The sequence below is a fragment of the Pinus tabuliformis genome, chromosome 9 (genome assembly GCF_031772625.1).
Source record: "Pinus tabuliformis cultivar Carrire ecotype Pingquan chromosome 9, CPIR1, whole genome shotgun sequence".
Lineage (NCBI taxonomy): Eukaryota > Viridiplantae > Streptophyta > Pinopsida > Pinales > Pinaceae > Pinus > Pinus tabuliformis.
Genome location: NC_142307.1, coordinates 399,374,670 through 399,446,758, shown reverse-complemented (window position 1 = coordinate 399,446,758; position 72,089 = coordinate 399,374,670). Strand labels below are relative to the sequence as shown.

The following is a 72,089-nucleotide window of genomic DNA, read 5'->3' as shown; positions in this document are numbered from 1 at the left end:
TTGGTTATGCTTGTATTTGGAGCCTCTCAACTTTCCATCCCTCATTCTTTTGGATTGGCCATCTATAATGTGTGAGATTTATTGTTTTTCATAGATTAAGATTTATTGCTTTCATAGATTAAGATTTATTTATTTCATATCTTTTCCTGTGTGAGAGGTTAAGAGTGATAGTTTTTATTTTTTTTCATAGATTAAGATTTATTTCTTTCATATATTTTCCTGTGTGAGAGGTTAAGATTGATTGTTTTTATTTTCTTTCATAGATTAAGATTTATTTCTTTCATATCTTTTCGTGTCTGAGAGGTTAAGAGTGATTGTTTTTATTTGCTTTCATATCTAGAGGTTAAGAATTATTGTTTTAGCTTTCATTTCATATCACGTGGTTTTGATTATTCATTTCATAGGATCCTGATTTGATAATGCACACATGATCCCTTCAATTCCACAAGTGTGGTAGGTTAAGATTTCAATTCCTGAAAGTGTGATAGATTAAGATTTTAATTCCAAAAACTGTACTATAATTTCCTTTGAATTGATTATTGAATTAGAATAGGTGAATTTGTTTTAGTAGTTAGATTGGTCTAAATTGGAAGTTAATTTCTAGCATATATAGTGCACGCATGCTTCGCAAGTTTTACGAAACCCCCAGGTTAACAATTAAATGATAGGCAATCACTTTGCCCCAACAATGTCGACGACCATGGAAATATGTTATAGTAGAAACAATAATGATAATCAATAATAGTGTGAGAATGAAATGCTTCGATGAGTAATGTTTGGTCACCAATTTGTGCTCGTTGAAGATTAGTTTGCTCCAACCAGTTAGGAATCACTCCACAGAAATGAGTAGATACACAACCAACACTCAACTCTGTAATATCATAAATGTGGACTGAATTCATAGTGTTAAACTCACATGATTTGAATTTCTAAAAGTCCCCCGAGCTTCACCGTTGACACTGCCTGTTGATACTCTTCCACCATTGTGGCTTCTTCCCAATACACAACTAATGTCTCTACATATTTCTACAACCATGTGCATACCTATATCAAGGTCCATATAACTTACATAAGCAACTTTGTGTTTATAATTCAATAGGGAAATAAATATGTTAATTCTCTTAACTTGATAATTGTTTGTGTTACCCTTTTACTTATACTAGCTTTGTTAATTATTATTCCAATGTGCAATACATAAAAGAAACTACCAAAACAGTAAGAACATTGAAAAAGGATATAGGCTACAAGCCAGGGCTAAAAGCCCTCCTCTTGAGGGGAAAACCCGTAAATATCTTCTTTATCTTTCAAATCTTTCAATTGACGAATGCCATGACCTATACTTAGACAAATACCCTCCAATATCAAGTCTATCATAGCCTCCAGCTACAATATCTTCAACTTCCCAGTAGATCCGAAAATTCTTCTCCCTAACAACTGCTGTAACTGCTGCTCCTATAGGAGACTTCGATCTCCCTCTAATAGCCTTCCTCTTGACTTTGATTTCCTTGACTTGATTCCTAGGGCTAGTAGGATGCCCTAAGAGACCTTCACTTTGCTTCCCTTCTCTTATCCTTCAAAATTGAACCCCATAAGATCCAAAATAGAAAACCCTAACTTCGACCTTCCTAGAAGAATATATAAGGCCCAAACACTTCGACTTCTTTGACTTCCTCTCCTTCAAACTTCCTTCTTAACTTCTTATTCTTCTACTTATTTGCATAGGAGATGAGTGAGTGAGTGATCCAAATGGAGGACAAGTTCCTCTTATATTTAGGATTCTTCAAGGTTGGAAGTTTCTCTTCATTTAGGCTGACTTGATAGCTCATTAAGTCAACTTGATCATGGAGGTATTTTGGCACTTTAAAGACAACATAATTTTTTCTTTATACTTTACAATGTGCCCATAGGGTCTTCAATATATGACAATGACTCTTATACCTTGGAAAAACCCTAGAAGCACTCAATGGGTGCTTTACCTATAAAATCAAAGAACTTGAGCATGAAACCCATGCTCCAATAATAATAATAATAATAATTTCTTTTTCATTTTATATTTACAAGAATACATTTCACACTTATGAAAACCGAACCTAGTTACATATTTTTCAACACTCCATCTTAACTAGGGAGGTATTCATAAGAGGTACATGTTAATTCTCAATATGAAGATATCTAATAAGAAGAATCAAACTATTAATCTATCTGTTTAGCATCATATTAACCATCATTGTCACATAACAAGGCCTTGACTAACACCTCTATCTCTCCATAAGATCAAAGCACAATGTTGGCGAGACTATATATATATATATATATATATATATATATATATATATATATATATATATATATAAACACCATCATCATTATCTCCCAAGGTATATACCCCACCCGGTTGTTCACAGAGTATGACCTCCCATTGGACTATTCTCATCTTGGGTAGATAATCCTCAAATCATATCGGTCCATGACTACTCTTGTCTTGAATTTCCTACCACATTCTCAAATAGTATCAAATGCCAGATGGTTACCCAATCCTCCATTATTTCTTCCCAAGTCAAGACAAGAATGTAGTTTCTATCTCTCCCTCTCAATTAGGGAGGAAAAATCCACCAAACAAAGCTTCTCCCTTAAGTATACAAGCTTCTTGTCCGAAAGTGATTTCGTCAATATGTCAACTACCTGTTCATCAGTGGAGATATATCGTAGCTACAACACACCATTTTGTACTATCTCTCAAATATAGTGATACTTGTTGTTGATGTGCTTTGACTTGCCATGGAACACTAAATCCTCAGACAAATGAATACAATTGGTGTTATCACAAAGTATCACTGTAGGGTTCACCGGTCCTTCAAACAAGTTGGATAACAACTTCCTTAACAAGATTGTTTCTTTGCTTAGTTCACATGCTGCAACATATTCAGCCTCAACACTACTCAAAGAAACAATGTCTTTCTTTCTTCTCATCCATGAGACCATGGAGGATCCTAAACTAAAACATCCTCCCATAGTGCTTCTTCCATCTTGTTCACTGCTTCCTGAGTAAAATTTGTATACACAATTAATTGGACATCATTCCTTTTATCATATTCTAGACAGTAGTTGATGGTTCCTCACAGATATCTCAGAATATGATTTGCTTCTATCCAACGATCATGCTTAGGCTCCACTTGGAATTGAATGAGTACATTTACTCCAAAACATATGTTTGGTCGAGTATTCACCAAGTACATCAATGAGCCAAAAATTTGTCTATACTTGGAAGGATTCGCAGGGCTTGATTCATAATTCCTTAACCTCTTCAAGTTTATGATCATCAAAATGGTTATAGGTTTATAGTCCATAATGTCGAACTTCTTTAGAATCTCAATCACATACTTTCCTTGACCCAAATAGATTTCATTCGGTCCTTGCCAAACTTCTGGTCCCAAATAGTAATGCATCAACCCAAGATCCTTCATGTTAATTTTGCTACCAGTTGCTTCTTACGTTATTCAATTTGAACTTCTACACCTGTCAAGAGAAGATCATCTACATAGAGAAGAATAATTACAGGTTCATTGTTTACAACCTTAATATAAAGGTTCGAGTCAACATAACTTTTTGTGAAGCCTATTCTCTGTAGGTATGCATCCATTCTAGTATATCATGCCCTTGGTGCTTGCTTGAGGCCATATAATTCTTTCTTCAATATGAAAACATATGCATTCCTATTTTTGAATTCAAATCCCAAGGATTGTTCTATATAGACTTCTTCATCTATAATTCCATTTAGAAACACAATCTTGATATCCATTTGGTGGATGTTCCATCCCATCAATGCTTCCAGAGATACTAATGATCGAATCGTTGTATATCTTGCTGTTGGAGAAAATTTTTCTTCATAGTCGATGCCTTCAAGTTGAGAGATACCTCTAGCCACAAATCTTGCTTTATACTTATCTATACTTCCATCAGTTGCATGCTTGATCTTATAGATCCACTTGGAAGTAACCAAAAATTTGTCTTTGGGCCTAGGTTCGATCTCCCAGACTCCATTCTTCATTATAGTTTGATACTTTTCATTCATGGAATCCTTCCATTCTCGATGTTCTGCAACCTCTTCAAAGGTGGATGGTTATGCTTATATTAATTTTTTCATGTATGCAACATACCCATAATACTTCTTGGGTCTCTTACTTTCTCTAAATGATCCTTGTGTTGCCCCATGAAATTCTGCATCAAGTGCTGTGGATTTCAACCAATTAGGTCTTTTCCTTGTTTCAGGAATGACCACAGGTTGAATAGGTTCACTTGGCCCTTCTTCCTCATGGTGTGATTGATGAGCCCCAATTTTTGGTAACAATTTGGGCTCATTTGGCCTACTTACCTTGCTCAACCCTTCATCTTTTATCACTTATGCATTCATTTCTTGGTATATTCGTGTTATTTGTAGGAAGAAGGGCAGGCATTATATCTATGTGGCTAATACATGATGATTTCATGTTTTTTGGCATTAAAGGGAGCAAAGACCATGCAGAAGGAGACAAGGAGACATCAAAGGTGGCATTGCAGGTTTATAGGGAGGTTTTCTACAGCCTTAAATGACCTCCCTCGTGATCTCCACCTTAACTCCGAGCTCCAACAGCTTTCCCCACCAAGCTTAAAGGCAGCCAACGGATTCTACAGGAACAACAGTTTAACTTTCAGTTGGACAGCCAAGCTCCATGTATTGAGGAAGCCAGCTGGATCCTCATCATGTATAAATATAAAGGTCGTAGCCTTTGATAGGAGCTTTTTGAACCTTTGAACTACTGTTGCAATTTCTAAGCACGAGCTACAGCTCGGTTTTTTCTTTTTGTAAGCCAGTTTTGGCATGATGTTAGACTCATGATTATTCAATAAAGGCAGGAAGCTTTGAATTCAATTCTGAGTTTTTAAGGGAGCTATAGCTCTCAGGTTAGGGCCCAACCTGAGAGCAATAGACCTCCTTTTCCTTGTATTGTTATTTGTCTTTCCTTTCAGCACTTTATTTCTTTGCTTTGACATGCATTTGAAAAACACAGTCTGCTGATTTAGTTTCTTTAATGTGATTGAGTAGGATTAGTTTATGGTTAAAGTGCTTCCAGCGGCTTAGATTAGAGTAGGAGGATCAACATTCATTAGAGCTCCAAGAAAAGGTTGACAGTGCACTCACTGCCATCTCTGTTTAGAGATTGGGGGTGTAGACCGTACCAACCACCAAAAAAATGCAGTCTTATACTTTCATTCAAGCTGCAACACAGTCATTTCAATTGTAGATCCATCCATGCATTCTGATCTTGAGCAGTACTTCTTCGTTCCAACACCATGCACGATTTTTCTCTGAAGTTTACATTGTTGTTCGTTGATTTAATAACACAGTTAGGATAGGTTGATGAATTCTCGGTTTTGTGCAGATTTGTTTCCTTTACACTGCGTTGCATCACTCTGTTATCTTCTTCTTCTTATCAACACGCCCAAGTCACCTACCCAACCTCTGTTCAGCTCGTTTGCCTTCCAACACTTCTACTGTTCAGGTAGCTCCATCTTTTTAGACTTTTCATTGCTTCCACCCTTCTATCCACCAACCAACTGTACCCACTCTTTCCTCATCTCATATCTCTGTCCCTGAGCCATCATAAGCTCCCTTTCCATCCTACCTATCCACCCATACAGCTCCTCGACTTCTCCATCACCCAACACTCCAACTATAGCACATCCTGTAGAAGTTATCAGACTTCCTGTAGAAATCCCGAGCTTCCTGTAGGATCCCTTGCAGACATCCTGTAGAAGCCTGCAAACTCGGTTGCCGAGCACCTGATTGTTGTGGACTTCTGTGGAATGATGTTTTGGATCCCCTGGAACCTTTCCTAGCCCTCCTGACCTTTCCCAAGCTTTCTTTCCCTTCGAACCACCCCTGCACAGTCAAAACCTAATAAGAAACAAGTCATAATAACTCCAACCACTTAAGCAAAAATATAAAAACAATGTTCTTTTCAATGGAGGTAGTTTAATCTCATGCATCTCATATCACTAGAAGTAATGGCATCATTTTTAGGAGTTACATTCCCATCGTTGCATCGTAAGGACTAAGCTAGTCAGATTAGGGTTTACTAGGGTTTCCATGTTTTGTTGGCTTTCAGTTCATTCTTGCAAAGTAGGTTAATTTCCTTTCAGATAGTCTTCGTTCATCATTTAGAAAGCTTCTTCTGAGAACATATAGAAGTTGGCTTGAGCCCTAGCGGACTTGTGCCAGCTGACCAAGTGACAGCTGCGAAAAGAGCTAGTACTTGTGCATACAGCACCATCGCTTCCAAGTTTGTTACGAACTACCGGGTTGATAAAATTAGAGATAGGAAGCTCCAGGAGTTGTAGCATTATTGCTACAATACTGGAGCCCACCATCTTTTTGGCGCCGTTGCCGGGGAAGCGTCAGAGTATTAGTAATTGTTTCTTTTCTTCTACTTTCCTATTCTTGCCTTCTGCTAAGTAGTTTATTTCATTTCCATTCTGCAAAAGTAGCATAGACATTTCCTGCTTTCATAGATTAGCATTTCCTGCTTTCATAGATTAGCATTTCAATTCTGCAATTTCATTTCTGTAAGCATAGATTAGCCTTTCAATTCTGCAAGCATAGACTAGCATTTCCATTCCTGCAATTCCATTTGAGCAAAGTAGATTAGTTCTTTCCTGCTTTCAATTTAATTCTGCATCTTTATTTCAGTAAGATAGTTAGTTGTAGATCAATCTGTTTCAGTTTTGCAGGTACCAAAGAAGAAAAAAAACAAAAGCAATAAAAAAAAGTCTTTCCATTTCATGCCTCGTAGGAATCAAGATAAAACAGGCAAATTCTTACCCAACACCCCCACCACATCACTGAGTCACCCTTCTCTCTTCTTCGGTGATAGTGATCCAGAAGAACCTATAGGTGAACCTCCTGAGATATACGAAGATCCTATAGCAGAAGAAGAATTAGAAACCATCCCATCTGAAGCTATGGCTGACAATAGAGGAGAAGATGAGAGAATAGAAGGTGCCTTCCCCATCCGAGAGACCAATGGAGAGATGAAAATGAAGAACATTAGCCCCTCCGCTTTACCTCACTTCCATGGACTGACTACTGAAGATCCTGATACCTTCCTGTTTGAGTTTGCTGTCCTTTGTAGAACCTATGACTATACTGAAGATGAGCAGAAGCTGAAACTCTTCCCTTCAACTCTTAAGGATCCAGCATTACGCTGGTTCATGGGCTTACCTGGGAATAGTATCACTACTTGGGCTCAGATGCAGCAAGCTTTCAATACCAAATACCGGGACTACTGTAGGTCCAAGGAAACCAAGGGAGAAATCTTTCGGATGACCATGGGAAATGATGAGTCCTTAGAGGATTATGAGGCGAGGTTCCAGCTTAGCTATAAGCGGGCCAGGTGCACACTTGACCCTGAATCCCTCAAGTTGGTCCTGCTCCGAGGAGTCCCTGAAGACCTCTTAGACACCCTTCACATGTTAGCTGGGGGGGATATTTACCAACTGCCTTATGAGGACATCAAGACTGTGTTTAGAAACCACTCCAGGGCAGCTCGGAAACGAGGTAGAGGAAACCTCCTCTCAACTGGTGTCCCTTTCTCCAAACATGAGTTTGCAAATCAATTGGAAGATCTTAAGAGTGAGGTGAGACAGACCATTGCCATGCAACTGGACACATTCAGGATCCAGCAGAAGAAGGAAGAAGCTGAGAGAGCCTTGGCTATCTTCTGCCCTAGATGTACAAGGAGACACCCTAAGAACGAATGCCCATTGCATTCGGTTGAAGTGTGTTTCGTTTGTGAGGAGGACCATCCCACAAACCAATGTCCAACCTTACCTGGATTTAAAGCCATGTACCAAGGGACAGAAGCTCCCGTTGAACCTCTCTATTACCTCAACCAAAGGAGGCCACAAGTACCTAGACCTTACCAGCAGGGGATGCAAGGGGCACCTCAAGCTTATTACAGCCCCAACCAATCGACTCCTATGCCTTCCTGGGGTCCCCCTGCTCATCCTTCCTGGTCTATGCCTCCTCCATGGTCTTATCCACCTCAGTACCCTACTCAACCCACTACTCATTCTTATCATTCACATGCCCAGCCACAGCCTCAGTGGAATGCACCTCAGTCGGGGTGGAGGCCCCAATACAACACTCCTCCTGCCATTTTGCCTCCACCACCAGTTCAACCTCAACCCTTACCTCCTGCTCCTCCAAGGCAACCTCAAATACCTGCTCAACCGAACCCGAACCCTAACAATAGATAGGCCTAGCAGGTATACACTGGGGAAACATCATGTCCTACCTATGCTGTGGAGATCCAGGAGATCAATCTTCGATCTGGAAAGACTCTTCCGGATCGCCAACCTCCTCCCCCAGAGGATGAGGAAGATAAACAGGAAAGTGAACCAAAAGCTATTCCACCCTTTCCTGAGAGACTAACAGCCACCACACAACCCAACCCAGAGGAGGATGAGCTTCTGGGTGAGCTCAAGCAGTTGTGTGTGAAAATACCACTTCTCCAAGCCATCAAGGATGTGCCAATATACAACAAAATGGTTAAGGAAAAGTGCTTCAAACACCCAGGCAGGCGGAAGAGAGATGCTTCAACCATCAATGTCCTAGGACAACTGTTTGACCTTATGTTAGGACAAGTCATCTGCCCAAAGTATCTAGATCCTGGGAGTCCTGTAGTATATGTCCACATCAATGGCACCATCATACCTCACACTTTGATTGATTTGGGGGCTGCCATTAATGTGATGACCAGGGATACCATGCTAAAACTCAATCTTCAGGGTTCCTTGAGGAAGACTTCGACAATTCTGCAACTTGCAGATCGCTCCACTGTGACTCCCGAAGGGATTGTGGAGGATGTCTTGGTCTCCGTCGACTCTTGGGAATACCCTGCAGATTTCTTGGTCCTGAAACCCAAGGCAAAGCTTATTGGATGTCCTATTATTTTGGGAAGGCCTTTGTTAGCCACTGCAGATGCTTACATAAGTTGTCGTGCAGGAAATATGACCATCAAAAATGGTCCTATGTCCAAGCAGCTAGTCCTATACCCTCCTGCCCAACCTTCCTTAGAGCATGACTTACCACTTTGGTTGGAGGAAGGAGAAGAGGATGAAGTGTACTCAGCACCTTTGTGCACCCTAGATACCACTAGAAGAGACCCCCCAACCGAGGATGACTTGATTGAGACCATGATCCAGAATCCACCTTCCAGTGCACTATCCTTAGAGAAATTGGTGGAGGATGCCCAAGCCAGCACCTTAGTGGATCTTTGTACAACCAACCCTATCACTCCCAGAGTCAAAAATGTGGAGTTCGGCCCTGAGATAACGTTAAAGATCAGCTCCTCCCTATCTCCTCCCCAAGAAAAGGAGCTGTGTAGCCTGTTGGCCAGTCACCTAGATGCTTTTGCTTGGAGCTATAAGGTGATGAAAGGAGTCCATCCCTCAGTCTGTACCCATCACATATACATCAAAGAGGGTTGTAAACCGGTTAGGCAACCTCAGAGGAGAATGAATCCAGCCCTTAAGGACATTGTCAAGGAAGAATTGCAAAAAATGTTGGATGTCGGATTCATTTACCCCATCTCAGATAGTGAATGGGTGTCCCCTCTGGTGTTGGTTCCCAAGAAAAATGGGAAGTGGAGAATCTGTGTGGACTACCGAGAACTGAATAAAGCTACCAAGAAAGACCATTTTCCTCTACCTTTCATAGATCAAGTGTTGGATGGACTGGCAGAAAAGAAGTTCTTCTCTTTCCTAGATGGGTTTAGCGGGTACAACCAGATTCAAATCAGCCCGGAAGACCAAGATAAGACCACCTTCACTTGTCCTTGGGGTACCTTTGCCTATCGAGTTCTCCCCTTTGGGCTATGCAATGCTCCTGCTACCTTCCAGAGAGCTGTCTTGAGCATCTTCTCGGAGCTGGTCCATGATGCAGTGGAGATCTATATGGATGACTTCACTCCTTATGGGGCCAACTTCCAGGAAGCATTGTCCAATCTGGGAAAAGTCCTAACCAAATGCATTGAGATGAACCTGTCCCTTAGTCCTGAAAAATGTGAATTCCTGATGACTGAAGGGACCGTGCTAGGCCATACCATTTCTTGCCAAGGGTTACAGGTGGATCCTAGCAAAATTGCACTCGTAAAGAAGGTTCCACCTCCTCAAAAGGTAAGGGATGTTCAGAGTTTCTTAGGATTAGCAGGGTATTACAAGAGATTCATTAAAGACTTCAGCAAGCTAGCCTCGCCATTGTTTGGCCTATTGGCAAAAGATGTGGAGTTTAAATGGACTGACGATTGTCAGAGGGCTTTGAATGAATTGAAGGACAAGTTGGTGTCAGCCCCAATCTTGAGAGGTCCAAACTGGGCCGTACCTTTCCACATCCACACTGATGCCTCGAACAAAGCCATAGGTGCAGCTTTAGGACAAGTTGAACAAAAACTTCCATATGCCATTTACTTTGTTAGTAAAAACTTGTCCAAAGCTGAGCTGAATTACACTGTAACTGAGAAAGAGTTTTTGGCTGTGGTCCATGCACTGAACAAGTTCCGACACTATATCACTGGCTATCAAACATTTGTACATACAGACCATGCTACAATTAGATATTTAATGAATAAACCAGATGTGAATGCTCGTATTATTAGATGGTTACTTTTGTTGCAGCAGTTTGATTTGACCATTGTTGAAAAACCAGGTAAAGAAAATGTTGTTGCTGACTTTTTATCTAGATTGGATTTGTCTGCAGATGAGGATGGAACCATGGATGACCAGATGCCCGATGAACATCTGTTTTCTATCTCAGCACTCTCTCCATGGTTTGCTGATATAGCAAACTACCTTGTTTCAGCACAGTTCCCTCCGCACCTATCTTCAAGAGAGAAGAGCAGAATCATCAGAAAAAGTGCCTCATTTACTTGGATCGGGGGCAATCTGTTCAAGCTTGGCCCCGATCAGATCTTAAGGCATTGTGTAAGGGAGGAGGAAGTCTTTGATATCCTCCTCACCTGTCATGATGGGCCTTGTGGAGGACATTTTGCAGCAAAGAGAACTGCCTTCAAGATCCTGCAGGCAGGCTACTATTGGCCCACACTTCATCAAGATGTCAGAAGATATATTAGCCAATGTGACCAATGCCAAAGAATGGGGAAACCGACTCAAAGGGATGAGATGCCTCTCCAACCTCAAGTGACTCTTGAGCCATTTGAGAAGTGGGGTATGGACTTTGTGGGTCCAATCAACCCTCCTTCGAGGCAAAGGTCTTACATCATTGTGTGTACTGACTACCTGACAAAGTGGGCAGAGACTAAAGCAATCAAAGCAGCAACAGAAGAAAAGGTGGCCGAGTTCTTAAGATAAAACATCTTCTACAAGTTTGGCTACTCAAGAGAGCTAGTCACCGATTAAGGGAGCCAGTTCACATCCAACCTGGTTGAAGACTTACTAGCTCACCACAAGATCAAGCGTAGGACTTCCACCCCCTATCACCCTCAAGCAAATGGGCAGGTGGAAGTCACCAATAGAGCATTAGAAGAGATCTTGACTAAGGTGGTGAGCAGCAACAGAAAGGACTGGGAAGATCGCCTGGTTGAGGCCACATGGGCTTACAACACAACCTGGAAGACCACCACCGGCTTCACACCTTATGAGCTGGTCTATGGGAAGAAAGCTTTGCTGTCCATTGAGTTCGAGTACAACACTTTGAGGATGGCAGCTCAACTAGATCTAGATCTCAGCCATGCACAACAAGAAAGGTTATTGCAGCTGAATGGACTGGACGAGCACCGGATGCAGGCCCTCCTTCACTCGGAAGTGGTTCAACTTCAGAGAAAGGTGTGGCATGACCAACATCTCCATGACAAGCAATTTAAGCCGGGAGATTGGGCCTTGTTGTATGACTCCAGATACAAAGATTTCAAGGGGAAGCTGAGAACCAGATGGCTAGGACCATATGCAGTGGAAAAATGTCATGACAATGGATCTGTTCTTATTCGGACCATTGATGAGGAAGCCATCCCCATGCTTGTCAATGGGCATCGATTGAAGATCTACAGGAAGCCTCTCTCAAGACAAGAGTTCATCAAAACTATGGAGAAATCAGTGTTGGTCATAGAGAAGGGTTCTGCCTCTCCTTTGGGCATACCCTGAAAGATCTAAAAAAAAAAAAAAAAAAAGGAAAAAGAAATAATAAAGATCCTTGGGTGAAAACCTTTCTGAGGCGCCCAAGGCAGGTGGTAGGGGTGAAAACCTCATTGAGGCGCCCCTATTGTCTTTCACAAAAAAAAAAAAAAAAAAAAAAAAAGAGATTTGAAAAAGATCCTTGAGTGAAAACCTCTCTGAGGCGCTTAAGGCAGATGGCAAGGGTGAAAACCTCATTGAGGCGCCCCTGTTATCTTTCAAAAAAAAAAAAAAAAAAAAAAGAAAAAAACAATAAGAAAAAACAAGGTCAGCAAATTCATAATGTAAAGTTGCATGCAGGTTGCAGGTGTACTATGGAGGAGAGGAAGCCTCTCAACTCAAAGCTAAGGATCCTTATCATGCTGTCAAGAGACCTCACCAGCACCTCCTCCAAGAATACTCATTTTCTCCAAGGTATGTGCAATTTTATCACGGCTTGAGTCTTCTACAGGAAGACGCAGATTTTCTACAGGAAGATGCAGATTTTCTACAGGAAGGTGCAGACTCTCTACAGGAAACGCAAACTTTCTACAGGAAGCTCTGTATTTCTACAGGAAACTTCCTGTAGAAGTTCAGGACGGCCCAGAATCCATTTTATGAGGAGATATAACGACTAAGGATCGGTTTGGACGCATGCAAGCTATTGTTATCTCCCTTGCACATTGTTGTCACCTCGTCCTGCCATCCTTGTTGACATACAACGAAGTTACCTGCACCAGCAAAGCAGATCGATGAGTTATCAAGAAAAAGCAATTTTTAAATAAAAAAAAAACGTTGAGATCTCATACCATATCCATCCCAGTCATCCAGAAGCCCTGGGAGCGTGATCGGGAGGCCAGATCCTTCGTCGTGCAGCATGCACCCAAGGAGGAAGAACTGTTACAAGACATCCCGCGGGAGTCCTGTAATAGTTAAGCCCGCTAGAGTGTATACTATTCACAGCGCTGGCCATATGCAATGAAAACGCGGACGCATGCAGCCAAGCATCAACTCCATCGTCAACAGCCTGTAAACGTGAACCTCCGGGCCAGTGAAAATTCACCAGCAAAAGATAGATCCATTTATCATCGTCCAAAACCCGAAAAATCGTGTTGCAGTCGCGCAGGTAAGTGTCTCGACCCTTTCTTCCGTCAGATTGCATGAATTTTACTTTGAATTGTTTACAAAGTGTGAAGTGAATGGGTTGAGCGACTGTATGGCCAGTTGACTGGCCACGTCGACCGGTTAATGGTCCAGTCGGATGTTTGGGTGGCGGCCGTGACAAAAGGAATGGGCAGCACACACGTGAGAGCAATCCCCGTCGGGAAAAACGGATTTAGCAGAAGAAACGGCGGCGGATCTACTAGAGGGATGATGCGGTAGTAAGTGAACTCACAGACAAATGATGGAACGACGTCATCCAACGGTCCGGCGGGGACAGCTCACCCCCGCGCCATGGATTCCGCCGATTCAAATCTAATCGGCTAGATTGCCCGCCTGCATTTATCATTCACCGTTTGAAACTCGAGTGAACATTCAGATCCCTCTGCAGTTCGAAACTCCGAGCCTTTGGCTATCAGAACGTCTGTGAAGCAACACCGAGAGCACAGACCAACTGCAGTCTTCCCTAGGAATCATGCGCTGCTCCTACAGGAAAGCTGTTTCTACAGGAAGGCGGGTTCCTCACGTAAAAAGGTGGCAGATAAAAAGGTAACCCTGAACTCTCCATGCAATTGGTTTTTAAAGGTGGCAGAATCGTCGTCTACAGTCTGGTCGTAGGAAATGGTTGCAATTGTTGTCTGCCATGCATAAACTATCGTTCTATAGGATGTCAGTGTAATTAAACTGTGTTAAGGTCCTCAGGGATAAGTTTCGTGGATTATGTGCACGACAGAAACATAATTCTACGCTCTGTCTCAGTAGGCCAAATTTCTTCCGCATTCGCCACCTCTAGCAACAGTTTTTATCATGTCGGGTGGGTTTATTAGACGGGAACCCACTGATTCATCAAAGTTAAGAGAAAACTAGGAGGTGGTGGAGCTCTTCACACGGGTGCAATGGATATCCTTTTGTGACAAGTTGCAGGGTTATGACGACGAAGTGGCAGAAGAATTTTTACAAGCTTTGAGGCCGAAAACCAAAACACTGGCCACCGTGAACTTCAGGGGCCTAAGCCTCAAGCTCACCCCGCAATATATCAGTCGAATTACTGAAATTCCAATGGGTTTGCCATGGGAAAAGGAAGAAAGAAAGTTGAGCCAACAGGCCAAGAAAGAATTCTTTCCCCCAGAGGAGGAATTCTCGGAGGACAAAAATGGGGTGCGTAGAACCAGTTTGCTGCCACCATGGAATGAAGTTAGCCTGCAGATCATGAAGTATATAACCTGTGAAGGTCGTTTTAGCATTGTGTACGGGTATCACTTTCGGTCGCTCACTGAATTAAGGCACCAGATTGATCTTCCTGTAGAAAACAAACTGAGCATCCCTTATTTCCTGCTACAGTCTCTAATTGAGTGTGCCACAAAATTAAAAGAAGGCATACCCGACCAGGTAGCCCACCATGGATTGATCAAACTTCTCGTGGAGGATGCGCTTCATTCATATAAGGTTCCCCTCTCATGGGAAGCATTCAGAAATTTGACAAGAGATGGAGACATAAGGATGTTGACTGAAGAAAGTGGTTCCTCCAGCAGTGAGGAAAAAGAATCAGTGGTTGCGGGAAAGAAAGAAACAGGCCAGAAGACCCCGACCACAGTGCAGAAGAAAAAGCAAGAGAAGAAACAAAAGAAAAAGGATGCTGAGGAGAAAGATGACACACCCGTCTTGTCAGCAAGAGAGAAAAGGCTGCAGAGCAGAATGGACAAAGCTGAGAAGGTCCACATCAGCACAAGTACCTCATCAGCACCCGCAACCAAACCAAAAAGCAAAACCCATGCAGCAAAGCAAGCCAAGGCGGTGACCCCTGTGTCTACAGGAAAGCAGAAAAAGGCTTCTACAGGAAGCCCGAAAATAGAAAAAGGGTCTTCTACAGGAAGCCCTGAAAAAGTAAAACCCAAGGAGAAGAAGGCGAACATTCTAGCAAGGGAGGCAACAGCTGTGCTGGCCGCCCTCAGCACGCCACCTAAGCCAAAAGAGAAGAGAAAGAGGGAGACCCCTTTATACTTTGAAGCTCGAAGAAGTACGAGAAAAAGACGGGCAAGCCATAGCCCCCATCCAGCGGCCAAATCACTACAGGGGATGCCCCTACTTCACCCAGTGAGAGGTCCCCCTCGAAGATATCGGTCACCTACGAGAGGGGGAGCCCAAAAACAACTACTTGGAAAAGAAGGGTAGACCAATCGGCTTCAAAAGCCCGGCTCAAGGTCAAGGAAACATAGAAGAGGGAAGGAGAGGCACCCTCATCACCACCAAGGGCAGAACAGGCAGAGCCACCAAGAGTAGGAAAGAAAGAGTGTATTCCGGAGCCTATTTCTCGGCCAAGGACAAGGAGCTGGGGCAAAATTGCTCAAGGATGAGCAAATATTTTAGCTGGGGGGTGATGATGAGCCCCAATTTTTGGTAACAATTTGGGCTCATTTGGCCTACTTACCTTGCTCAACCCTTCATCTTTTATCACTTATGCATTCATTTCTTGGTATATTCGTGTTATTTGTAGGAAGAAGGGCAGGCATTATATCTATGTGGCTAATACATGATGATTTCAGGTTTTTTGGCATTAAAGGGAGCAAAGACCACGCAGAAGGAGACAGCAAAGGTGGCATTGCAGGTTTATAGGGAGGTTGTCTACAGCCTTAAATGACCTCCCTCGTGATCTCCACCCTAACTCCGAGCTCCAACAGCTTTCCCCACCGAGCTTAAAGGCAGCCAACGGATTCTACAGGAACAACAGTTTAACTTTCAGTTGGACAGCCAAGCTCCACGTATTGAGGAAGCCAGCTGGATCCTCATCATGTATAAATATTAAGGTCGTAGCCTTTGATAGGAGCTTTTTGAACCTTTGAACTACTGTTGCAATTTCTAAGCACGAGCTACAGTTCGGTTTTTGCTTTTTGTAAGCCAGTTTTGGCATGATGTTAGACTCATGATTATTCAATAAAGGCAGGCAGCTTTGGATTCAATTCTGAGTTTTTAAGGGAGCTATAGCTCTCAGGTTAGGGCCCAACCTGAGAGCAATAGACCTCCTTTTCCTTGTATTGTTATTTGTCTTTCCTTTCAACACTTTATTTCTTTGCTTTGACATGCATTTAAAAAACACAGTATGCTGATTTAGTTTCTTTAATGTGATTGAGTAGGATTAGTTTATGGTTAAAGTGCTTCCAGCGGCTTAGATTAGAGTAGGAGGATCAGCATTCATTAGAGCTCCAAGAAAAGGTTGACAGTGCACTCACTGCCATCTCTGTTTAGAGATTGGGGGTGTAGACCGTACCAACCACCAAAAAAACGCAGTCTTATACTTTCATTCAAGCTGCAACATAGTCATTTCAATTGTAGATCCATCCATGCACTCTGATCTTGAGCAGTGCTTCTTCGTTCCAACACCATGCACGATTTTTCTCTGAAGTTTACATTGCTGTTCGTTGATTTAATAATACAGTTAGGATAGGTTGATGAATTCTCGGTTTTGTGCAGATTTGTTTCCTTTACACTGCGTTGCATCACTCTGTTATCTTCTTCTTCTTCTCAACGCGCCCAAGTCACCTACCCAACCTCTGTTCAGCTCGTTTGCCTTCCAACACTTCTACTGTTCACGTAGCTCCATCTTTTTGGACTTTTCATTGCTTCCACCCTTCTATCCACCAACCAACTGTACCCACTCTTTCCTCATCTCATATCTCTGTCCCTGAGCCATCATAAGCTCCCTTTCCATCCTACCTATCCACCCATACAGCTCCTCAACTTCTCCATCACCCAACACTCCAACTATAGCACATCCTGTAGAAGTTAGCAGACTTCCTGTAGAAATCCCGAGCTTCCTGTAGGATCCCCTGCAGACATCCTGTAGAAGCCTGCGAACTCGGTTGCCGAGCACCTGATTGTTGTGGACTTCTGTGGAATGATGTTTTGGATCCCCTGGAACCTCTCCTAGCCCTCCTGACCTTTCCCAAGCTTTCTTTCCCTTCGAACCACCCCTGCACAGTCAAAACCTAATAAGAAACAAGTCATAATAACTCCAACCACTTAAGCAAAAATATAAAAACAATGTTCTTTTCAATGGAGGTAGTTTAATCTCATGCATCTCATATCACTAGAAGTAATGGCATCATTTTTAGGAGTTACATTCCCATCGTTGCATCGTAAGGACTAAGCTAGTCAGATTAGGGTTTACTAGGGTTTCCATGTTTTGTTGGCTTTCAGTTCATTCTTGCAAAGTAGGTTAATTTCCTTTCAGATAGTCTTCGTTCATCATTTAGAAAGCTTCTTCTGAGAACATATAGAAGTTGGCTTGAGCCCTAGCGGACTTGTGCCAGCTGACCAAGTGACAGCTGCGACAAGAGCTAGTACTTGTGCATACAGCACCGTCGCTTCCAAGTTTGTTACGAAATACCGGGTTGATAAAATTAGAGATAGGAAGCTCCAGGAGTTGTAGCATTATTGCTACAATACTGGAGCCCACTAGTGATCCTTCTCCTTCCTTGTCATCTTCCTCCTCAAATATTAGAATTTATTCATCATCAGAATCTATGGAAAGCTATTTTGACTTCTTGAATGCTATATTATCATCAAATATGACATCACGACTAACTTCAATGTGATGTCCATATTTCATATAAATTCCATAGTCCTTTGATGAGTTACTATACCCAAAAAATGTTCCCTTCATACCAGAAGGATCCATCTTCTTTCTTTTTTCCTTTGGTATATGAATGTACACAAGAAACCCAAAGATTAGAAGATGATCTACATATGCCTTCTTCCTAGTGAAAACTTATTCCAGAGTCTTGTTATCTAGAGATCTACGAGGACATCAATTTTCAATTTAGATCATTTTCTTTGTTGCCTCTCCCCACAGAAACTTAGGTAGATCTAGATTGTGTAACATTTCTTTTACACTTTCTTCAATGGATCTGTTCTTTCTTTCTGCGACTCCATTTTGTTTGGGATTGTATGGGGCTATCAACTCCCTCTTAATCCCAGACTCCTTACAAAATGCTATAATCTCTTTGGATGTATAGTCTCCTCCATTATCAGATGGGAGTTCAACAGAGCATGGGAGTTCGACCACATTTCCTTATATATTCTTACTAGTACTTACTTGGATACCACTAGGATGACTATTTTCGCTTAGCTTCAGGAATTTCTTAGTTCTGACACCATGATCCAATGACAGATAAGTAGTTCCCTTTCTTCCAGTCATACTGAATAGGGGCTAAAGGTAAATACCAAATCTCAAAGTGTCGTCCGTACCAAGTAAAAGTATCTCATAAAGTGTTATTGAAGCTCGTCCAACAAGGTCTCTAAAGGTCTCTAATTGACCATCATCAAGCCATGTTGATTTTGAAGTTTTGGATTGCTATATATAAAGAATCCAATATGCTATTATATATGTAATTATGGCATGAATTATAGTAGTAATTGTTGAATAGATGTAGTGTGATTCTTCTTGACTTGATAACAATTTGTGGAGTCTTTTTACTTTTTATTGTTAGCTTAATATTCTTCTTCTTCTTATTAATGCGCATGTGTTTACTTCATCAAAATGCTTCCAAAAAGATAAGAACAAGAACAAAATATGTTGGCTCTCTGTCAGGGCCAAAACCTCTCTTCTCTTGAGAGGAAAATCCTTCGGTAAATTTCTCTTATTGAAGCTTCTTATTGATCAATGCCAAACCCTAAACCCTTGAAAATAATATCCTCCAAGCACAAGTCAAGTCCTTCCTCCTTTCTACACCTTGTCTCCCCAAAACGTTGTTATTCTCCTTTTGACACTTCGTTCCCCGACACTTTATCCTCCTTCTTCCGACACTTCATTCTTCTTTCAACTGTTGATAGATCTTGTTACACTTGCTCTAGAATAGACACTTATCCTTCTCCTTGCACGTGTGACTATAATAGGCTTTAGAAAATCCCTATTAAATTCACTTTTCTTCCTTTTTTCTTCGCTTGAGTGGGTGGCTCTTTAGGCCTATTTTTGTAGCCCAAATGATGAGATATGTTGATTGTGAGTTGTTGTTGTTCTGACCACAGGAATACCCTTCCGTTCTCATACATGTGATTGCATTTTACCCTAGAAATAGTCCTTAACCCTCGGTAATGACTTCTCCTTATTTGCTGCACTAGAGGCTCCTTGGACTTGCATTTTCTTCTCTCCTTTTTAGTCTTCTACCTTCGTTGATTTCATAGGTGAGTGTGCTTGACGTTGGAGGAGTGGAAAACCTCTATATATAGAGGTATGTCCCTCCTTTAGGCTGACTTGAAGATTGTAGACCGACTTTCTCTATTCATTTCAGATTGCTTCTTTTGATGGTGCCATTGCTTGGAGGAGACTTGACTTTGCTTGGAGGTGTCTTCTTTGACTCTAATACATAAGTATACCTATATTAACATGCTCATAAGGTATTCAACATAATTATTTTGACTCTTTAACTCACCTATAGAACTTTAACATGTTCTAGACTTATTTCAATGAGCAAGAAACTCATTGACATATATTATAAAAATAATATTTCTTTTCTTGAATAAATACAAATATTAAAAGTACATTTATGAATTCTGAACCTAGTTACATTTCCTTCAACACCCCCTCTTAACTAGGGAGGTATTCATATAACATTAGAAGGTGTTTGGTTATTTTTCAATCTTGAAGAATTCACATCAAAGAAACCGAATTGGCAATCCATTTGTTATAGCATCATAGTAACTAACATTATTTCCACAACAAGGCCTTGATTGACAGACCATTTGTTATAGCATCATAGTAACTAACATTATTTCCACAACAAGGCCTTGATTGACAGATCTATCTCTCAATAGATCAGAGCACAATGTTGGCGAGACCAATGACTTATAGACACCTTAGTCATTGTCTCTCAAGGTACATATCCACCCGGGTATTCACTTAGTATGAACTTCTAGGACTATTCTTATCTTGGGTTCCTAACCCTCAAAGAATATTGGTCCTTGTTACACTAAAATTGTTCACCATGACTATTTGCAGTCAGTATGGCTCCATCAATAGTCATACTGTCCTCCTTGGCAAGTCTTATACCTCTGCTCCTCATGTCAAACTCCAAGAAAGAGAGAAAAGTCTTTAAAAGTCAATATAACTCTGGTTACGTAGTTTCTCTCACCTTTACCTGCGTGTACGCACCTCAAGTTCATAACAACTGCGTACTTGTACGCTCTGTCTGTAAAGGGGTGGGTGCGTACTCCTGTAAAGGTCAAAAGGCGCAAGTTTTACTTCAAAAAACTTACTTGTGGTTGATTCTAGAGCATTCTAGAAGATGGTTTGACGTGGATTGAGCGCCTCCAGATGGTTCATGCATCCCAATGAAAGAGGAACTTATCCCATGAAGAGGGGATCTATCCCATTGAAAGAGGGGCTTATCCCATTGATGGTGGACCTGATTAACTTCCCCCAAAGCACTATAAATACAAGCATTGGGCCAGAGGGAGGGGAGGTTGAAAGCTGAACATTCCTAAGGGTAGATGTTGCTGAAATTAGGACTCCCTTTTAGAGCTTGAGAGGAGAGATTCCAATCCTTTCTTAGCTTCATTTGGAAGTGGGTGAGCTGATCAAAGTAAAGGAGAACTCTTGCTGGACCCTGGGAGGGACCTGCACAACACCAAGGCACTGGTTGTAATGGTTTCTTTTGTTTCCAATTAATACAATTAAGTTCATTTTTCTCAACAAGTTGTTATATATAATTTGTTTCATAAACTCCTTGGTCTTTATGATGAATATGTTTTATTATATGAGTTATTCAGGTGCTATGTAATCGTTTGCTTGTTAGTGAATGCAAGCTTCAAGGAGAAGGAGCTCATATGGATCGAAGAGGCTTGGCTGCTACAAACAAGCGTTGGACTAGAGGTAAGCCTTAAACACCTGGTTGCTTTTATTTTAAATGCATATTTAGGGAAAGATAGTGCTTGATTGTTTTGTTTGTCACTAGAAAACCTTTGGTTTCTAGGGAGGTCGGTTTTGTCCGCAAAATTGACTCTTTCCGCATGACAGTCCTCTTGCCTACTCTTGTCTTGGATGCCCTACACATCCTCAAAGAGTATTAGATGCTAGATGATTACCTGATCCTCCCATTATTTCTTCCCAAGTGAAGACAAGAATGTTGTTTCTATCACTTCTTCTCAATTGAGGAAGACATGCCCAAGTATCCTCTGACAAGGTACTTGTCCAAGTTCCTTTGTAATTGGGAACTTGTTATAAATCCTCTTATCTAGTTACTTATCCTTTCATCAACAACTTCTTCTTCCTGGGTCCTTCAGTTTCTTGATCTCCTTCTTTCCTTTGATGTCGTGAAGTCTTTGTTCGAACTTATTCCTGGTAGGGCACAATCCTTCGATCACTTTCCTTCCTAGTTTGTCATGTCATTGCTTCCTTCATGGAAAGTGGTCTTCTTGACATATATCATGTTCTCTTGTCATCTGGCTACTCCTTTGGTATCTTTCCATGTTTTGGAATACTCTTCTCATGGATGCTTCATTGTACTTGCTTGTTTACATGATTCGATTTAGTAGCCCTTCATGACCTCATCCTGATATTGCTTCATTATTAAATGGTGCTTTTGCTGGATGACTTCTTCATCATGGCATCTTCGTAGAGTAGAATCAATTATTTTCTCCTTTCATCTCTCCAAGGCCTTCATAGGTTTCAAGGGTCATTTTTTCTTTTCCTTCCTTAGTCAGAGTTGTCCTACCTTCTTTCTAGAGATGTCTTCAATGAATCTTGTCAAATAATGATTCTTTATGATCATGGTTTTCTTCACATGCTTGGTCTCTTTCTTAATTTTCTTCTTCATGGATAGATTGGTCAACCACCTTATACTCTTTATGGGAGCACTTCTTCATCTTGGACTAGTTAGCATTTCTTCTTGCTTCTTAGTCAACAATCTTATACTCCTTATGTGAGTATTTCCTTTTGTTGTCCTTCATTGCATTGTAGTACATGCCTTTGAGCATGTCATTGGTGAAATAGATTCTTTCCTACTTGATCATGTCATAGAACTATTCCCATGACTCAATAATATACATATGATAACATGACAAAAATTTGATGCATACATACCTCATCTTGATTCTCCTTTGATCATCTTATCTTCAATTGATTGTCCATGGTGTGGCCCTTCTCACTTCATCTTAGGTTGCGTGCATATCATCCTTTTCTTCAATCCCATGAATGGGACTCCCAATGAGACATTTGCTTTTGTTTATGAATATTATTTTGAATATTCCATCAAAGGATCTTAAAGACCCTTACCCTGCAAATGTTTCTTTCTTTTGATGATGGAGGTCTTCTAAGATTCTTAATCATGATCAATTTTATTTTATTGTGGATGAGGTCCTATACTAGGTATGCTTCTTCTACAAGAATATCTTGAGCTATATCTACCATGCTCCTATATTCTAGAAGATATTTCTAACCATGAATTTTGTTCTTATTTATAAACACTCCTTCCACACAAGTATTTTGAACTCTATGTACATCATGATTCTAGATTCTAGAAGATGTTTCTAGCCATGCAATTTTATTCTATTCATACATGCTCCTATACTACTCAAAATTTTGAAATAATAATTTAAGTAAAGAAGAAGACTTAGTCATAATAGAGATCTAGAGGATCTTCCTTATTTTTCTTCTTGTCTTCTTCTTTCATTTCTTGAGTCACATGAGATTCTTCCCTTTTCCATTTTGTTGACGTTGTTGTCCTTCTTTAGTTTTGGAAAATTCCTTTTGTAGTTTCAATATTTTTGGCATCCAAAGCATTGGATTTTGGACATATCTCTATTGTTTTTTCTTTGTGGACCAAATTTGCCAAATTTTCCCTTTTTCTTAGCCATGGTAACAAATGCTTGTTTCTTTGAAGCCACACCTTCCTTTGCTTTGAGTCTTGTTTCCTCTATCTTGCATAGAGACCACATTTCACTTAGTGGGATGGCTTCCTTCTTGGAATATATGCTTGATGTGAAGTTTCCCCAATCCTCAGGTAGAGAATTGAGTACTACAATTGTCATTTCTCTGTCATACATGACTTCCACTAGTTCTTGAAGTTGATCCCTCATCTTAGAGATCTTCATGAAGTAGGGAGCTATTCTTTCCTTTGATATCTTCATTTTGTACCATTAATTTTGTAGAGATATCACTTCTCCAACTATGGTTACCAAGAATAACTCTACTAGTTTGTCATAGATTTATTTTGATATTTCAAGTTTGGAGACATAAGGAAGGAGAGAGTACTTGATAGATTCTATTAGAATCCTTTGAGCTCTTGTCTCATCCTTATTGTACTTGGCTAAGGCTTGAGTTTGTTCCTTAGCAGGAATATCGATATTCCCTTTGATCTGTTCTAGAAGTTCATTCTCCTTGAGAAGTAAATCGGTCCTCTTCTTCCATGCAAGAAATTTATTGGTACCTACCAATTTGTTGCTTTCCTTGCAAAAAGACATTGATGCATATTCATAAGGGGAAATATACTTACTTGATAGATTTTGAGATGTAGTGGACTTACTTTCTCCTTGAAGACTTGAAAGCTTGCCTTCCTTAGATCTTGATGTTCTTCAAGTTGCTTTTTCCTAGTGGGCTTGCTTGATGATGATATTTGCTTGATGACTTGAGGCTTGATGTAGGTCCTTCTATGATTTTCTCTTCTTGTAGGTGCCTTTATGTAAGGTTCTTCTTCTTGCTTTGTAGTCTTCCTTGATGAGTGATGGATGGTAGACCTTCTTTCCATTTATGTGATAGAAACTTCTTGGCTCGATGGTTAAAATTTGTAGGTGTCCTTCCTTGATGAGTGTTCTCGAGATGTTCTTCCCTTGATGTGTCACCTTAGCTCTGAAACCATGTAGAAGAATCAAGGGAAATTAGGTGTAGTATGATTCTTCTTGACTTGATAACAATTGGTGGAGTCTTTTTAATTTTTCTTGTTAGCTTAATATTCTTTGTCTTCTTATTAATTCATGTGTGTTTACTTCATCAAAATGCTACCAAAAACATAATAACACGAACACAAGATGTTGGCTCTCTAACAGGGCCAAAACCTCTCTTCTCTTGAGAGTAAAACCCTTCGACAAATTTCTTTTATTGAAGCTTCTTATTGATCAATGCCAAACTCTAGACCCTTGACAAGAATATCCTCCAAGCACAAGTCAAGTCCTTCCTCCTTTCTGCACCTTGTCTCCCCAACACTTTGTTCTTCTCCTTCTGGCACTTAATTCCCTATCACTTTGTCCTCCTTCCAACACTTCATTCTTCTTTCAACTATTGATAGATCTTGTTGCACTTGCTCTAGAATAGACACTTATCCTTGATCTTTGATGAGACCCTTTCACATGGGATGATGTCTTCCTTTTCTTCACCAACCAACGAACTTGTATGACTGTAATGGGAGGGCTATTATGACAGCAGAGACAATCTCCTTCTTCTCGCACATGTGACTGTAATAGGCTTTCTAAAAACCCTATTAACTTCACTTTTCTTCCTTGTTTCTTCACTTGAGTGGGTGGCTCCTTAGGACTATGTTTCTATCCCAAATGATGATATACGTTGACAGTGAATTGCTGCTGTTTTGGTTGTAGGAAGACCCTTCCTTTCTCACATGTGTGATTGTGTTTTACCCTAGAAACAATCTTTAACCCTCGGTAATGACTTCTCCTTCTTCACTGCACTAGAGGCTCCTTGGACTTGTGTTTTCTTCTCTCCCTTTCAGTCTTCTACCTTTTTTGATTTCAGAGGTGAGTGTGCTTGACGTTGGAGGAGTGGATGGCCTCTATATATAGAGGTTTGTCCCTCCTTTAAGTTGTCTTTAAGATTGCAGGCTGAATTGCTCTATTTGTTTCATATTTATTCTTTTGATGGTGCCATTGCTTGGAGGAGACTTTATTTTGCTTGGAGGTGTATTCTTTGACTCTAATGCATAAGTATACCTATAATAACATTCCCTTAAGGTCTTCAACATAATTATTTTGACTCTTTGACTCACCTATAGTACTTTAACATGTGCTAGACTTATTTCAATGAGAAAGAAACTCATTGACATATATTATAAAAATAATATTTCTTTTCTTTAATAAATATAAATATCAAAAGTAAATTTATGAAGACCGAACCTAGTTACATTTCCTTCAACAGTAATTACACTTTAGCGGACTATGCATATATTATATATGTAATTATGGTTCGGACCCTTCGAAGACCACCTAATTCACGCTTCAATTCATGGTTCTTCCACCCCGAGAATTTATGAAAGATCATGAATTATATATGTCATTATGGTATTAAAGCCACTTATGAATTATATATGTAATTACAATATTTCAAAATTGATCAAATACGAGTGGTAAATTACCTAATGAAAGGTGGAATAATTGTCGAGTCACTTAACGTACCTCGGGGTGAGGAGAGCAAGAAGGATGGGATGAATCGATAAGCGAGGAGCTCCTAATGTGGACTAGAGGGCTTGATTCAAAGCTTTGGTATTCTACCACCAGTATCGGGGGTATCCATTGACCGCTACCTAGAATGAACACTAGCTGTGTCAATAATTCACAATCAAGTGGGGTTGGGGTAGGCGCTAATAGTTCATAAGCATGTATTGGGTGAATACATCAGGTACGCTATAAATCCGGGTCAGTACATTTAGGTGAATACATTGGCTACTCCCTCCATCCTTCTGATTCAAGAAATCTGGATCAATACATCGGCTACTGACAACATTCCTAATGGGTGTACGTCAAGAAAACTACAACTTCCTAATCTACTTGTTGCAATAATTCGTAAGCAAGTAGGGTAAGGCGAGGTAAGAAACACCTTCATACTGGATTGGTTTAATACTTCAACTACTAGATTTGGTTCAGGTGGATATTGGTGGCCAACCGCCTATTCCAGTTGGACCCACACCATTGTTCTTTCAATTTTTTTTTTCTTAACTGTAGCATGATTTACTATTTTTGGCAATTTTTCGGGTCCTGAACTTCCAGATCCATTTTGAGGCCCTAAACGATGTTTTTTTGGGCAAAATTCCTCCAACTATTTCTATGGAAATCGCGTCAACAACTGTAGTCCTTAGAGATATATTTCCAATGAGGTATCATATGCATGAAACAAAGATAATATGACCAAGTTACGACCATGGGAAGTTGGCTGCCTTACTAACCCCAATGAGGCCCATAAACTCTTGGTGTTACATCTCTGTTGGCTTGAGGGGGCAAGACCTAGGTTCAATGTTAATTAGCTAAACAAATCCCTTCACTACTGGCCCTTTCGACATCAGCCCGTGGATCGCGGACCAAAGTCTCACCCGAAGCAGTATGGGGGGATGCTGGAACCAAGTTTCCGCACCCTGAGATGGTTGTGATTTCGTTTGATTTCTTCTATCCTTGCCTTCGTGTAGGTGGTCTCTCTCTAGGGCTTGTAAGAAAAACCCTCTATCCCGACCTTCAATACCTTCACAAAAGTATACGGTAGACCTTTGTGCAACCCTAACATGTGGCTCATGTACTTTCGCGTTGCTATGGCAGCCTGCCGTGTAGATTCATCAATTATCTTAAGTGATTTGCTTATCTTGTCAAATACTTAAAGTTATCACCGCATAAGTAGATATTCGTGATTGCGTTCAATTATTCAATGTAATTGCATTCATTTGCGCATCATATAAGCATAATAAAGGAAATTCATACATAATATATCCAAACCCAACAACATAACAAAGGCACATAAATTGTAGAATAACTCCTTTTATTAATATCTCTAAGTGTTACAGACTCTGTCCACCCTACACACACAGCTGTAGGGGTTCACGCACTCAGCTACATAATTCTACCCTAGGCCTTTGCGCACTTAGTTGTAGAGCCTCTACCTACGATACAACCCAAGACTTAGACTTCTTTCTCTAAAGATATGACTCTCTTACATGTTGTGTCATTTTCTATCTCCCTTTAACTACTTAGAGCTTAGCTATTTTTATACAATCCCATGGTTCGCGGATCATGGGTAGATCTCTTACAGCCGACTTTACTTTGAAAAACTAAGGATGGACTACCCTTTATGACACATAACACCTTCGCGCTCGATGACCACAAAATGCAGAATCTTTACAACTATATTGAAAAAATTGACTTAAACATGGACTTTTAGCCCCAAAAATGCCCTTGGGGGATCCCGCTCCCAACAGACCCCCAACACAAACATCGTGACTCACCCTCGAGTCTCTCGGTAGGCATGGAGATCTTTACGTGAAGCCTATCAAGCTCGACCCCGATGACCGCAACTTTGGCCGTGCACTGAGCTGCTGCCTGCTTCACATATTCAACTGTTTTCTCGGTTACTGCCCCTACGCTGTCAATCTAAAGCTGTTGTTGCGTTGCTTGTAGATTCAAAAGATTTCCTTCAATGGTTCCTATGACTACGTAAGCTTTCTCCAACTAGGGCATTAGTCGCGCCTTCAACACTGCTTCCTTGTGCAGTGTTGCGTCCACCTATTCCTTTAGCTACTTGGCTTCCTGCAACTTGGCTAACCTCTGTGTTAGTAGACTGTTTGTGTTGTGCCCTTAACTTCATCATAGTGTTGTTGGAGTTCGCACGCTTCCATTTCTAGCCTCTGGATGTTTGGGTCCTCCTACAAGCTGGTCAAGACCTCAAATGATTGTTCGAACAACTGTGTGCAATCTACTACTGCACCCTCCACCGGCGCAACTACTTCGGTGACAGCGGACGTCCGATGTTCCTTTACCTCTGGCGGTGTTGAAGTCTGGGCCCTCAATTGGAGCTCTATAATCTGCAGGTTCAACTCCAACTGAACCCGTGCTATATCTGTCCGAGTGTCGCGCACCCCTGTGGCCAATTTGTGGATGCGGGCCTCAACTGGCTCCTCCTTTAGAATGGCCAACTTTGGCAACATTCTACATGCCTCCTCCACGACCTGTATGATCCTCTTGCTCTGGATGGTCGCCTCAGCCTCAGCGGTGATGGAAACATTCCTTTGCACAGCCATATGCTCATTGTTTATCTTCTGTTCACTGATCACCTGAAGGGTGCGATGCTCATGGACAGTTAGCTCTACAATTACTCCATCCTGCAAGAGGTTGAGTAATTTGCGTAGAAGTGTTGTCATGCTTAGTCCAACTCCCTTCAAACCAATGAAAGTGGGCCTGTCAGCCTCATTTTCCATGTTCAGTGCTCCATCTGGCAGTATTATCACATTGGAAGCCTTCATGTGCAGCATATCGGCAGCCTCCGACGTGACGATAGGCAAGTTGGTGGATAGTGGATGAGCTTGCGTCGTGCGGGTCTACAACTCCTGCAGCTTGGTCTGGATGACCCCTAAGATGATCTGTTGTTGCTTCTCGAACTATTGTAGGGCCTTCGCGGTGACATCTCTAACTATGTCACCGATGTCATATAAGTCACCCTCCATTAGTGTGATAGGGTCTAGCGAGGTCTTGGTCGCCTTGGATTTCTTTCTGGACCCTCCCTTTTCTAGCTCTCTCGAGTGTTTAATGCGGGTGAACGTCTCCTGAGGGTCCGTGTCGTGCTACTTTGTGTCCTCTTCTTTGGTCTCAGGTGAAGGTGACCATGCGCCTTTGTCAGAGCCCTGCTCTGCACCACCTATCTATTTTCCTGCCTCCTTTCCTACCTGTTCCGCTTGGGTCTTCTCAGCGGCCTCCTTTTTCCTCTTTTCGACCAGCTATGCCATCTTCAGCTTGGCCTCTTCCTTCTTCTTCTGTGTGACGGACTTGCTTCCACCCACCTCCAAGTTTGTGGTGGTAAGCCACTCCGTCGGCCATTTATCCAACACCGCATCAATGGCATCATCTGTGGCTAGGTACGCAAATCATACCACTTCTGCACAGGGTCCTTCTGCACCCTGATTGATATCCAATGGAGATCAACTTTAAATTTGGCATAGCTCTACAGGTTAGCATATATTGTGGGCGAAAATCGTGGCTTGTGATTGATGGACATCCTGATATTCATTTCCATCAAGATCCAGAAGATCTTTCTATCCTGAACATGGCCCACGTCCTTGGTCGCCCACAACGAAGCGCACTTCATTGCTTCAGGAAGGTCTGGCACGACCGATGGGAATTGACTCTCTTCTGGGAGCTCCCACGCTACTAGCACGATCGAAAGAAAGAGCCACACATAGTGTAAGGTCTTGGTTTTCTCTTGCGCTTCGCAATAGTTCACCAAGAACTCTCTGCAAAGGTAGTTTGACTAGTTAAACTGGACTCCTTCTGCGCACTGCTGTGGGAGTGCGATGACAGGCGCCGACACCTCATCGGTGCGGCACTTCTGCATCACCTTCCCTACAAGGATCTGCGTTGCCACCTTCATAGCGGGGTTGCAGATGCTGGAGATAACATCCCTGGGAGACTTCTTTACCAGTTTGAACTTCTCTTTCAGTGATTCTGCGAGCGCCTGCTCGCTACCCTGTAGAAATTTTGAATAATTTAACACATATTCAATGGAGATTATCCTGATCATGTACTATTGCGGAAAAAATACACAATACATAAGCTCCTCTACGTTGATCATCAATATAGCAGCATCAATAACAATAAAACATCAAGAGCATTCACACATTAACACAGTATGTATCCCGGGGAAAGCATCTCGCTAAAAACCCCAACTATCTGTATATTAATGATTGAGTCATGTAACATTACACAGCATAATACTTCTCACAAGTATCTCCACCTCTGTTACACACAATACAACTCAGATCTGATCTCCAAATCTCTTCCACTGCTTGCCTGCCTCCACTGCTTAATACCTGCTCAAGAACTGATGAGAATGGCTCACCAAACTCGTTTTTCACCTGCAAAATAGTCACTCACTCTTTGTTGGACGTGAGCACAAGCTATAATGTGGGAAAATACATGAGAAAACTCATTGGCATACTCAATCCCTTGATTGTGCAAGATCTGGTGCACAACTATAGTCACAACTGATAGCAATCTGATTCTTTACCACCTGTCCCTGTTGAACTGAACATGCACTGACATGCAACTGAGTTAACTGATGTATTCATTAGTTGTATTATGAGTTAATAACTTGTGAATTAATTAATAACTAATTCACCCAACTCATCTCTAGTCTATTTGCCAGTTAGACTAAATACAACCAGTTTAACAAAGCTAAACTGAACACAACTCCATCAACTCCATAATCAACTCCACCAAACTCAACTGATTGAGTTCTAACTGAAGTCATGCATGCAACAACTCAACTGACTCATAAGAAAAGCGTATTTCCTTCTGACTGCTGCATGTGCCACCTCTGTAGCTCAAACTGAAGTGCTCCAAGAGAATAAGATTAAGTTTATAGTCCAAATATTATTGTGAGATAATAATATTTGACTTTTCTATTTTTGACAGCTAGTCTAAAAATAGACTTTGATCACTCACACTGTGATCACTCACACTTTCATCAAAAATAGAAGTCCATCTATTTTTTCCCAACTTGATCAATCATCCATAAATAGCAACCTGCAATCCATAGACATGATCCATATGTCTAAAAATAGACATAGTTTAAAAATAGACTTGCGCCAAAAATAGCCTACGGGCCCACTTAGTGAAGGCGACTCTTTTCACTAAGCTCCATCATCTTGTTGCAATCTCAACACTCCCTCTCGACAAGATATGGATTATCAGCAACCCCTATCCTGCCTCGGTGGTACTCGAATTTTCTCCTGGTGAGAGCCTTCGTCAGAATATCAGCATCCTGATCCTCCGTTGGAATGTACGAAAGTAACATGATCCTCCGCTGCACACAATCTCTGATATGATGGTACCTGATGTCAATATGTTTAGATCTATCATGAAATACAGGATTAGCCGAGAGTTTAATGCAACTCTGTTTATCACAGTAAATCACAGTAGGATCCAAATGAGAACCGAACAAACTAACTAGGATCTTCCTCATCCATATGGCCTCGCATGCAGCCAAACTTGCTGCCATATACTCGGCCTCCGCTGAACTGAGTGCCATAGATCTATGTTTCCTGCTTTACCAAGAAACTGCTGTCGATCTAATACTGAAGACCCCTCCTGATGTGCTCTTTCTGTCTGTTGGGCTCCCTGCCCAATCTGCATCCGTGAAGCCACATAGCTTCACCTCATCCTCCTGTCTGTACCACAAACCATATCCCGATGTGCCTCTCAAGTAGCGCAATACATGCTTGCCCACCTTCCAGAAGAGCTTGGTAGGCTTAACCATAGCTTGTGAATGCTGGTTAACTGCATAGCATATATCAGGTCATGTATTGACCAAATACATCAGCGACCCCACCAACTGTCGATAAACAGTGGCATCCACTTCTTCTCCCAAAGTGGCATCCTCCTTCCTCCAACCTCCAGGAAGAGGAGTATCAACAGGCTTGCAGCCATGCATGTTGAACTTCTCCAGTATCTCCCGAGCATACTTGCCCTGAGAAACAAACAGTCCACCACTGCACTGCCATATTTCCAATCCCAGGAAATAGTGAAGGAGGCCCAAATCCTTCATCTCAAACTCTGTAGCAAGATCCTTCTTGCATGACAGTATCAACAGCTCATCACCCGTTAGAATCAAATCATCAACATACAGTACAATGATAAGCAAGTTACCCTCCACTACAATCTGGTATAGGTTCGGATCTTCCTCGCTCTTGGAGAATCCAAGTCCTGTGAAATAGCTGTCTATCCGTGTGTACCAAGCACGTGGTGCTTGCTTCAACCCATACAGCGCTCTCTTGAGCCTGCACACATGCGACTTGGTGCTGAAGACTTCAAAGCCTTCAGGTTGCTCAATGTACACCTCCTCCTCAATGACTCCGTTGAGGAACACAGTCTTCACATCCATCTGATGAATGTGCCATCCCATCTGCGTTGAGAGAGCAAGAATCGTTCGTATGGAAGAATACCTTGTGACAGGTGCAAAGGTCTCCTCATAACCGATCCCCTCAATCTGTGAAAAGCCTCGGGCAACAAATCCTTCCTTGTACTTCTCCACACTCCCGTCAGCTGCCTGCTTAACTTTGTAGATCCATCTCGAACCCACCACTTATTTCCCTTCCAGACTAGGAACAATCTCCCATGCACTGTTTCTGACAATAGAATCATACTCTTCCACCATGGCGTCTACCCATGCGGGATCCTCCACAACTTCCTCGAAAGAGGATGGTTCAGTCACAACACACTTGCTCATAAGAGCCATGTATCCGGTGTACCGATCAGGTGACTGTCTCTGCCTGCGTTGGGCTGTAGGTGGTCCTACAACTTTCTCTGCATCTTGAGCTAGTCGCTCAGCTTCTGTCAAGCGCTTTCGCCCTCTGATGGTTGGCGCTGCATGAGTGGTCTCTTCCACTCCATGAACCTCGTCCTGTGGTTGATCCACGTCCTGAAGCTCATCCTTAGGAACTAATATCTCCTCATCTGCATGCAAGTGTAGCTCCCTCTCAAGCGAACACTTCATGGCTTTCTCCTCCTGAAATTTTATATCCCGTCGCACAACAGTTTTACCACTGTCTGGCAAATACACACGATAGTTGTGGGGCGTATCAGTGTACCCCACAAATATCCCAACCTTTGCAGTCGGCTCCAACTTCTTCCTGGCATCCTTCATCACATGCATGTAAACGTTAGCACCAAAAATCCTCAAATGAGAAAGATCAGGCTTCTTACCAGAATAAGTCTCCTCAAGTGTACTCATGCCAAGTATCCTATGAGGACAACGGTTCTGCACATAAACTGCTGTATTGCATGCTTCCGCCCACAAGTGAAGGGGTAGGCCCTGATCATGCAACATTGCCCATGTAGCACCCACAATCGTTCTGTTCTTCCGCTTAGCTACCCCGTTCTGCTGTGGGTTATGGGGAGCTATGAGCTCTCTACGAATCCCTTCTGTCTTGCAGAAATCCTTGAACTCGTCCAAGATGTATTCACCACCATTATCGCTCCTAAGAGCCTTCACCTTCTTCCCCGATTCCTTCTCGACCAGTGCTTTGAATTCACAGAACTTTGAATATGTCTCGCTCTTCTTCTGCATGAAGAAGATCCATTACTTACGAGAGAAATCATCAACAAAAATCACATAATACCTGTTTTTTGCTTTCGAAGCAACTGAGAAAGGTCCACACACGTCTGTGTGAATTCTCTCAAGGATCGTCGTGGCGCAACTATCCTTCTCGTGAAAGGTGGCTTTCACAAACTTCCCCAAAGTACACCCCTTGCACTGATCTGACTGTGTAAGTGTGCCTTTAGGAAGCCCTGTAGTGATCTGCTACAGTATCTTCAAGGCTCCATGGTGAAGGTGACCAATCTCCTGTGCCACAACTCGCCATCATCCCGGCTCACCAATCCTTCTGCCTTGCCTGCCATTGCTGCGCATCCATCTACATGCAACTGATAAAGGTTCCTCACTCGAACCCCTATCTTCTGTGTCTCACCAGTTGTCTTGCTGCGCAGGAAGGCCTTTCCCTCGCTGAAAACAACATCATACCCCTTGTCTTCTAACATCGCCACTGAGATAAGATTCTTCTTCAATCCTGGAACATGCATGACTTCCTTCAATACGAAGGGTTTACCAGAATCCCTCTCAAAGGAAATGGTACCGATACCGGTCGCACTGTATCTACCATCATCGCCCATCTTGATGTGCACTCCAAGATCTTTGTCCTCCAGATCAGAGAACAAATCTCTATCTCCCGTCATGTGAAAAGGCGCACCACTGTCCAAGAACCACACTGATCCCATCACACTTGAAACCAAGCATGAGATCAATGAAAAATCAAGCTCAAACTGAGAAGCTAAGGCCTCTCCCCCTATAGATCCAGCATCTTGCTTGTTCTTCTTCTTCTGCGGACAATTTGTGGCATAGTGTCTGTGCTGGTGACAGTGAAAACACTTCACCTTGGACATATCCTGCTTCTTGCCTTTCACACCAGACTGAGAAGATTTCTTGCTCTTCCCTTTCTTTGCTTTGGCAGCCAAAGCACAATTCTCTTCATCAGCTCCCTTTGACGAAGATTTGTCCCTGGTACTCCGCCTGATCTCCTCCTGCACAAGATCTGACCATAGTCTTTCCCATCCTGGCAACTTCTCCCGACCATTGATAGAGTCCTGATAGGAATGCCAACTCTTCGGAAGACCAAGGAGAGCTAAGCTCACCAAGTCCTCATCATCGACAGTAACCCCCACACTTCCCAGCTCATCTCGACACTGAGTGAACTTCGTGAGATACTTGGGAATACTGTCACCCTTCTCGTATTTGATGTTTCTGAGTTTATCTTTGAGCGCCAGCTTCCTCTGATCTCTCTTGCTTTGGAATAATTCTGTTAATGGTTTCCACATCAAATATGGAGTAGCCTTTCCATGGAGGCTGGACACAATGTGATCCTTCACGCCCTCCAACAGAATCCTTCGACATTTTGCGGTCTTCTTTTGCCAAACTTCCGCCTCAGTAGCATCAGTAGGCTTTGGGATATCCATATCTATGAAATCCTTCAGCCCGTTATCATCCAATACTACCTCCATCCTGTCCTTCCATGCAATATAGTTTGAGCTACCCTCAAGAGCATACTCCAATCGCAATCCGTTGAAAGACATTGTTGCATTGTCACCAAGAAAACACTGCTGCAAATTTGAATTCCACCAGCAACCAACTCAACTGCTTCCGATCTAGAATTCGTGAGAACAAAAATATTTCTCGTACAGAGATTGAATGTATGGGCTTTTACCGGATATTTCACATTCCAAAGGAAGGATTAATCCAGAGGCTACCTGGCCCGATTACAGGCTCTGCCTAGAGAAATAGAATGTAAACACTTCCTGAATAGTAGATCTGATGATCAACAGCTCCGATACCATGTAGAAATTTTGAATAATTTAACACATATTCAATGGAGATTATCCTGATCATGTACTATTGTGGAAAACATACACAATACATAAGCTCCTCTACGTTGATCATCAATATAGCAGCATCAATAACAATAAAACATCAAGAGCATTCACACATTAACACAGTATGTATCCCGGGGAAAGCATCTCGCTAAAAACCCCAACTATCTGTATATTAATGATTGAGTCATGTAACATTACACAGCATAATACTTCTCACAAGTATCTCCACCTTTGTTACACACAATACAGCTCAGATCTGATCTCCAAATCTCTTCCACTGCTTGCTTGCCTCCACTGCTCAATACCTGCTCAAGCACTGATGAGAATGGCTCACCAAACTCGTTTTTCACCTGCAAAATAGTCACTCACTCTTTGTTGGACGTGAGCACAAGCTATAATGTGGGCAAATACGTGAGCAAACTCATTGGCATACTCAATCCCTTGATTGTGCAAGATCTGGTGCACAACTATAGTCACAACTGATAGCAATATGATTCTCTACCACCTGTCCCTGTTGAACTGAACATGCACTGACATGCAACTGAGTTAACTGATGTATTCATTAGTTGTATTATGAGTTAATAACTTGTGAATTAATTAATAACTAATTCACCCAACTCATCTCTAGTCTATTTGCCAATTAGACTAAATACAACCAGTTTAACAAAGCTAAACTGAACACAACTCCATCAACTCCACAATCAACTCCACCAAACTCGACTGATTGAGTTCTAACTGAAGTCATGCATGCAACAACTCAACTGAATCATAAGAAAAGCGTATTTCCTTCTGACAACTGCATGTGCCACCTCTGTAGCTCAAACTGAAGTGCTCCAAGAGAATAAGATTAAGTTTATAGTCCAAATATTATTGTGAGATAATAATATTTGACTTTTCTATTTTTGACAACCAGTCTAAAAATAGACTTTGATCACTCACACTGTGATCACTCACACTTTCATCAAAAATAGAAGTCCATCTATTTTTTCCCAACTTGATCAATCATCCATAAACAACAACCTGCAATCCATAGACATGATCCATATGTATAAAAATAGACATAGTCTAAAAATAGACTTGCGCCAAAAATAGCCTACAGGCCCACTTAGTGAAGGCGACTCTTTTCACTAAGCTCCATCATCTTGTTGCAATCTCAACACCTTGTTGCCAAAGATCATAGTTGGATTTTTGCCTGTATATGGCAGACGCATTATGCGGTGAATCAACATATCGGTGATGGGTATCGACTCCTCCAGCCACAGACACCCATCATGCAACAAGCACAACAACTGCTTGATAATCCAACATTGTCACGGGGGCAAAGTTATAGTGTGTCACCCAGAGTAGGTTGAGTAATCTTACCTTCTCTACTCCTCTAAGCCACTTCTACGGCTCCAATACAGTCATCCCCATATTTTTGTCTATGATTTGGCGCATCAGCTATTCGATCACCAGGTGTGGGAACTTCTCGTGATCCACCAAGTCCTAGTCTTGAAGATTCAATATGGGCACCTGTGCCAAACGTGGACTGCCAAAAACAATTTCATAGGGGTTTGCAAGGGACTCTTACTTTCATCAATGTCCTTTGGGACCTTGGCCTTAGGCTTGTGCGGAGGGACATACTCCGGAAATCGTGTAATAGGGTCTGCACCCTGGGCTTCAACTTACTCTATTTCCATTCCCACATCCTCATCTTCCATGGGGATGTCTTTGATATCCTCCTCTTCTACTTCTAGGCTTATAGCCTTGCCTTTCTCTTGGGCAGTGGGATTTGATGGGTTTCGTCTTGGCAACGCGCACACCGGTATGGTTGGCTGCTTGCCCTTCTTGTCTTTAATAGTCTCCTTGGTTGGGGTTGGCTTCAGTCTCAACGTTCTTGGGGATTTAGGGACCTTTGCCAATAATTCGACCACTTTCGAGGCAGCTACTTTGGCCTCTCTCTCCATTTCCTGTGCTGGATCCTCTACTACTTGCTATGTATTGATAACTTCTGGGGGTGTTGACATAACACTCTCTATCAGTGCGCGCGATGTCTCGGGAAAGTTCTCAAATGCAGGAGTCTGTTTGAGAGCCTCGAAGAACTCTGGGTCCATAGGCGTCTGAGAGCTCAACAACTGAATACTCAAAATTCCAAGTGTTTTTCGTTGGACAACCACTTGTGATTTATAGGGCATTTTGAATTCAAATCCAACCGTTTCCCCCAAAATTGGTTCATTAATGCTAGATTGGCTATGGATTTTCAAGGATCTAAGCCATAAATTTCATCTTAAATGTTAGTTGCTCGCTCCATTTGGCCTCACTTCTACCGTATTTACATGAACAGTGACTTTAACGGTCACTTTCCAGCCAACCTATGCGATTTCTCCTTGGGTAGTGCAGCTTACTCCACGCTGTTGCAGACCCAATGACACGTCCTTGCTTCACACCATCTTCCAATCGCGCAGTTCCCCAACTCAAGCAGTGTGGTTTATAGTCTCGCACCTCCTTTCAGCTGCCTGGAGTGCTAAGACTGTGCTTCTTTCATTTAGTCACATGGCTAGGCTGCTGGCGTATGGCTTCAAGCGACTACCATTTACCTTTCATGGGAAGGGTTCTCCATTTAATTTGACCAACTGTATGGCTCCTCCATTGGTAATCTCCTTAATAACATAAGGCCCTAACCAATGCATCCTGAATTTCCCTGGAAATTCATCAAACTTACTATCATATTAAAAAACTAGGTCATTTACCTTAAATGTGCATATCTTGAGTGTCGATCATGCCATGCCTTTTCGCGCTGCTTTTGGACCTACTGGTGAAATCCAACCAAAAATATTTCTTCTTCAATCTCATCCAGCGGCGTGAGTCTCTCCTCCAGGGCTCCGCGATCTATCATACCTGTGAGCGCTGGTATGCGTAGACCAGGAACAATGTATTCCATAGGCATCATCGCTTCCACACCATAGAAAAGCCTAAAAGGGGTTTGTACAGTCAACTTCTTGCATGTCGTTCAATAAGCCCACAGTATTGCAGGTATGTGTAGGTCCCAATCACTTCACTGAGCATTGAAAACCTTGGTCAATGTATTTTCGATCACTTTGTTGAACGCCTCCACTGTTCCGTTAGCTTGTGGGTGATAAGGTGTGCTCTTCTGGTGATATACCTGAAATTTCTTCGTCAGTGCATTGATCATCTCATTTAGGAAGTGCATACCACGATCACTCATCAAGATCTTCAGACATCCAAATCGCGTTAGTACATACTCAAAAAGGAACTTCGTGATAGTCGCTCCTGTGCAATCCTTCATTGGCTGCACTTCTGCCCAACGAGTCAAATACTCTATCGTAGTGATAATGTATCTTGATCATGTCTTTGCTTGTGGTTGAATGGGTCCTACAAAATTGATCACCCACTTCTCAAATGGTTGCAACATCATTTGTGGATTAAAAGGCATTTCATCCCTCCACGATGGCCTGCCCGTTCTTTGACATACATCACACGCCTTGCAATATGCTTTTGAATCCTGATGAAGGGTTCGCCACCACAACCCTGGGCATATAACATTTTGCGCAGTTTCTCTCCCTGCATAATGTCCTCCCGCAGTGCCCCCATGAGCATCCACGAGGATGCTGCTTCTTTTGAACTCAGGTACATACCGTCACAATATCTCATCAATCCCTAGTTTGTATAGATGCCCAGCAATGACAGAGAAATTTACCGCACGCACCACTTCCTTCTTTTAATGGACAGTGTATCCTTTCGGTGACGTTCCTATTGTTAGGAAGTGTATTATATCCTCAAAGTGCCCATCCGCAACACGCATTGCAAATAACTACGTGTCAAGCAATCCTTCTTCCATGTTAGTAGGTTCCTCCCCCGTTTCGATGTGTGATGATCTGGTCCCGCATTCAACCATCCAGGCTTCACGACAAATTCAAAATCATACTCCTTGAACAATAAGAGCCATATGCAGATTCTCCCCCCCCAACAACGGCTTATTGACTAGGTACTTCAGCGCAGAGTGATCCGTATACATCTTAAAATGGCCTCCTAGCAAGTAGTGTCGATATTTCTGGAGTGCATACACCATAGCTAGCCCTTCGTGCTCAATGGTGGAATAGTTCTTCTCTGCTTTGGATAATATGTGGCTTGCGAACGTGATAGGATGGTCCAAGCCTTCTTCGCCAGCCTGTGTTAGTACTGCTCGTAGCGCTATACATGATGCGTCGACATGTACATGAAACTCTTTCTTCCAGTTTGGGAAGACTAGAATCGGTGCGGTAACCATCTTTTCCTTCAATATGTCTAAGCTCTTCTTACAGTCATTGTTCCAACAGAACGTGACATCCTTCTTCAACAATTTCTCCATAGGCGTGGTCATCTGGGCATAGCTTTTGATAAAATTTGTGTAATATCCTGTATGTCCCAAAGTAGCGCGCAACTGTTTCACACTCCTCGGTGCTTCCAAGTTCAGTATCACCGCAATCTCTGCGGGGTCTACCATCGGTCCTTGTATGTAAACCACATGCCCCAATAGGTTTCCAAAAGGAATGCAAAACAGACACTTCTTGAGATTGAGTGCGATCTGGTATCTTCAATAGTTATCCAGCATCAAGCGCAAGCTTGCTACATGGTGCTTGACCAGCCCAAATACATTCCAGTCATCAAAATATACCTCGAGGAACTTACGAATAAATTCCTTGAATGCCGCAACAACCACGCGCGAAAAGATTACAGGCACATTCTTCAATCCAAATGGCATTACAGTGTACTAAAAACAACCCCACTCAGTTGTGACAGTTGTCTTGCTCCTATCCTCCAGTGCGATTTTGATTTGATGGTACCAGAGAACCCATCAGTGGAGGAATATGCTTCCTCGCCACCTACATTGTCCAACACTTCATCTGTGAATGGAGTCAGGAAAGGATCATGCACACAAGTGTCATTCAGTTTTCTGAGATCCACACATATCCTTATCTCATCCTTCTACTTCTTCTCTTGCACCACCATTGGGCTTACCCAATCAGATTCTTCCACAGGCTCAATGATGCCTACCACGAGCATCTTGTCTAGCTCTAAGCGGACCTTCTCCTTATATTTCAGATTGAGACGGTAAGGCCTTTGCTTAACTGGCTTTGCATCGGGCTTTAATGTGATCTTCATCATTCCTAGGTCCCCGATTATTCCTTTTAGATCCGTAAACTTGGTAGGGAATAAGTCCTAGTATTCGTGGAGCAATTCAACGACCTTATCCACCGTTGCGTCATCCCAGTAGTCTCCAATCTTCACGAATTTGGGTTCTGCCTCCATACCAATGTTTACTTGTTTTGTTTTTAGCAGCGCGATTATATCAAGATTCTCAATCTACGGCCCTTGAACCTCACAGTGACCTTCTGTTTCTGGAATGTTAATCTTCCGTGGATCCTCATCCTCTTCTTCAGTAGTTACATTATAACATTCTAGCACGTGGTTCAGCTGAGTAGCCCATTCAGACTGAGCCAGGTCTAAAGGATCCTGCAGTATCTTAAAGATAGCTTCTTTCACCTCTTGTAGCACTTCATCAATACTGTCCAACCCATCTTCAAAAATGATGGTCATCATGAATCCTTTGCGCAGGATATCCCATTCAGTTGTCCCATGGCAGAGCTCTGTTTCTATATACCAATTCATTGGGATAGCATCCAAGGTATGACAGAACAGGTGCACCCACTCAGGTCGGCGCTTTTCTCCATAAGCCTGGGTCCATTTGTCCAGATGTGCGCGTGGATCATTCTGCCCATCATACTTGTTTTTCAGTCACATCTTAGACTTCCCAAATCGTGTTCTCATCATCCTCCTACATTCGCGCTAATCAGCAAAGCTTCCCTTGTGCGTACCCCACCAGCTTGCAAGCATAGCACGCAGTGCGCAGTCCAAGGCTTGGAAGCACTGCTTTTCTGGTACCTCCCTTTCAAATGCATCCAAAAAGATATCTACCTCATTGAGACCGTCATAAGTAGGCAGATTTCTTACCTCTGACAACACGCAGCGCAACGACCGGGTCATCATGTTTCAATTCAGCGTAGTTGCTTCGTGTAATCGATTCTGCCAGCATTATATTTCTTCGTCGGAGTCCAAAGTGCAGGAACTCTCATGATCCCATGTAATTTGTCCATCTGTGGTGGGATTCACCCAATCTTGGTCTTGCGCTGTTATCTTATAGATATAGTCCAGGTCATCATCACTCTCATAATCGTGGACATGTTTAGTATAGCACGATCCTTCAGTAGGATCGAGGGGTACTATTATGCGCAACGATTTCTTCTCAAAGATCATCTTTTGCTTCCTCGGATTGATTACCCCATTCATATCAATATCTCAGTTAATTCCCAGGAGTGTAGGATAGGGATTATTTCCATCCACTATCTCTATTACTTCAAAGTCAGCGAGCGCGCTCGCTCCCTCAATATCCACGGTCACCCCGTGTAGCTGCCTCATGGGGATGATCTTCTGCTGATTCACCATCCTTAGCTGAATCGGAGACCATTGCAGCACAGGTCTCCCCATCTGTTCCAAAGTCTGTTTTGGTAGGAAATTCACATTTGACCCCAGGTCCAAAATGACATGATCCATTTCATACTCTCCTATCTGTGCGATCAGTCTCATCTCCTGTCCCATCCTTGTTTTATGCTTGCCAATCTTTCGTACTATGCGTGGCTCACCTGGCGCGGTTCCAATACATCTATTGATGAGTTCTTGTAATCCTTTCACATCCTTATTGTCGTGCAACAACTTCATACAGGTTTCCAAGAAAGTTGTGAGCAGAGAGGGGTCCATCTCTTGCTCAGGCTTATCCTTGCTTCCCAAGGTAGAGGCCTCAGCAAAGCTCTTCTTAGCTTCCATGAAGGTTTCACATGCGCACTCCAAATCGAACTCAGCCTCCTTTGTTGGGGCTTTGCGAACCCATGTACTATCTTCTGGTTGTTTCCCCTTGTCATCTCCTGTCATGATTCCACTTCTGAGCACTATATTTACGTTAGGATCTTCCTTGTGCGGCTCAGACCTCATCATCTGCAGGTTATGAGTCGTGGAGGTGGTAGTGCTCCCTTTTCATGTATCCTAGCTATCAATGTATGATAGTCTTCCATTTCATGATCAAACAGTGTGCAATACTTGCATGACGGACGTGTTGGATCAGTGCAATCGCAAGCATAGTTTCCTGGTCCTCTGCAATTGTAGCAAATAAACTGTCCTCGACCTCTACCAGGTCCTCCTCCACCTCGGCCTCTTGCGCGCCCATGAAATCTTGTCTGCGCCATTCCTACGATCTGGTCAAGGGGCCATGTTTCAGCCTAAACCCTATAGGCGGGAGTTATATCCATCATCAATTCATAGCTCTTGTAAGTATGCTCATCATGCCCTACCAACCTACAAAAGTTGCAGAACAGCTATTGTGGTTCTTGTACATACTTCTCTAGCAAGTGTCATTTATCCGTGGCATGTTTTCCTGCTACCTGACAGATAGCGCACCATAATACAGGCCCCGTGCTAGGTCTTGCTTAAGCTTCTAGCCTTAAAGGCATCATTCCTCCTCTTGCAATGTAGTTTGCAAAGACCGGGTAATGGTCTTTGTCATGACCTTGACTCTTGCATTTCAAGCACCATACTTCCTTGCGTACCTCTGGTCGAACCGTCCTGTCCTGCTTCAGACTTTGCATCTCAAGGCAGAGATTCTTTAGCTGCGCATGGATCTGCTGAACTCCTAGGTTAGGATCTTGCATCGGAGTTTCATGTAGTCTGAGGGAAATCTCCAAGGCCTCTGCCTGAGTTTTTATCTTCTGCTATGACAGCACACTCCTTAAGTGTGGTAATAACAAAACCACAAACCACTCGCGATGCTGTCCATCTGTCAAATTCATGTTGGCTTCGCGAATTGTACATTTTAGCCTTTGATCTAATTCCCAAGGCGTCTTGCTTGGTTACATCGCGATCACTTTGAATCCCACAATCAACTGCGCCTCCGATTTAGGCCTACTAAATTCCCTATTTAGTGTTGCTTGGATGTCTGCTACTCCAGAATTCGAGTTATCGTTAGAGTACTTAATATACCAGGTTAGCGTGTGATCTTGCAGAGCACTAACCAATGTATCCTTCTTTATATGATCATCTGTAACACCTTGACCTTCCCATACAACTCTCACAACTAACCAGAATTGGTCCAGGTCCTCATTTCCCAAGCCTTTGAACAAAGGCAACTTCATTGTATTTGCCAACTGAACCATGGTGGAGGTGGAGGTGGTAGGGGTGAAGTTGGAGGTGAGGGTGGTGAAGTCGGAGGTGGTGTGGGAAGAGCTGATATTCGTGGGAATCCTTGTCTTATTAACTAAATAGTGCTTCACGGAGAAACCTTCGCTATCACTTATTCGTCACCTCGTGGAGGTGAAATCAAGGGACTATACTCCGGACCCTTTTTTCCTTCGTTCCTGTAAGTTTTTCCACTTCACGTAGTCCCAAACATCAAGGTAGTTGCACAACCCTTTTTTCACACAATAGCATTTTAATATAGGTATTCAAATATTTTACGTACTTACCTCATGGTCCTTTAAAAAAGCATCACTCCACCTCACTGTAGCTAACTGAGGTGTCGACCGCGAATTCAGTCACAAATCCTCCTATGATGTGGTCGAGCCAATGATCAACAGTGCGGACGATCTTATCCTCTGATGCTTCCAACCTTCACACTAGTTCCGGGGTCCACACAATAGGATCGTCAAGTTTCCACCTTCCTTGGCTATTTGCTAGCTTCGCGATCGACTCATATAGTTCAATAGGACAGGAGCAGAAAAAGATCTCGTGGATCTCTGTATACAGGTATCTGTCTAATCATTGTTCCTTTGTCAGTCGCAGATTTATGTTCTCTTGTGCCACGAATTCATGGATCTTTCTATCCAACTAGTCTCCAATCTCCTTCTTAGTTGGATTCCAATGATATGACATCACACATCTCTTATGCAGATTCCGGTCCCGGCAACGAAACCATTTGTTGGCTTGAGGTGGCCTGACCCAAGTTTATCGTTAATTAGCCAAATAAATACCTACACTACTAGCCCTTTCGGCATCAACCCACGGAGCACGGACTGAAGTCTCACCCGAAGCAGTATGGGGGGATGTTGGAACCAAGTTTCCGCACCTTGAGATGGTTGTGATGTCGTTTGATTTCTTCTATCCCTGCCTTCGCGCAGGTGGTCTCGCTCTAGGGCTTGTAAGACAAACCCTCTATCTCGGCCTTCAATACCTTCGCGAAAGTATACAGTCGACCTTCGCGTAGCCCTAACCTGTGGCTCAGGTACTTTCGCACTACTATGGCAGCGTACCGTGCAGATTCCTCAATTATCCTAAGTGATTTGCTTATCTTGTCAAATACTTAAAGTTATCACCACATAAGTAGATATTCATGATTGCATTCAATTATTCAATGTAATTGCATTCATTCGCGCATCATATAAGCATAATAAAGGAAATTCATACATAATATATCCAAACCCAACAACAGAACAAAGACACAGAAATTGTAGAATAACTCCTTTTATTAGTATCTCCAAGTATTACAGACTCTGTCCACCTTGCACACATAGCTACAAGGGTCCGCGCACTTTGCTCCATACTTCTACCCTAGGCTTCTACGCACTTAGTTGCAGAGCCTCTACCTATGCTACAACCCAAGACTTAAACTTCTTGCTCTAAAGCTATGACTCTCTTACATGTTGTGTCATTTTCTATCTACCTCTAACTACTTAGAGCTTAGCTCTTTTTATACAATCCCATGTTCCGCGGACCATGGGTAGATCTCTTACAGCTGACTTTACTTTACAAAACTAAGGATGGACTACCCTTTATGACACATAACACCTTCGCCCTCTGCGACCACAAAATGCAAAGTCTTTACAATTATATTCAAAAATTGACTTAAACATGGGCTTTTAGCCCCAAAACTACCCTGGGGGATCCCGCTCCCAACAATCTCCTTGGGTTAAGGTTTTCTCTTATTGTTTAATAATAAAAAGGCCCTTGAGCCTCATTTTAATGGAGTTCAGAGGCATGTAGCCACCACATCTCTTCTCAGAGATAAGTTATCATCACCCGAGCTAGTCTTATTTCCATTATGTTTGTAAGCATATTTCAATATTTGATATTAATGAAATGAAGTGTTATTTCTGTTGCATCTCTGTATTTATGGTTATATCTATAATTTGTTGCATTATTGTTTAAATGCGGATCAAAAGTGGACTGGGTGACTACTTCTGGTTAAATAGAAAAGGTCCTCTAATAGAACCCCCGAGAATAAAGAAGAGTTCACCCCTGAGCCAATGAGTAGGCAAGTCAATTCTTCTTTCTGTAAGGTTCTCTACTTCAACCTTGAATTCTTGAAATTTTGTAAATAATTCATCCTTGGTTTTCATTAAGTAAACCCAAGTCTTTCTTGAATGATCATCTATGAATGTGACATAGTATATATGGCCTCCAAGTGATTTTGGAGTCATAGGGCCACAGACAGTAGAGTGAATGAGATACAAGATTTCTTTCAAATGCGAAGCACTGCTTCCAAATGGTCTCTTGGTATTTTTTCCCAATGCACGTCCCTTGCCGACACCTTCATGATCTTCCTTTAGATTCGGGATTCCATCTATTACGGAATTTAAAGTTGGAATAATTTTGAAATGTAGATGACCAAACCTTTGATGCTAAAGTTCACATGGACTAATCTCAGTGTGAACTAGTGCTTGGTTTACATGAGATATTAATCTGTAAAGCCTTCCTTCCCAGATACCAATAACTTTATCGTGTTCTGTGTTTGAGTCCTTTCCCCAAAAAACTACCTTTCCATCAACGAAGGCTACTCTAACTCCTTTGTCTTCTAAACTTGAAATAGAAAGTAATTTTTTGTGCAAACCTGGAACAAATAGAATGTTGTTGAGGTAGATGTTGCTTCCATCCTTGAGTTTTATGGAAGTTGATTCAATGCCCTTCATTGGATAGATTTTGTTGTCTCCAAGTTCCATAGAGTAAGAGGATTTTGCTTTTGATAAGGTCTTCAATTGGTTAGAGTGACCAGTCATGTGTCTTGATGCAGCACTATCAATTACCCAAATATATTCGTCTTGGAATGTACCAAAAAGATCTGAAAAGAGACCTTCATCCCTTTCATTGATTGATGCCTTCTTTGAAGATAATAAGAGACTTCGTGCTTCCTTGATACCTTTCTTGAGATGGCTTGCAATCTTCTTGATGAACTTCTTCATTGTAGAGGAGATCTTCATGACGCCCTTAGAGAAACAAACCTCTAATACCATGTTGAGAATTCAATAGGGAAATGAATATGTTAATTCTCTTAACTTGATACCTATTTATGTAACCTTTTTTCTTATTAGATTTGTAGAGTTGAGGCTTCTGTGATCCATAACAAGTTAATGATATATTTTTCTGCGAAAATCACATGAGAAACCATTTGTCGACGCGTTTCGAACCAACCAGTGTGGTTCATCGTCATGACAAGTTGAAAAACAGATCCAGCTTAGCCTGTTTAAATAGCTAGAGCAGAGACACCAACGGTTACCTGGGCAAAAAGTTGACTTAAGGAGCAAGGTCAAATTTAGTTATATTAGGTAAAAAATAAATAAATAAATATATAAATATATAAATATATAAATGAAAAATAAAATAATAAATAATAAATTATAAATGGTATCATTAGTTAGGTAAAACCAAAGGGAAGTAGTTACGTAAGGGAACATCTCTTATAATATATAAATATGTAAACAAATTAATGGGTAAATTAGTTAGAATTAATAAATAAATAAATTAGAACCATAGAATAAATAAATTAAATAATCCAATAAATAAATAAATAAAAAGAGGAAATAAGGATTAGAAAATAAAATAAAATAATTATAGTTGGTTAGAGGTTATATAACGGATAAATAAATAAATAAAATTAAAATTAATTAATAAAAAATAAAAATGTAAGAATAAAAAATTGATATTATTAATTAAAAATTAAAAGTAATAACGGACCTTTCCTTATAATGAACAAATAAAGGGTTATTAAGATGAAAGAATGTTGGAAATAATAAATAAATAAAAGTAATAACAAAATAATAATAGAAATAAGTTAATAATAATAATAATAAGTTATAGAAAATAAATAAATAAAAAATAATAATTAAAATAAACAAATAAATAGTAATAATAATAAAATATAAATAAAAATAAAATAAAAAGAGACAAGGGAAAGGATTACTAAATAATAGTATTTCGTAATCGTTAATTATATTACTAAATAATAGTACTTAGTAATAGTATATAAATAAATAAAAAATAAATAATAATTAAAATAAAATAATTAATAATTTATTAATAATTTATTAAATAAATAAATAATAATAATAATAGTAATAGTAATAATAATAGAATAAAATAAATAAATAAATAAATAATAATAATAATAAATAAAAATAAAATAAGAGACAAGAAAAACGATGACTAAATAATAGTATATAGTAATCGTTTATTATAAAATAGTATTTAGTAATAGTTTATTATAGTACTGTTTAATAAATAAAGTAATTGTTTAATAGTTTCTTATTTGCAATTTTTAATAGTAATTGTTTAATAAATAATAGTAAAGGATTAATAAATAATAATAATAAAAATATAAATAATAGTAAGAGACAAGAAAAACGATCAAGAAGAAAGTGTTGGGACCCAGCACCTACTGATTTTCCAACCATCATCTCTATTGAGATTGTTGGGTCTCTTTTCAATCTCAATAGCTTCCCTAAATTTCCGATGATGGAAATGCGAAACCTTAGCGATAACACTAGCTTCGTCAATGCAAACATGATGATTAGTTTTTTCTACATGTTCAGCTAAAGCGGAAGACTTAGCTCTTCTATGCTTAAGGTCAGCAGCGTGCTCACTAATCCTCTGATTAATGGAGCGACCGACAAATGGTTTCTCATGTGATTTTCGCCGAAAAATCTATCATTAACTTATTAGATTTGTTCGTTATTATTCCAATGTGCAATAAATAAAACAACTACCAAAATAGCAAGAACAATGACACAGTATATACGCTGCAAGCCAAGGCCAAAACCCCTCCTCTTGAGGGGAAAACCCGTAAATATATTTTTTTATCTTTCAAATCTTTCAATTGATGAATACCATTACCTAGACTCAGACAAATGCCCTCCAAGATCAAGTCTACCATGACCTCCAATTGTAATATCTTCGACCTCCCAGTAGATCTGAAAATTATGCTCCCTAACAACTGTTGTAATTGCTTCTTCTATAGGAGACTTCGATCCCCCTCTAATAGCCTTCCTCTTGACTTTGCTTGCCTTGATTTGAGTCCTAGGGCTAGTAGGATGCCCTAAGATACCTTTGCTTGCCTTCCCTTCTCTTCTCCTTCAAAATCAAACCCCAGAAGATCCAACACAGAAAACTAACTTCGACCTTCCCAGAAGAATAGATAAGGCGCAGAAACTTCGACTTCTTCGACTTCCTCTCCTTCACACTTCCTTCTTGAATTCTTCTTCTGCTTCTTGACTAGGAGATGAGTGAGTGAGTGATCCAAATGGAGGATGAGGTCCTCTTATATATAGGCTTCTTTAAGGTTGGATGTGGCTCTTCATTTAGGCCGACTTGATCTTGGAGGTATTTTGACACTTTAAAGACAAAATAGTTTTTTCTTTATACTTTAGAATGCGCCCATAGGGCCTTCAATATATGCCAATGACTCTTATACCTAGGATAAACCCTAGAAAGACTTAATGGGTTATTGACCTATAAAATCAAAGAACTTGAGCATGAAACCCATGCTCCAATAATAATAATAATTTATTTTTAATTTTATATTTACAAGAATACATTTCATACTTATGAAGACCAAACCTAGTTACATATTTTTCAACACTTTGGTCCAGTATCAAGAGTTGAAGCTGGCATAGAAGTGGAAAAATGTAGGTATTGTGTATTTCTAGTGGATATGAATGGCACCGAGTCAAAAAAGGTCACAATACCAATAGCTCACAAACTCAAAGGCCAGAAAACTTATGGTAGCTTTGATACCATTGTTGAAAACACATACCAAATAATAGACAAATTTAGATAAATGTGTGAGACATATTATTCACAAGATGTACACATAAATACAAATTTTCATTGACCTTTTGTTTTCATCTTCTAAAAGGTCCCTTGGACTTCCTATAACTATTGGCTTCACTTGAGACTTTTTGCCTTCCTTTCAAGTGAATGTGCCAAATACACATAACCCCAAAGGACTATATTTCCAACAAAAATAAATAATATTATAATTATACAAATGAAATATTCCCCAACGACATAAAAGAAGGAGGCGGGCTGCCTTCCATGTAGTATCTCATGCAAAAATGTCTAAGAAAAATTGCAAAGCTCCTATGCTCAATTGTGCCAAGTATTGGTGTGGTTCACTCAGTTCTTGAACTGTATAGGAACTTCAAAATTCATTATGACAAGTAATGACGAACAACACAAGCATAATGCTAAGGGGTGACTAGATAAGGTAGCCTTTGAAAGCTTTGGTGATAAATACATGAATATAACCTTCCAATCATGGAATTAGAGAGAAGGGTGTAGAAATTTCCTACAAATCTAGATCCGTGCTACCATGTAGAAAATTTGTTGTAGGTTAACCCGATATTGCAATATAAATCAAAGCAGAATACTATAACCTACTTCTACTATCAATTTGCAGAAGCTTAAAGATCGAGCTGAACACATATAACCAGAAGAAGAAGAATCAATGCACAATACACATGAAAATACTTTGGGGAAATCCTCAGCTAAAAACCCCACTATTTGTATTATCATACAAGGTGGAAATACATAGGAATTATATAGAGCCTTAGCTCTCATAGCTAGCAAGCTCTCAGTACAATCCTCACAAATGCTCACAGGAAATCTTGGTTGCTCTTTAGCCTTCATCTCTACCCTCCAAGCTCCTATTTCCTTGCGCTATTCCTTGTGGGTGATCTTCCTTGAACCAAGTGGAACACTGCTCTCACACACTGTCAGAATTGCGCAATCTTCAAGGAATGATTCCTGACTGCATGCATGACTTTTCTCTATAAGAAAACATATGCAACTGATAGTACATTGTCCTTGACTTTAATCTCAACTGGGTCTTTCTTAGAATAGACATGCATGAGTTTCTGATGAGGGAATCTTCAATTAACTGGAGTACACTAGTTGAGTGCATGTATGCATCAACTGACTGTAAACTCACTATTAGTTCCTCAAACAGTTTGGAACTAATTTAACTAGACTTAACTCAGTAAACCGAGTTAACTAATTACAACTCAAATATAACTCAATCTTATCTCCTTAATTTAAGGGATAACTCTTGCATGACTTCAAAAAGACTTCTAACTTGATTTTCTCCAACTAATTAATTCAAAGTGAATAAATTAATTATTTCCAAGTAGTTGTTAAGACTAAATTTGATTTTAATTCACAATTTAATTCAAGGACAAATTAAATTGGAATATTCTTGTTGCCACATTTCAACACTCCCTCTCAACAAGAAAGGGATTATCTGCCACCCCGATCCTGTCTCTATGGAACTCGAATTTACACTTTGATAATGTCTTTGTCAAGATGTCAGCATCTTGCTCCTCTGTCGAAATATATTGCAGAAACATAATCCTCTCGACCTCTGAAAAGCCACGGGAGACAAATCTTGCCTTCTGATTCTCCACACTACCATCAGCAGCTTGCTTTACCTTGTAAAGCCAACGGGAACTCACAACTGACTTGTTCTCCGGTCTTGGAACCATGTCCCAAACATTATTATGAACGCTAGAGTCATACTCCTCCACCACAGCATCAACCCAAATCAGTTGCTACACTGCTTCCTAAAAGGAAGATGGTTCGGTCTCAACACATTCCCCAGCAAGGGCCATGTATCCAGTGTACCTCTCAGGTGACCTCCTCTATCTGCGCTGAGAAGATGGTTCTCCCACATTCTCTCTCAGATCCTTCAACAATCTGTCAGATTCTTGTGTGCGCTTCCATCCATCTTTGGAAGACTCTGCTTGAGTGGATGTCTCCACTCCTGGAACCTCTGCATTGCGACTGCTCTGCATCAATATGAAGCTCCTCCTACTTAGGAACCAACAGTTCCTCCACAGCCTGTAGTTGGAGCTCCCCCTCAAGGGAAACTCACATGGCCTTCTGCTCATCAAACTTGAGATCTCTGTGAACCACTGTCCTCCGACTGGTAGGAAAGTACACCCGATAGTTGTGAGGTGTATCAGTGTACCCCACAAGTATCCCCAACTTTGTTGTCGGCTCAAGCTTCTTCCTTGCATCCTTTGTCACATGGCAATATGCCGATGAGCCAATGATCATGAAGTGACCCACATCTAGTCTCTTACTGGAGAAATCTTCCTCTAGTGTCTTCATCCCAAGTATGCGATGCGGGCTTCTATTCTGCAAATAGACTATTGTGTTGCATGCCTCAGCCCACAAGTGAAGTGGTAGGCCTTGGTCATGCAGTATTGCCTGTGTTGCCCCTACAATAGTTCTGTTCTTCCTCTCCGCCACCCCATTCTACTGTGGGTTATGAGGTGTCGTCAACTCTCGTTTAATTCCTTCCGCTGCATAGAATCTCTTAAACTCTTGAGGAGACATATTCTCCACTGTTGTCGCTTCTCAAGGCCTTGATCTTCTTCCCTGACTCTTTCTCGAACAAAGCTTTGAACTCACAAAACTTTGTGAAAGTTTGGTCCTTCTTCTGCATGAAATAAATCTAGCGTTTACGAGAATAATCATCAATGAAAATCACATAATACATTTGCTTCACTGTGGATGCATCGAGAATGGTCCACACACATCAATATGAACTCACTCTAAGATAGCCTTTGCTCGAATGTCTCGATCATGAAAAGAGGACTTGGTGTACTTTCCCAAGGTACAACCTTTGCATGTGTCAACTTGCTCAAGTTTACCTTTGGGAAGTCCTGTAGATATTTGCTGCATTATCTTCAAAGCCCCATGATCCAAATGGCCCAACCGCCTGTGCCACAACTTGCCAATTTCTTGGCTTTACACCAATTCTGCTTTCGTACTCAATGCTGCACAATCATCTACCTCTAGTTTATAGATATTCTTCACCCAAATCCCTGTCCTCTTGGTCTGACCCGTGGTTATGTGTCCTAGGAACGCCTTTCCTTTACTAAAGACAACATCATAGCCTTTGTCCTCCAGCATCGTGACCGATACCAAGTTCTTCTTCAGTCCAGGCACATACTTCACATCTGTCAAGGTGATAGGAGCTCCATGCTCCCTCTGAAAAGCAACCGTGCCCACTCCTGAAACACTATACCTTCTGTCGCTAGCCATCTCTATGCGCATCTTGAGATCTTTCTCCTCCAAGGCATTGAATAAACTTTTATCACTGGTCATGTGGAATGAGGCTCCACTGTCAATATATCAGACACAACCCATCATCGATGACACCATGCATGCGATGAGAGTAAAGTCTATTTCGAACTAAGAGGCTAATGCCTCACCTTCTGAGGGTCCCTTCTTAGACTTCTTCAATGGACAATTATTCGCATAATGTCCCATCTCGTGACAATTAAAGCATCTCACTTTAGACATGTCACCCTTCTTCCCTCCATGAGAAGAATTCGATTTGAAATGGGAAGCCTTCCACTTCCCTTACTTGCTAAGGCTAGATTTTCTTCATCATCATTCTTGGATGAAGAACCATCTCGTGTGCTCTTTTTGATCTCCTCCTGCATCAGATCCGACCACAGTCGTTCCCAATCTGACAGTTTCTCCCTTCCATTCACATAGTCCTGGTAGCTATTCCAACTCTTTTGAAGGCCAAGGAGAGCGAGGCTCACCATATCATCATCGGCAGTAGTTATTCCCACACTGCCTAGCTCATCTCTCCAGGTGGTGAGCTTGTTCAGATATGTGGAAATAGTATCGCCCTTCTCCATATTGATTCTTCGAAGCTTATCCTTGAGCACCAATTTCCTGTGGTCACTACTGTTCTGGTATAGGTCCTTCAATGTCTTCCACATTGAAAATGGAGTATCCTTCCCATGGAGACTCCATATAATAAGGTCTCGAACTCCCTCAAGGATGATTCGTCTCACCTTCGCCACACATTTCTCCACTCAGCCAACTCTTGTGCATTAATTGAAGCTGGCTTTGGGATTTCTTGATCAATTAATTCCTTCAAGCCATTGTCTTCTAATATAGCCTCCATTCTATCTTTCTATGCTATGTAATTCGAGCTACCTTCCAAGGCATACTCGAGTCTCAAGCCATAGAAAGCCATTGGCCAACCTTGAAGTATGATATGAATTTGATTTGCACATGCAACCCCGAACTTCAAACTTCGAATTCTCTTCTTAGTAAACTGTTCACAGCTCCGATACCATGTAAAAATTTCCTACAAATCTAGCTCCATGCTACCATGTAGAAAATCTATTGTAGGTTAACCCGATAGTGCAATATAAATCAAAGCAGAATACTATAACCTAATTCTACTATCAATTTGCGGAAGCTTAAAGATCGAGTTGAACACATATAACCAGAAGAAGAAGAATCAATGCACAATACACATGAAAATACTTGGGGAAAGCCTCAGCTAAAATCCCCACTATCTGTATTATCATACAAGGTGGAAATACATAAGAATTATACAAAGCCTTAGCTCTCATAGCTAGCCAGCTCTCAGTACAATCCTCACAGATGCTCATAGGCAATCTTGGTTGCTCTTTAGCCTTCCTCTCTACCCTCCAAGCTCCTATTTCCTTGCGTTGTTCCTTGTGGATGATCTTCCTTCAACCAAGTGGAACATTGCTCTCACACACTGTCAAAACTGCGCAATCCTCAAGGAATGATTCCTTGACTGCATGCATGAGTTTTCTTTATAAGAAAACATATGCAACTGATAGTACATTGTCATTGACTTTAATCTCAATTGGGTCTTTCTCAGAATAGACATGCATGAGTTTCTGATGAGGGAATCTTCAGTTGACTGGAGTGCACTAGTTGAGTGCATGCATGCATCAACTAACTGTAAACTCATTATTAGTTCCTCAAACAGTTTGGAACTAATTTAACTGGACTTAGCTCAATAAACTGAGTTAGCTAATTACGACTCAAATATAACTCAATCTTATCTCCTTAATTTAAGGAATAACTCTCGCATGACTTCAGAAAGACTTCTGACTTGAATTTCTCCAACTAATTAATTCAAAATGAATTAATTAATTATTTCCAAGTAGTTGTTAAGACTAAATTCGATTTTAATTCACAATTTAATTCAAGGACAAATTAAATTGGAATATTCTTGTTGCCACATTTCAACAAAGGGATGGTGTAGATATTCTAAAAAGGTTGCTCAATGGAATTGCTAAGGAACAAAGGATTGACAATCTTCCTCCATTAGAACCTCTTTAGGTGGAGCAACCCAACTACTCGAAAAAATCACAACAATTTTAGCCATTATAGCATGAGTCTTATCATTATCCCAATTTGGATTTCTCTTTCAATTTTGGAAATCCTCTTCAATGCTTTGAATTTAGATTGTGGCTTTGTGGGCTTCTAGTTTTTTATCCCCTCTCTGGGTTTAATCATCCTTGGTGGTTGTCTTCTCTTTGAGGTAATTTCTCTCCTCTCCATTAGTTAGTTATCCATCCTGTTATTTCTTTCTTCATTTCTGTTCTCTCTCACACTTCTCTGGTTTAATTACTCAATGATTGGTTCTCTTACACACTGGTTTTCTTCACTAACAATTCCACCCAATTTAATTCACATGCATTCGTTTTATATTCTCTTCCTTACTTTGAGTTTAGTCGACCTACTTAGTTTAAATGATCCCTCACTTGGTACTCTTGAGCAAGCCTACAAATTGGTTTTATCTTTTTGTTCTCTCCCCTTAACTATGGTTAGACAACAATTATCAACGTAGTGGAAGACATGGACGTCTCAATCTCTTGCCTCTTTCTAATTTCAAATCCTCTTCAGTCCACCATATGCGAGCTCAGACACCTGCTAGAGTAACCATGGAACTTTATATGGATATAATCCCTACATCTCTTCAAAGGTCCATTTTAGATGTGCAGAAACAAGTTCAACAATCGATATGATATGTTCCAAAGAAACATATAGAACAGGGAACATTCCTGATGTAGGCAATTCCACTAGGGCTAGGACCACCTCCTACATGCAAACTATTAATCTCTACTAGCACATAAAAACCTTAATGAGCATGGTCGTCATTAACATGGAGAATACACAACAAGACCTAATCATATGCATGACAAAGTTACTTTTGAGTCTTTGCTACTGGTCTAGCTTCCCAAGTCGCATGTCAACAATCTATGCATATCAATATTTTTGAAAGTAATATAGTCGCACGTCAACAATCTATGCATATCAATATTTTTGAAAGTAATATAAATGACTTGATCTTACAATTTTTTATATATATGTGAAATATAATAATATATAATAATAATAGTCTATTTTTAAAGTCACAATTAAACATCAAATTGGTATATAGACCTTGTTATTTGCGAGAGAAAATAACCTTTTTGGCCAACAATTTTACCACTAAAATCTACAAAGATATATTTGAGTCTATAACAGTTTCCTTTATTTCAACCATAATTTTCAAATAATTTAACCATCCAAGGAATAAAAATGAAACCCAAGTCCACAAATCTAGCATGATAAACGATATCTTAAATACCATTACCACGCTTATTTCAAATACCATGGTAATGCTTATTTCAATGGTGGTTCATATACAGGAAACAAAGATCAAAATAGCGTCAGAGCCTCCATCCAAATTGCCTAAGTTTACTAAAAACCTTAACCAATTTGAATCTTTTATATTTCCTGGTTCAGGTTCTCCCCTTCCAAATAGATCTTTGTAAGAAAGTATTTACTTATTGGAAGAGCATATCCAATTGGCAGAGGCGTCTCTATCTTTACTGACTATGCAATTCAGAGAAATAACTATGGTACATTGCTCTCTTTGCAGAAATTCTTTTATCAGGATCATATTCCAGCATTTGCTGCATGAATATGCAATAAAATATCAGCATCTCGTTAATTACATTTAAAAAAAAAACACCTGGAGACTTTAATTAATAAAACCTAGAAATAACACACGAATCACTTACAGATAACAAATTTAGAGCCAATGGATCCATATTTGGCACTTTTTCAGCCAAGCTGGCAGGTCTCCATTGAGGAAATTCATGCCAATATTGTAATCGCGTGACCCCTGGCCATACATTTTCATTTGGAGTTCCAAGTAGCCTGAAGCAAGAATGACAGAGCGTGAAATGCTAACTTTATATGAAAGCTTAAAGTTGAAAGAAAAATACAATAATTTATGAGCTCAGAGAAGCTAAGTGCTTTACAGAATGACATCATGATTAAGTAGTAATTTTATTAATGGATCCACCATGCCCAGTTTCTTAATGGACTTGAAACCTTGAAAACTCATAAATCCACCGGAACTACCGAAAAGGATTGTTTTATATTTTACATTATTTTACCTCCCGGTACTAAAATCAATCCCTACAAATAATAAATTTTGAATTAAAGACGAATCTATGGTAAAAACTATTAGGAGAAAAAAAAACCAGTCACGCGTCTCACTGAAATATTGCATGAATCTGTTCCAGGGCATTGACAGTTTTGAAGAGAGGACCCCCCTTATACATCTCCGCTGCAAGCAATAGTGGGCAGATAGTTAGTGACAGCAATATTGTGCAGATATTTAATGCAGGTTTATTAAGTGTGATTGGAATTTAAATTGATTATAAATTTCAAGAATATTTTAGAATTGGATGGATAAGAGGTAAAATAAAATTATTCATTTAAAGTTATTTTTAATTTTTTTTGTAAATTTGGCAGTACTACATTTTCATTATGTCCAATATATCATCTTGTTTTCTTATGTAAGCTTGACAGGACTACATCTTCATCATGTCTAATATATAGCCTTGATGAAGGCAAGAACTTGAACCAATGACTTCATATCAAAGAGTGCCTTAACAGAGCACCCAATTACCATCGATCCAAGACCCCATAAACTTGATGTCATTCTCGTTGAAATCACTCATATTCATCAAATTCTGGGAATCTTATTTATTTATCAGATTCAAATCTTATCTATTATATTCTTATTCATCAAATTCTAAAGATCTTATTTATTTATCAAATTCAAATCTTATCCATCACATTCCAAAATATTTAGAAAATTTACAATCCATACAATAAAACTGTTAAAAAAATATCCAATTGAATTTATGGATAAGTGATCAATAAACACCAAAAATGCAACCAACAGCCCATATGTCAACTGAAGAACAGTACAGTGCGTCTCCCAGCAACAATTCAGGAGCCCTATACCATGTAGTCACCACCTGGATTACAACAAAGCAATACAGTGATTATAATAATCAGTGATAAATAACTATAATAATAACGAAGAACGATGAGATGATAAACTTAAGGTATCTTTGTATAAAGAGTTATACAAAGAAATGTAACCAATCTGAATTACAATTCTTCAAAGTGCAAAAATGTAATTCTTCAAAGTGCAAAAACTGAATTGCAGCATCTTTCAATAGCCAGAGATAGCCAGGTGTTTACATCGAGGGTGTAGGTCCTCTCAGGATCTAAATAGCCTCTTCCTAGCCCAAAATCACCAATCTTCAACAAACCAGTGCTAACATTCAGAAGCAGATTATGAGGCTTCAGGTCCCTGCAGCATTAAAAGCTCAACACAGTAAAGAATAAACAATTTTCATGTGACATTTCTCTAATCTGACCAATATAAACTGACCTGTGCACGACTCCATTGCTGTGGCAGTGAGCAAGCCCACTGAGCAGCTGAAACATGAGCTTCTGACGCCGAAAAATTTAAACTCAAATAAATACATATATCAACATGTGCACCAGTGTCACCCAACATTAATTCTATTTGAATGAATTGACACTGCTCAAATGCAATTAATTTCATGCAGCATTTAAGGGCACTTGAACCTTGATTATCATGGGCTGGTTAGTGGCACTCTTAAATTGATCAGAGCAGATGTAATTGTTGAGATCGGACTCCATATATTCATACACAAGATACAGCACAGGCTTCAGTTGCTTGTCTACACCCTCTTCCACGCCAAACAGTCTGAAGATCATAAAAATAATAATAAGAAGAAGCTCATAAAATAAAAAACATAGAATCTAACCAAATTACAGAATATTAACTGTTACCTGATAACATGGGGGTGGGGAGGAAGCATGTTCAAGAGGTCTATTTCTCTGAGAGTAGTGGAAGGTATTCCTTCTTCAAATGGTACCAGAGAACGGGTTTTCTTGAGAGCTAAAATTTCCCTCACTGTGCATTTGTAAACCTTGCCATATGATCCTTCGCCTATCCTGGCGTGTTTCACATACTTGCCCAGTATAATCTTCTCCCCCATCATACAGTGAATATTGTTGAAAGCGTTTCTGATAAAAGTTGTGCTCCAACTTTTAGAGGAAACCAGCGAAAGCATCTGACATTGTTACTTTTTATATATAAATAACACTCGGCTCTTCCTCTTCCCCTCCAACCTCGACATTTTATATTGAAATTTTTTCATGGAATTTTTATTTATTATATTATGATTTTGACAAGTGGATTTTGGCGGTAGGGTTTTAATATTTACCTCAGATTTGTGAAAGTGGGGTTTCAATATTCCTTTGTCGGCTCGTCTAACAAAGTGGAAAGTTATGGAAAGTTATGGAAATTCTAGTCATATTTAGAGAAAATCTGGCAAGGATTTTTGTAATCCAAATTATAGTTGTTAAACTTCAAAATTTTAGGTGCCCTAGACCTTTTTGATGGTGCTGAATGCATTTCCACCATCAAAAACACGATTCAAATACTGCATCTACAAAAAATTTTGAAATTTTTTTTCTTAAAATTCCAACCACTTTTGGTCATGCAGGTTATTCCTCTACCTCTACCTCGTTAAACAACTCCTTTACTTGTGGTTTAAACAACTCCTTACTTGTGGTTTAGATTGGCATTCGACTTGAGAAATCAAGGTTTGATAATCTAAAAAGATTCTTCGGCAAATATATGATTTAATAAATAATTAAAAAAAAATAGTAAATGGTTTTTCAATTTCATAAATCTACACCTTTTCAATTTATTAAAAAATAACAACGATATTAGAATTTATTTTAATAAAAGAATTGAATTGCCAACATTTGCAGCGATGTTTGAATTTATTTTAATAAAATGTTTGAATTGCCCAACATTTGCAGCGATGTTCGAATTTATTTTAATAAAAAGATGTAAGATTTCCCCGAATTGGAATGATGTATTTACAATTTCTTTTATATTGCAAAATAATGTTTTTATGACGTTTTACCAATTGATTATTATAGTTGAAATTTCAATTTAACAAAATTAATTTTAATTTTTTGGGTAAAAAATAACAAGTTTGAATGTACTTTGCAAGAGTAAACCAATCAACCTTGGTACCAAAGTAATATCATCTTTTACAAATGTTATCATTTTGAATACCTTTCCCAATAACATATCAATAATAATAGTCTTGTGTTGTCGCAGTTACAATTACTCTCCAAAATTTTGCCTATGTTCGCTTTGGAGCCTTTCTCCTAAAATCACAACAATTAATCTTATGCTTTAATTGAGTTTCATCTTTTGCTTACGATTTGTGTTTTCTTACTTGCTTTACTGTCTAATCCAAAAGTCGATTTCTTGACTTCGTTTCAACTCGGTTCCGAGTTTACTTTAGTGAACTGCGCAATTCTTGAGGGCAACCAACCTTGCTCTCAAGAATTGCATAGTCCAAGCCAGTAGTGAGCCTTCAGTGCTAGAATTGCACAGAGCCAGTTGATAACCAACCTTTAGCTTAGAAACTGCGCAAAGCATGAGAGGTAGCTCAGAGTCACTCAACTTAGAAATTGTGCAAAAGTCTTTCTACTTAGAAGTTTCTTAGTGAAAAGCAAGAGGGTTGCACAGTCCTTCCTAAAACTGCGCAATCTCTCTGGGCAATGCATGACAACTTTTCCTGGAAAATCAAAAAGCATCCCTAGGAAGTAGGGATCTATTATTAGTTTTTCGAAGGTGGCAAAATGATATCTTTAGAAGTTTCCACCAAGTGTCGCTTTTATCATTGATCTTAAGCACACGCATCATAAATTCCATTTTTTCTCAATTCGATGTAATATATGCCTCTATAGCTCATTTTTATACTCGATCATCAATCTCTGGCATGCCTGAGGAGATCAAGGAACCTTCGGAGCATCGTTGTCACATTTTCGGGGAGAGTTTTACTTTGATTGACTTTTGTCGCCTTTTCTGTTTCTTTTTGCTTGTTTAGCTTGTGAGAGTGTTGTTTCACTTGTTTTATTGAACGACTGTTGGCATTTTAACTTGTTTTAGCTTGTAGAAGTGTTGTTTCAAGTTTTGCATTGCCTTTCCCAAGTGTTGCATGCATTACCCTGCTTTTGCACTAACGGTCGTTGTTGTGGTGACTCTCCCCACATGCTTCATTCTCCTTTTGTTTGATTGATCCCTGCACTTGTTTTACTTGCATGCATCATCACTCAATCAGATCTGCACTCAACATCACACCATGCTTCAGATCTGCTTGATTGCAAACTCCCTTTGGGAAGATCTAGGCTCCCCTTGCCTGGATTTCACATTCACTTACATGCACTGCGCAATTTGGCAACTCAAGGCCTCTACTTTGGCTTCTGAAATTGTGTAGTTCCAAGAGCCAACCTCCCAGCTTTGTCACTGAGACTACGCAATGCGCAATTTCTCCCAAGCTCTTCCCCAAACTAAACTGCACATTGCACTTTTCCAGTCATCAAGCTTTCACACTAATTGTTGGGACTGTGCAGTGCACAGTTCCCACAGTCAGTCACCCCTGTTGGTCAAAACTGCGCAATCCCTCTCATCAGATGCCTTGATTGCTGCTTGATCACGCTGTGAAGTCAGATTTGTAAGAGCTAATGTTTACTTGCCATGCGTGTCCTTTCTGTCCCACAGGTACCACAATCATGAAGCACTTCTCTGTAGCAGCAATTGTACCATGGCACCAAAGAGAGCTACTTCAAGAAAGAACATTGGAAGTGTTGAGAAATTAAGGGCAATACAATTAATCTATTTCTCTTTACTTTGATAATGGCTTGAGATATTTATATTCTTCAGATTTGATTGATATTATTATTACCATAAATTGTTATCATCAACCAGCGATCAAAACAAGAAAATCAACCATGCACAAGTAGACAAGATATTGGCACCATGCTAGGGTAAAAACCTCTCCAAAACTTAAGAGGAAAAACCCTTGAGCTCCTTCTTATAGAATCTTTATTAAGAAGTTACATGACCCAAACTTGACTCCAAAATGCCTTCAACATCAAATGAAAATACCTCAGAGCATGTACCCAATCACATTGTTCAGTTCTGCAGTTGAATGATTATGACAGTCTGCACCAAAATAGTTTGGATAGGCTCTCCTAGCCTCAACCTATTCTCACTCCACATGCAGATGTCTTATAAGTTGCCATAGTTATGAATAGAGCTGATTTACAAAGCTTCCACAAGGTAATAAGGTTGATTGTCACCACAGCGAAGGGAGAAGCCCTTGATTTCAAAGCATATGCATATACATGAATGGAGTTAGGGCTCTTCTAGCCCTACGTGATCCGAATTTAAACAGGAACGCAATAAAACACAGAGATAACCATAAAGACAGATATGCAGCGGAAATAATACTTCATTTCATTACTGTAAAATACTAAAATATGCTTACAAACAGAAATGGAAATAAACCAGCTAGGGCGATGGTAGCTTATCTCTGAGAAGAGATGTAGTGGCTACATGCCTCTGAACTGTTAAAAACTGTGTTACAATGAGGCTCGAAGGCCTATTTATTGTTGAGAAACAATGGAAAACCTTTCACATCCCGAAACCTAACCCTAGAAGATGAAACGCCAAATTGTGGGCCCCATTTGGGTAAATTGGTACATCAATTTCCTGGGGTCGTAACTTTGGCATACAATCTCCGTTTGACGCGTACAATAGCTCGTTAGAAAGATCTATCCGAGCACTATCATGGTCCATGGACCCATGTTGCCCCATATTTCCCAAAAAACATCGTTTAGGGCCTCAAAACGGCTCCGGAAGTTTAGGACTCGAAAAACTGCTAAAAATAGTAAACTATGCTACAATTTAGGAAACTGTAAAAGCTGAAAGAGACAGTTGTGGGGGTCCAAATGGGGTAGGTGGGTGGCCACCAACATCCACCTGGATCATTCCTCCCCCCTTAGGAAGCAATGGTCCCCATTGCATTGAGTTCCTCCCTGAGATGAGGAAGCTTCTGCTGAGCTAGGTCGCTGGTGAGTTGTTCTACAATCTTTGATGTGTCCAGAAATGGTGGGAAGCATGGTCGACAACGGTCCACATTGAACACTTGGTGCAAGTCAATGAATGGAGGAATGTTGTGCTTCAAAGCATTGTTGCCTGTAGCCATGGTACTGGTGTAAGGACCATGTCGGAGTGGTCTGAGTTTCTGATGGGTTCTGGTAGGGCGTTCTCTCTGCAGATGTAACCAAACTTTGTTGCCCACTTGGAACTTATGTGGTACCCCTGTGGGTGAGGAGAATTTGTTCCTGTGTTCTGTCATGATCGTATCCCTTTGTTGCTGCTGTTGTGTGGAGGAACCCTTCGCGGGGGTCATGGATGTGATGACAATCTTCCCCTTACTTTGGGAGTGAACCAGACAGATGAATTTCCTGGTCTAGGAGATGAGCTTGCTGCCTTTCTTAGCGGTGATCAAAGATGTGGCGGTAGGTGGGGCTACCTCTGGTATCTTGTATAATGAATTATTCAAAGAAATAATAACAGCACGAGGCCTTGACTCATACACAGCATGTCACCTCCACAAGTATGGTTGGCCTAGTAATACATCACAAACATCCAGAGGTGTAACATCACACAATACCTCGTTTGTGAAGGGTTTGATGCTGTATGGAAGGCGGCACTGCTGGCGAACTTTGAGATCTCATCCTTCATGAAGCCACCCGATACTGTACAGCTGCAGGTGTGGTGTAGTTGGTAGGCCCAACCGCTTCACGACCTCTACTGAAACGAGGTTCTTTTGGCTGCCACTGTCGACAATGAATTGTAGTGGCGATTCCTTCACCCACATCTATGAGTGGAAAAGACGCTCCCCCTCCTCTTGATCTTCGAGCTCATTTTTTTGGATCTTGGCGGTGGCAACAGTGGCACTGGGATCTGCATCAATGATTTGCTTCCCTTTGCCATTCCCCTTGTCAGGTTCTGGCTCAAGGTCGAAACATGCATCTGATTCGGAAGCCTTCAACTCGGCGACCAACGACTGCTTGGTCCGGCACTCACTTGTGTTATGAGTGGGACTCTTGTGGAACTCACACCACTTTCCTGTGTCGTTCTTCAGCTTCGTGGTGTTGTTCTTTTCTTGCGGCTTTGACGGGTTGTCTTGGGTCACCCCACCTTGGATTTGTCCTTTGGGCTTCGGATTTGCAGATCCAAAGTCTCGCTTCTTCTGTTTGAAATTTTGCTTGATTTTGACAGTGTATCGATACGCCATGCCGAGCGAGGAGATGTTCAGGAACTCCATCTCTTCCTGGATGTATCTGTGTAGGCAGCCGCGGTATTTGAGTACCAGATGCAGCTCAGAATATTTGATACCCAACTGTGTGCAAAGGGTATGAAAAATGTTTGTGAACTTTGGCACATCTTGGTCCCGTCCCTGCCGTAGTGTGGTCCATTTGATGTATTTGTCCTCACAGCTTTGACAGGGTAGTACTGCTCCTTGACAGCATCCCGAAATGAATCCCAAGTGGGTGCGGCTAAAAATAGTGAGCCTGTGCTTTCATCCTTCTGCTCGTAGTAGGCTTCCCACCAGTCCTTGACATGGGGGGTTGCTTTGAGAAGAGCGAAAACAATCTTTTCCCGACTCGAAAATTCATGAATAGAAAAATATCCTTCTAGCATATTCAACCATTTATCTACGACATCTGCGTCTATTTGACCCTCGAATATGGGGATTTCAAAATTAACTTGTACCTTAAACAATGTAGCGTTTCCAGAGTAGCTACTGGAAACCGATGCATCGCTTCTGGGTTGTTTCTGAAGGATCTAGGCAAAGTTGTCCATCATCGCGTTCCATTGTCGCTCGAGGGCTTCTTCGAGCAAGATTTTGATAGGATCTCCTGCCCCCTCGTCTTTCTTCTCATCTGCCATGGGAGGCCGTCGAGATTTGTGAGGCTGGTGGTGGTCTCCAGTATTGTAGCAATAATGCTACAACTCCTGGAACTCCCTTCTTTAATTTTATCAACCTGGTAGTTCGTAACAAACTTGGAAGCGACGGTGCTGTATGCACAAGTACTAGCTCTTGCCGCAGCTGTCACTTGGTCAGCTGGCACAAGTCTGCTAGGAGCTTAAGCCAACTTCTATGAGCTCTTATAAGAAGCTTTTTAATTGATGGATGAAAGCTAACTCGAAGGAAGCTAATCTAATTGCAAAAAGAAACTGAAAGCCAAAAAGAAACACAAACCCTAATTCTACCAGCTAGTACTACTGACGCAAAGGAGAGAATGCAAACTACTGAAAGAGATGCCATTACTTCTATGAAGGTAAAATACATGTGTATAGACTACCTCTATCTGAAGAAAACATCTTTTTGTATTTTTGATTAAGTTGTTGGAATTATCATGCATGTGCTTTTAACTATTTTTGACTGTGTAGAGGTGGATCAAGGAGGAGAAATGCTTGGAAGAGGTCGGGAAGGTTCAGAGAGGGTCTAAGGAGTCCCTAACACCCTTCCAGAGAGTTTCACAGAGTTTGTCTATCAAGAAACCTCATTCGTGAACTTCTACAGGAAGTCTGCAGGGGTTCTACAGGATGTTTAAGATTTCTATAGGATGTTCTGTAATTTTTCTACAGGATGTTTAAAAATTGGATTTTGGAGGATGGGTGAGTGAGGTAAGGTGCATGAATGGATAGGGAGGCAGGGTAGGGGCCTGAAATGACCCAAGGACTGATGGATAGAGTTGAGGAGAAGGTGTAGATGGCTGGACTTGTTCCAAGAAGACTGAAGTAATGCTGCACAAAAGGTAGGGCTATGAGGGCAGTATGGCAACGTGAGGCAAGAAAACAAGTTAGGAGATGGAGAAGATGGGTTTGAGGGAGTCTGGGTAGACATAGAAGTGGTACAGGTGCTCTGCAATTTGTGTTTCCAACTGAACCAACAAAGACATGCAAGAAAACAAAGATCTAGCTATGCTACCCTAATATAATCTGGCTAACAGTAACGAGAATGGACAACAGCTTTATTTGCAAGGAAACCATGTATATTAGCTATGAAATGAATCATTCAAAGATCTAAACATGTAACCAACCTCTGCAAATGAAAACAACACACTAAGGATGGCATGGTAAAGCAAACTAGTGTTTTTGTTTGGGACAACACAGTTATTCCAACTCCAGCCCTTGATCCAATAAGGAAGAGGTGAAACCAAAAGTGTTTGCTAACCCTTTTTTGGAGCCTTTTTCTTGTTATTATCCTACCAATCTATTATAAACATGAGAACCTACTTTAACCATCAAAAGAAATCTAAATAACAAAGCAAGATTTAAATATAAATAGCAGATTTTATTCTAAGAATGCAGCAAAAACACATAAAGATAAACAAAGGAGGTACTGGGCGCTTGAGATGGGCCAAACCCCAAGAGCTACAGCCTCCTAAGAGAGATTTAGAGCTGTTGCAAAGCTGGATTCATCTTTATTGAGCAAGAAAAGAAGAGTTACATCAAAACTGTCCACAAGGAGAACTTGAAAATGAGCTGAAAGCAAAGCTAATCTATTGCCTAAAAATCGAAATACAAACTAGCTAACTTATGCCTACAAAATGACTAACCATTGGCTACAAAATGACTAACCACCAGCTAACCAAAATGAGGCCCTAAGCCTTCTTATTTATACAAATTGAGGACCCCAACAGTCCTCCTAAACTTTAGGGACTCGGCTGCCCAAAACTTGTAGTTAACAGCAGTTCTACTTGACTTGCTTGGCTGCCCTTGTGTTAATTGATTTGGTGGCCCTTGAACTCCGAGCTGATGGTGGAGAATTCGAGGTAAGGGCCCATAAATGAAGGGAACACCTTCCTAAAAATACTCTCCACGAATTTGGCTGCCAAGTGCTCATTTCAACCATTGATTTTGTCTCCAAATCGACCAAAAAGGCTACACAAAGCACACATTAGACTTGTTGGCATAATGACTAACCCAATTCAATCTATTAGCATAAATATAATCAAAAACATGAAATAAACTAATGAGAATGGTGGATTAAGTCGAATTAGGAGGTTGAATGAGCCCAAATAATTATCCATTTTTGGGGCTCATCAGCTGGTCTTGCAAGGGTTCGACCAGTTCAAGCCCTAACTCCTTATATCCCGACCTCGTTGGGGACATGCAAAGAAAAACAGAGAAAAAGCAGAGCGCTATGATACCACTGATCCAAATTTAAACAGGAACGCAATAAAACATAGAGATAACCATAAGGACAGATATGCAGCGGAAATAATACTTCATTTCATTACTGTAAAATACTGAAATATGCTTACAAATAGAAATGGAAATAAACTAGCTAGGGCGATGGTAGCTTATCTCTGAGAAGAGATGTGGTGGCTACATGCCTCTGAACTGTTAAAAATTGTGTTACAATGAGGCTCGAAGGCCTATTTATTGTTGAGAAACAATGGAAAACCTTTCACATCCTGAAACCTAACCCTAGAAGATGAAATGCCAAATTTTGGGCCCCGTTTGTGTAAATTGGTACATCAATTTCCCGGGGTCGTAACTTTGGCATACGATCTCCGTTTGATGCGTACAATAGCTCGTTAGAAAGATCTATCCGAGCACTACCACTTTGGGAGGCAACATCGGTCCATGGACCCATGTTGTTGCCCTAGATTTCCCAAAAAACGTCGTTTAGGGCCTCAAAATGGCTCCGGAAGTTCAAGGCCCGAAAAATTGCTAAAAATAGTAAATTGTGCTACAATTTAGGAAACTGTAAAAGCTGAAAGAGACAGTTGTGGGGGTCCAAATGGGATAGGTGGGTGGCCACCAACATCCACCTGGATCACTACGATACCCTTGCACTATCCAACCGTAGTCTTCTCCTTTTGTTTGAGGTCAAGACTGCCCTTCAAACCCTTCACGTAATCACGAAATGCAATACCCTAACCCTAATACGGATGCCGAGACGAAGAGAAAGCTCGATGGTAACTTGCATGAGGGGACAAACTTCCTCATGTGCTGCGACTATCTTCTTTCTTCAACCTTAACATTACTTCACTTCTTCATGAGAGACATGAATCAAATTGCTATTTGGAGGAGCCACACATAGCCTATATATAGGTTTTCCCTCTCATCCATTGGGCCGACGTGAAATTAGATTAGGCTGACATAAACTTTGATCAATTGGCTGAGACGATGTGGTTTCATAGCCTTCCTTTGAGCGGTTTCTTGAGTAAAACTGTGGGTACCATTTGAGTATTTCTTTGATGATATAGAAGGACTTACATTCATTACATTTAGACAAATAATACATTATTGTCTTTATTTTTACATGACTTATCTTGGGCTCTTTAACTAGAGCAAAAAATACAAAAATACATTAATGCAAAAATAATGAAGATCAAACCTAGTTACACTACTTTCAACACTCCCTCTTAACTAGGGAGTTATTCATTCAAACATGGTAGATGGACATTCTCAATACGCGAGTTCTCATAAGCAAAGAGTTAGATTAGTTATCCATATATTATAGCATCATTTCAACCAACATTGTTTCCATATAGCAAGGCCTTGAATAACCACTCTATCTCTCAAGAATAGATTAGAGCACAATGTTGGCGAGACCAATTACTTATAGACACACTCGTCATTATCTCTCTTAGGGTCATACCCACCCGGGTGTTCTTCGAGTATGCCCTACTAGGTCTATTTTCATCTTGGGTTCCCAGCCCTCAAGAATATTGGTCCTCTTGCCCACTCTTGTCTTGGATGCCCTACCACATCCTCAAAGAGTCTCAGATTCTAGATGATTACACAATCCTCCATTCTTTCTTCCAAACTGAAGACAAGGATGTCGTGTCTAACTCTCCCTCTTAACGAGGGACGAGGTCCAAGTTTCTCTTCACTTAGAAACTTTCTCAAGTTCCTTTACTCATAGGAACCTCCTAGAGCTCCCTCTTACCCAGGGAATCTATCATTAGTACTTTATAGGGTCTTCTAATTGACTGATGATCCAAGACTTCGATGTCATCAATTTCTTCATATGTAGGGTTCGTCCATCCATCACTTTCCTTCATCATGTCATCTTGGAAAGTATCCTCCTTGGATTTGTATCTGGGGCTTCCATCATAGGGCCATCTATCTTCACCTTTCCTTCAACGGTGATTGTTCTAGATCACGAGGTACATAGTTTTGACATCCTTCACGACTCTTCTTACCATGGCCGTGCAGATATACCCATACTTTTCCAAGAGGTCAAACACCCAAAACAAATCACATATTACCTTTTGGTGATGGCCTTTTTCCAGTGACATCTTCTTGTAGGTATCAACATTCTGCATACATGTTGACACATCTCCCAACAATATTTTTTGTTGACACAATACTTCCATTAGAGTCACCACATCTTTCCGGGAGATTTCCTAGTCAAGTCTTCCTGATCTTCTAGATGTTGATTGCCTTCATCATGGTAGCGTGATTTCATCCATCCTCACATATTTCATCCCAGGAGCTTTCAATCAGAGTTCTTCAATCGTAGTCAACCACCTCATACTTCATATGAGGATATTATGTTGATTTCATCTAATGTGACTTATGTCCCTCTGCATCCTTTCAGAGGAGGAGATCATTTTTCCTTTTGATCATGCTTGATCTATGTTACTTGCAACCATATAACATGATATTATAGTATTAAATATAAACACAAGAATACACACCTCATTTTACCTTTTTTACTTCCAGTAGCTTCCTTGATTGAAAAGATCTTCAATCCCTTGATCTTCTTCATTTCTCATGTCATCGGACCATCATCTCATGAATTCCAAAAGTTTGGATTTCCTGATGAAACACTTGCTGCCTTTCCTGACTAGGGGATCCTCCGCTGAGGTTTCCATCAAAGAGTCCTCAAGATCTTGTATATCCCCATTTGGAAAATTCTTCCTTTGTCTTTGATGACTTCTTCCTTTCCTTTAATGAGATTCCCAAGAGCTATGTCCTCTAGCATTTCAATTAGGTCACTACTACACCATGACTGCAATCATCCTTGTTGCTTCTTCAACGAGATCATCATTGTGGTACCTTTATAACAACAAGGTTTTTATGATAACTACGCCGAGATGGGGATCAGGACCTTGCCTTCATCATGGCCGAGATCATGCCCATGACCTTGTCTTCATAGAAGGACAAGATCATGACTGTTATTTTATTGTCACATCTTTACTAAAAACTTTACTGTTCTTTTACTAACATCATCTTTCTGCTTTTACCGAAACCATAATTATAACACTGATATATATATACATATATACATATGTATATACATATATATGTGTATATATCTATATATATATATATATATATATATATATATATATATATATATATATATATATATATATATATATATATATATATATTATATATATATATATATATATATATATATAAGACAACGGTATCAAGATCTTCTCATAATCAATGCCGAGACCGAGATCATGATTTCGTTCAGGTGGTATGACTTGTTTATTACCAATATATCGAGACAAAGTATGATGTGAATGCATTACTGTGGGATCACAATTTTTCCGAGACATAAATATATCAAGATAGAGAGTGTGTACCTTTGTTGCATCGAGATCTTTATTGTTGCTTCTTCATTACGTCAACGAGGTCTGTTGAGATCTTTACTGTTACAATCACCATGATGACTGATTCATCATCACTGTACACTAGCTGAGCTTTTCATCACATTAATTGTGAGCATGCCGAGAGTATATTGTGATTATAACAGTGAGATCTTATTTCGATATCACTGATATCTTTGTTACTACTGCCATCATTGCTGCACCATGACCATCCCTTTGAAATTACCACAGAAGTGATCTCTACATCTTCAACGAGATCATGATTTTACAAGAACTAGATCATGACTTTGTCACTGATCATTCATGTCACATCTCCTTCTATTATGCCGAGACTGTGGCTATCACTGTCATTACTACAGCAACACTTAATACTGCTTGAAACCCTTGTCACTGCTTCTCATTGTGCCCAAACTTTTAAAGTTATCTTTCAACATAGTTATGTAAGATATGTGTGACGAGAGTGAGGTTGCACCTTTAGGATCATAGTGATGTTCCATTTGAGACAAAGAGAACAATAAGGGTTTCGAAGTCCTCATTCTTATGAAACATATCCACCGAGAGTGTGATCTTATCTTTCCATCTAGGTCGAGACAATGATAGTTACTGCTTCTCATTATGCTATGCTTATTATGCTCCTTTGTTGTCATGAATATGAGGAAGATCAACTATGTCACTGTTGATACTATGGCCCATCAAAACTGTGATAGTATTCGAGACTTCTATGTCGAGATTATCCATACATCCGAAGTTGTATCTGCTCCTCTTTGAGTCCGAGATGTAGCTTTCCTTTCTTCTCTTTCTAGCAATCCAAGACCTAGTCTGTCTGCCCTTAAACCCATTCGAGGTGCAGACAGACCCTTGATCTCTTGCCCTAAGGTGATGCGGATCTGCTTCTGTTCTCATGCGAAGTTTCAGAGAAATAACCCAAGATTTGTCTCTTCTTATTTGTGGAGACCTGCACCCATCTACACACGAAGTTTCAGAGATAAATGCAAAACTAATCTAATGCTTGCCAAATTCTTCATGAGGGAGGTGATCTTATTCAAGCCCTTAGTAGAACCTGCCCTCTGATACCATGTTGAGTAATTAAGGGTAATACAATTAATATATTTCTCTTTACTTTGATAACTGCTAGAGATATTATTTTTCTTTAGATTTGATTGATATTATTATTACCATGAATATCATCAACCAGCTAACAAAACAAGAAAAACAACCATGCACAAGTACACAAGATATAGGCACCATGCAAAGGCAAAAACCTCTCCAAAACTTGAGAGGAAAAACCCTTGAAATATTTCTTATAGAATCTTTATTGAGAAGTTACATGACCCAAACTTGACTCCAAAATTCCTTCAACATCAAATGACAATAACTCATAATGTGTACCCAATCACACTGTTCAGTTTTGTAGTTGAATGATTATGACAGTCTACACCAAAATAGTTTGGATAGGCTCTCCTAGCCTCAATCTATCCTCACTCCACATGTAGATGTCCTATAAGTTGTCATAGTTATGAATAGAGCTGGTTTACAAATCTTCCACAAGGTAATAAGGTTGATTGTCACCATAGTGAAGGGAGAAGCCCTAGATTTCAGAGTGTATACATATACGTGGATGGATTTAGGGCTCCTCTATCCCTATGATACCCTCGCACTATCCAACCATAATCTTCTTCTTTCGTTTGAGGTCAAGACTACCCTCCAAACTCTTCACGTAATCACGAAATGCAATACCCTAAACCTGATCTGGATGCTAAGATGAAAAGCAAGCT

At 40.5% G+C, this 72,089-nt stretch overlaps 1 protein-coding gene across 1 annotated transcript; it reads right to left on the bottom strand.

The window, feature by feature from the left end:
• Positions 1-55,991: 55,991 nt before the first annotated feature.
• LOC149148829 (cell division control protein 2 homolog D-like) lies at positions 55,992-58,778 on the bottom strand. Its single transcript, XM_089442286.1, has 8 exons — positions 58,570-58,778; positions 58,342-58,483; positions 58,142-58,203; positions 57,949-58,060; positions 57,626-57,719; positions 56,950-57,019; positions 56,466-56,604; positions 55,992-56,357 (listed from the first exon to the last, which is right to left on the bottom strand). The coding sequence occupies exons 1-8, from the start codon at positions 58,776-58,778 to the stop codon at positions 56,271-56,273; spliced, it is 915 nt and encodes a 304-aa protein (XP_089298412.1). The 3' UTR covers positions 55,992-56,270.
• Between the last annotated feature and the right edge of the window lie 13,311 nt (positions 58,779-72,089).

Coding starts and splice junctions, on each gene's coding strand:
- LOC149148829 (XM_089442286.1), bottom strand. CDS start 58,778: ATGGGGGAGAAGATTATACTGGGCAAGTATGTGAAACACGCCAGGATA. Junction 58,204..58,341: donor ACCAGCCCATGATAATCAAG/GTTCAAGTGCCC, acceptor TTTCGGCGTCAG/AAGCTCATGTTTCAGCTGCT. Junction 58,061..58,141: donor AGCAATGGAGTCGTGCACAG/GTCAGTTTATAT, acceptor TTAATGCTGCAG/GGACCTGAAGCCTCATAATC.